The sequence below is a fragment of the Pelobates fuscus genome, chromosome 11 (assembly GCF_036172605.1).
Source record: "Pelobates fuscus isolate aPelFus1 chromosome 11, aPelFus1.pri, whole genome shotgun sequence".
NCBI lineage: Eukaryota > Metazoa > Chordata > Amphibia > Anura > Pelobatidae > Pelobates > Pelobates fuscus.
The window spans coordinates 25,902,951-25,963,898 of record NC_086327.1 but is presented as its reverse complement, the minus strand read 5'-3'; the positions used below and the strand labels follow the sequence as shown (position 1 = coordinate 25,963,898).

At 42.5% G+C, this 60,948-nt stretch overlaps 2 protein-coding genes across 3 annotated transcripts; one reads left to right on the top strand and one right to left on the bottom strand.

Annotated features, from left to right (window-relative positions):
• The first annotated feature begins 1,331 nt into the window (after window positions 1–1,331).
• On the top strand, window positions 1,332–10,615 carry AKT1S1 (AKT1 substrate 1). Of its 2 annotated transcripts, none has more exons than XM_063436934.1 (5): window positions 1,332–1,606; window positions 5,263–5,752; window positions 8,969–9,046; window positions 9,520–9,659; window positions 10,234–10,615. In XM_063436934.1, the coding sequence occupies exons 2-5, from the start codon at window positions 5,284–5,286 to the stop codon at window positions 10,366–10,368; spliced, it is 822 nt and encodes a 273-aa protein (XP_063293004.1). In that variant the 5' UTR covers window positions 1,332–1,606; window positions 5,263–5,283; the 3' UTR covers window positions 10,369–10,615. The 2 variants fall into 2 exon arrangements, with proteins under 2 accessions (XP_063293004.1, XP_063293005.1); XM_063436935.1 differs by lacking the exon at window positions 1,332–1,606 and adding an exon at window positions 1,719–1,776.
• An 11,459-nt stretch (window positions 10,616–22,074) lies between these two features.
• Window positions 22,075–48,160, bottom strand: LOC134577955 (pleckstrin homology-like domain family A member 2). Its single transcript, XM_063436900.1, has 2 exons — window positions 46,892–48,160; window positions 22,075–22,670 (listed from the first exon to the last, which is right to left on the bottom strand). Exon 1 carries the CDS (start codon window positions 47,331–47,333, stop codon window positions 46,926–46,928), a length of 408 nt encoding a protein of 135 aa, XP_063292970.1. The 5' UTR covers window positions 47,334–48,160; the 3' UTR covers window positions 22,075–22,670; window positions 46,892–46,925.
• Window positions 48,161–60,948: the final 12,788 nt, after the last annotated feature.

Below are 60,948 nucleotides of genomic sequence, written 5' to 3'. Positions count from 1 at the left end.
ACCCAGAGGCATAAAGGACAAGCCGCCAGGCCCCCTCCTGTGTCGGGTCTTCAGTCAAAGATCGAAGACTTGACATGTCACTCTGCCCTAAGGCGATTTAAGCGGATGCGAGGCCTTAGGTGGCAGTCTAAATCGCCTAATTAGAGAGCCGCCTCTGCCCTTGAGGTAAGAGTGCCATCAGGGACCTCCTGGCACCATAACAACTTAATTTAGATGAAGTTGTGTTGGTGCCTGAAGTTTTTCTTTAACCCCTTAAGGACACATGACATGTGTGACATGTCATGATTCCATTTTATTCCAGACGTTTGGTCCTTAAGGGGTTAAAGTAGATCTTCACCAAAAACCTACCTTTATCCAGTCGTTTCAATTTCCCTTTTCCTATCTTAATCTTTTCTTCTTTTTTCTTCTTCTTTTCTTCTGATTGGCATATCTTAAAACGTGGCGATTATGCATGCTCAACTTCCTTTGTCAAGTACCATTTTCCCACAGTACTTACTTCCCTGTTGAGTCCGTCCTCTGCAATCTTGCAATCTATATGTCCTTGCCCAAGCAGTTTTATAAAATATCCTTTGTTGCCCCCCCAGACGAATTGAGGAGGGGGACTGTACCAAATAAAATATGTGACAGACATTTGCAAAATTTGATTGCATCAGAGCCGCTTTAATTCTTAATTCTCAGCTCACAATTAGAAGGCCCTATGTATTATCTACATTTGAGACTATACAGTATTGTAATGTTTCTCACATTCCTTTGCATATTGCATATCAACCCTTTGCAACTCCATCCAATTTGATTGTTCTGCATACGAAGCATATTGGCATACAATACTTGAGACAACACACTTTTAAAATTAGTTAAAAACCTAAATGTATTTATTTCAATAACCGGTGAATTCTAGTGAATTGATTAACAAATTCCAAAATTCCGTGCTGTGACTTGATTTAGACAACTTTTTCAAATCAGATATCGACCAGTTTGCCATTTGGATTTTGATTCACTACAATTCTGTGTTTAGTGAATAACCTCCTTTTTATTTTGCATTAAAATAAAATGTTTAAAAAAAATACAATTTAAATAAAACAGAGATTGGATGTGCCCCCAAGATCTCATTACAGACTGAGGCTTCTCTGCCAGTAACATAAACATGTAAACTATATGGCTCCAGATTAGGATACATCTGGAAAACACTTTTCTAGAGGGATTTGCTCCTTGCAGTATGAAATAAACAAACTGATCACACATGGGGTGGGGAGACAGGAGGGCCTCCTACATGGAGAGACAGCCTCTGTAACAGCCTGCTGTCGGCCATCTTTACTCAGGGCACACTACTTTTTTTTTTATCAGCACTTCTCTACACCGTACACTCCTTACAGTTGTTTTGCCTGTTTGTTACGTCTACTGGTTATATTATCAGGCCAGGGCCGCTCGCACTGTAAGAGAAACATCCTCTTGCAGCGGCAGTAGTTTGAAGAGGCAGCCGCCGCCATCTTTGAGAAGGGCGAATGGAGAGCTGAGCAGAGCAGAGTAGTCGGCTGGATGGACGTCTTGACAGTTTAATTTGAGCCCCTGTCCTGCCCCCCCTCCTCCCCGGTGTTTTTAATTAGCGGTAAGCCGTGTCAGGAGCGCAGCTGGCTCCCCCAGTGGGTGGGGGCATAGTTTGGGGTGGGGGGGTGTTATAAAAGCTGGGTGGGTGGTGGGTGAGAAATCTCTCCGGTGACGTTTGTAGTTTACGACCCCTCAGGGGCTCAGGGTATTTTGGTTTGTGCAGTATTGCAGGTAAATACTTTGTGCACCTTCACTCTGGGGAGTGAGCATTGTACCATCACAGCACTCAGTCTCCCAGCTCTGATCATGTTATTGGGGGGGTGTCTATCTGCAACATTGTATCACTGTCGGTGTTTATAGAAGTCCTTTATTCTCTGTGTGCTTGGGTCATGCTTCCTATTTGTATGTCGAATTTTAGTTTGTCTGCATTGCTACTCTATAATATAGTGTATAGCCTATCCCTTGCTTGATTGAGTCTGTACTATACTAGCCTTTCCATTCTCTAGATGCCCTAGGCTATGTCTCTTTTAATGCACTCCTATATTCTAATCTGAGTGCCCCTTCCCTTAAAACTTTTTATCTCTCCCTTCCCATACTTAAAAGTTGGCTGCCTTGAGATATTATCTACAAAAGACTGTGTATTTGTTTATGGGGTGAGGGTTTATTGAGAAACTTGACTGCTTTCTTGCAGTCTGAACTTGACATTCAGCATATACCTTGCTTGATTGAGTTTATTTGCACAGCATAGTTGTGTGGGTTGGCTCCTCCATAATGAGTTTTCTTATGAGAATAACTGCATACAACTTATTACTCCTAAAGTATCTGTGGTTTTATTACTAAACACAGTAGTTATCCTGGTGTTAACTTTGGCAGAATTTTTAATTCTAGTTTTTGTAAGTCTTTTGACTAAAAATCCATTTTAGTAACCTGCATTTGTCAACTATCTAAATCTAATGGTTAGTTAAAGCCTGTCTCTTTTGCCCCTCTGTCTTTGTCTCTCTTTTGGCCCTTCTACAGCCCCTCTGTGCAGTATTAATTTTTGGCAGGAAAATTTAACTTGGTTTTAGTCATAGTCCTTTGACTAAAATGCTGTTGTATTTTAGTCATTGGAAATGTTAGTTGACGAAATAACACTGGTTTTTAGCATGTATTAACATGTTGTGCAAGGCTGCCACAGTGCTGTAAGTGTGCCTTGTTTTTTTTCAGCAGTTGTAAAATGGTATCTTGTGACTATTGGCAAGTCCTCATAAGCTATAAAGTCAAATGACCTGTGTAGCACTGCAAGCTGGTGATTGTTGGTACAAGACTCTTTAACTAGCATTTATGTGCTCATCAAGCTGTAACTTCATTCTAGTTTCAAGTTGTGTGGTTTTTTTTTTTTCTCGTTTTTAAATCACTAGCTGGTTCTTGTAACATTAAAGTCTGACCATCAGACACACCAAGGACTCCAGTTTGTTTAGCAGTCACAATCTTATACCTCACTGTTTCTAGGCAAACGCTTGGTATGGTGGTGATGTTTGTCTTGCCTTGAACTCTCTTGTTTTCCTGCACTGTGACATTCTGGAAACAATATTCTAGGAGTCTGTAGGCATCTTTCAACACTACTAAAGGACCATTGTGCTTCTGTAATCTTAGCCAAGTGACAAAAGGCTTGTCATGTGGTGCCAGCTGCCACAAAGCAGTTCCTGCAAGAACTTCTAAACTGAATAGTTAACTCTTGCTTGTGGCTTTTACACTAATTGGAATAATGGCTAATCTGAAACTGAAGTAGATCAAACTAAAACTCTGTAGGTTTACCCCAAACCTTCTGAACTGATTTCTGTGCACTACAACTACTCCTTTTTATCCCCCAATAGTGCTGGAAGGATCTTAAACCCTTAATATAGTGGTTGTGGTACATACAAACTGTAAATGGCCCTTCCTATAAAGCTTTGTTGGTCGAACACTTCTGGCTGCCACCACTATGGGTGCTGACCATTACTGATATATCTGCAAGACAGATGTTCAGAATTTATATGCAAAGTGTGACTGCTCCCTATAGATGTAGAGGGATAATATAAAGAGATGCTGATTGGCGCAGAGACTGCTATGCACAGCATAACTTGCTTCTAGATGTTGAAACATTAGGTTGGCTGGTATAATGACGACAGAGGCTTATCTTGCTTCTAAAAGCAAGAAACTGTAGGAAATTAATCACTAAACCAGTAGTGTCTCCGCCTAGCTTATAAATGTCAAGGTTCAAACATCCTTCCTCTCATCCCTTTTTAAACCAACTCTTTTCCTTTAATGGATAGTATTTCTATGGGGAGGTTAATGGCCCAAAATACAAAGTTATTCTTTCAGGTAACTGCTTCTGCCTTATCTACTTTCTATTTACAACTTGTATTGCACCAGCCAGGGCTCTAAACGTCATGTCCTAAACTAGCCAGACTTTGCTTTACGCTACATACCAGTGAAAGCATGGAGGGCCCATAGAATATAAGGGGTAAACTTGTAGTCACCACCGCTGCTGATCTCGCCACCACTGGCAAGTGGAAACTTTGAGCCTTGGAACCTACACTAAACGTAGGTAAAACCAAGAGAATTCTCCCATGGCTGTAGGCAAACCTGGTGCTACCCAAACAAGACTGAATTCAATCTGGTTTAATTTGATGTAAATATTGCTCTTAATTGTTTAAGCCATATGTCCAACTCACTTGGCAGTAGACCTCTTGGTTGTGGCAGGATCTTGGACTGGCAGTTGCTTCTGCGGCATTTGTAAACCTCTCTTATGCAGTTTTTGTGACTGGTAAACAGCAATTAAAAGGGCACTATAGGCACCTAGAGCAATTCTGGGTGCAGTGTAACTCATTGCATTTTGAGAAACTGCAATGTTTACCGTGGAGCTAAAACTTGGCCTCTAGTGATTAGGGGGCTCTATAGTGTTTGGAATACAAACCTATAATCCGAACACAATATTCCCAATGAAAACCATGCAATGTCTCAAAATGCCCTCAATTAGATGAAGAGACCTTTGTCCCTTAAAGCATTGCACTAAAATGTCCTAGTCTTGGGCAGTGACAGCTATAGTATCAATCAGTCCTAAAACATAGAACACATTACCTGCAGCCCATCTCAAATCCATGTGAACAGTTAAATTACAGGTGGTATTTAGTAACCCCCCAAACTGCCTTTAGAATCTAAGCTCATCTACCACATCACTGCAAACCTTTGGGGAGTCCTAGTTACACTAATCAACTTCCTGCTTTAAGCTAAAAGGCAAAACTTGAAATGGCAAGGTATTTCTTATGCACCCTAGCTTAAAGCAGGAAGTTGATTAGTGTAACTAGGACTCCCCAAAGGTTTGCAGTGATGTGGTAGATGAGCTTAGATTCTAAAGGTAGTTGGCAGCAATGTAACATGGTTGTCTAATAAAGAACCAAGCTTTTGGCTTACTGCCCAAGACATAACTTCCTCATAAGTGCAATTTAGTTAACTAAAATATATGAAATTTCATACTTGAATAAACCAGGTAACGTTTTTAGCCTTTCCAGGTCTTTAAACTTGTGTGCTGTGTATCAGACACTTGTATAATATAACTATAATTTAAATATAATATAAATAATTTGTGGATGTTTTCTCAATGTAAAGCACAAATATGAAGTGTTTAGTCTTATGAAACATACACTGACTCTTCATAGTTTGTCAAATAACACTTGTGTAACTATTCTTCTACAGGTAATCAAACACCTTACCACCATGACTGATATGACTGACAATCACAGGGAGGCCTGGGAAAACCTGATCACTGCCGCTGACCGCTATCGCAGACAGACTGGAAATGACATTGTGTTTATCACTGCCTACAAACCCAAGTCTGTACCCTCCTATGCATACACTGTTCATGGCAGTGGCATACTGTTGGAAGCCACCCAAAGATATCTTGATGACATTGCCGTAGTGCACAAGACCACTGTTTTTACCAGCCCTGTGCCCATTCTTAAAGGCAAGGAACCACCAGTGGCAAAGCAGAACTCTTACTCAAAGAGTTACCCCTCAATTTATGGAAAAGAGGACTTCTCAATTGAGGATAGTAACTTTGCGAGACCAATGCCCACAAATCCAATGCCTGACCAAATGCCAAACGTGGGAGCAAGGGCCGACGAGGACTACAACCATTCAAGCAATCTACAAAAGGCGCCGGAGCATGTTCCCAGTGCCTCAACAGGTGAGTGAATGGCTGGGATTTTTTTTCAAACCTTAAAACACTGGCTGGTCACCACTGGCCTGCTAACTCCTAAACTTCCTAATCTGTACCCAGATAACTTCAACACAAAGTCCTTTGATGGTTCTAAGGGACGGTGGCTGTTTAGAAAACGTTATTCTTGTCTATTGCCTGTATGTCTAATACCAGTGTCGGTTCCAAATGAACTCTTATCCCACCCAGATATAAATCTCTTTCCACAATGACATGTAAGCTAGGTGACTCCCTGGTACAGCTTAAAGGGACACTACTGCCACCAGAACTACAGCTTGCTATAGTTCTGATGTCTATAGCCTGTTCCCGTAGTTGTGTTTTTGTTTTTTGTTTTTTATGTAAACACTGGCTTTGCAAAAGCCAGTAGTTGTATTGCTGGATAGTAACATCTAGTGGCAGGCAGATGGCCGCTAGAGGTGCTTCCTGGGTCAAGTTCAGAGTCCACACACTCTGCATGGAGGCACTGAACAATCCTCATAGATGCCTTATCAATGAGGAGATGCGGACTAGTGCAGTGAAACGTATCTGGCACCAGAAAAGAACTCTACAGACACGACCGGTTTCATCAAAGTATGGCAAGATGTACCTGGGACTGGTAGAAATTTGACACCAAAAGAGTAAACCATCTAGGTCAGGTAAATCAAGGTATGCCACATGGCTTGAACCTTGAAGTAAATGACTGTCTTCCTGCTTCTAAAAAATCTAACCCTTGGCTATCTGCAGTCTTCTGTCATGGCTTATGTGAGCTTATCTTTGAAAAACTGGCTTATCAGATTTAGATTCAGTCATCTGGCTAAACATCTTGAAACCATACCCAGTGGCTAAAGGGGTTCTTACAAGAACCTGTATTGGGTAATGAGTCATCTCTTCAACCAAGATATGATCTTGTACAGGCAGAAATGGAGTGTCACTTCCAAACTGTTTTAGATATAAAACCTGAACATGCAGGGGTTACCCTCATGGCAAACCTAATGTGTCCCTAAATGCTGAAACAAACTCTAGCGAGAACTAGCTTACCCATGAGTAAAGCAGTGCCATGCAAGGTAAGTACACACAGAACATGGGTAAAATAGTCTGTCAATACCTAAAGTAATGTTAACATGGGAGGCACATATAGTCCCTTGGAATCAGTGATTTCAGTGTATCAGCACAAACTCTGCTTTAGAGACTTAACATTGTGGCTCTCCCACTAGCAAACTAAACGCCTCTCTAACTGTAGGCTAGTTATGCTGGCCGGGTGTTTTGCTCACATTCCCATGTACTTTAACACCACAAACATTCAGCGGTATTAAAGTGGGAGTTCAAAGGTTATTTTACGTTTGGGTAGCTGAACTAAGTCTCACTGACTTGGAGAACTTCATCTTGACTACCTTGGCCTTAAATCTGAAACTCACTCAGAATTCTAACTGAATAACCATGAGTTTCTTATGATCCAATGAAGCTGTATAGCCTGTTCAGTCTTGGTGTACTGAGAGTAGTTATACTTCCTGTGGCAAGCTGACTCCCTAAACTGGTTAATGTAAGATCATTGTTAAAGCAGTGTTTTCATTTTAGGCTTATCTCACAGCAGTTCTGACTATATTGATTTAATTTTAGGCACAATCTCCAACTCTCTGCCTTTTTATGCTCAACGAGTCTCTACTCTAGGAACAAACTGATCAGTAGTGTACCCCACTCCTACACCCTTCATTAGTGTAGTTTGAGACCACTAGCATTTGCTACTGCTTTAACTTGGCTTGAGCCCCTAGTGCTGCTGGCAAGGATATGATTTAAATGGCTTTCTGCAGTTTGTGGTTGACCACCCCAAATATCCTCAGATTTAGAACAGTGCTGACAGATTGCTAGGCTGTTTTCTCCCCTAATAGAACCAGTCATCACAATCTGTCCAGTTAGCTTCTGGTTCCTTCCAGCAAATTTGAGGATATAAGCTAGTAGATATATTTGCATAAACAAAAATCTGATCAGCTCCAGCTCAGAACTCCCAATGATATCAAAAATATCAGTTTCTTTTAAGTGTGTAATGTTGCACTAGAATGGCTAATTTACTTTAAATTCAGTGAAAAAAGCAAATTTCTTCCTTGGGTTATATACTTACAACTGAGCAAGCCACTCTTTAGAAGGCTTAACCTCTGATATCATAAGTCTTCAAATTATGGCCAAATAAATGCATTAACTCTGCTATAGTCTTTCTGGCAAACAGAACTTTTTTTTTTTTTTTTTTTTTAGTAGGAAATGCAGAGAAATGAAGGCAAAATATTGTGCTTTGTCTTGCTGTCAGTATCCTGTGACTGCAACCAGCAACAATCTCCTCTGCCAATAGTCAATGTTTGACGAGCATGGTGTCCTGCCATAAGTAACATGGGCCAGGTGGCTATTCTGGTACTGCCAGCTTGGTCAGGCACTACACATTAAATGAAAGTGGAACTGTCTCATCTGAGATTTCCATGGAAATCGACTTGGTATTTCACTCATTTTATATAGGGAACATGTAGGGGTACTCTTCTAATACTCCCTAAAATATGCATGTGATCATTAAAACAAAATATTTAACATCTTGCTTTACCAGTCACAATCTGCTGCTCCTAATTGGTTGTTACAACAGAATCAATCTACTTGTATAAACACTTATTCAGTATGTAGATGCCACTCTGACCTTTCTGCTCGGTTCCTAGAGTTCTTAACACTTCTCCAAGCATCTTATGGTTGTTACAACCAGGTAGATGGCAATGGAGAAGCTTGGGAGTCCCTTCATTTGTTTTTTTTTTGTTTTTTTATTGGGCAATAGTCAATTAATTGTTTAAACAGCTTGACTATATACTGATCTTTGGTTTCAGACACGACTCTGGAGGTCTTGCACAGGTCTACTAGCATTTCAAAAAAATACAGAGCTCATGCACTTGTAAACGGTACAGAAGTTCTGCCAATGTAAAGCATTCAGTGACTGTTTACTACAGAGCACCTCCAACAACAGTATCAGCTGGCTACCCTGAATGTAATGTGTATCATTTGACTAATGGGTTACCTACTGAAACTAAAACCCCAGAGGGGAAAACTAGACTATTTTCCTGCACATCATTCAATGTACCTCTAGTACACTAGATGGCAGTCTAAGCCTTACAGATCTGTTGCATCAGTTGTGATTTAAAGTGGTTTTTGATCTAGAACGTTTTAAATCTTTTATTGCAGGACTTTTTATGATGGATGAAGACTCAAACAGCCAAGACTGTGAACCATTCTTTGAATCTGACCCAGAGAGTCAAGAAGGTAACCTTCCATTTTGGTTTATGACCTTAATCTTGGGTCTCTCGCAGCATGGCAGGCTTGTATCACTGGTTGAAAACCCTCTATGATCTCAAGATAATTGAGATTCTAGATCTTCCTGATTTGTGTATCCAGTTAAATCCTAACCTTCTTTGATCCTGAATACTGGCCTCAAAGCTGCTTGCTTTATCTTGAAGCACAACCAGCATTAAGACATGAGGCATGTTTAAAATTACAACTTGTAGAATGTGGGGTTTAACCCTTTAAGGACAAGTGACATGTCATGATTCCTATTTATTCCAAAAGTTTGGTCCTTAAGGGGTTAATGTAACAGAATGGAAAAAATAAAACTTGGTCTAAAATGGCCAAGCAGAGTATTGCAGGGTTAGAGAGTTTCTAATCTGTCAATCACCACTATTAAAAATCGCTAATTACTAAATAAATGCCTTGTGTTAAACTTGTTGCTATGTTTACAGATGGGAGCCTGACTGAGGACCCGGGGCCTTTCCAGCGCAATGTTCAGCAGTATGCAAAATCTCTCCCGGTCACTGTGCCTGTCTGGGGATTTAAAGAAAAGCATAATGAAAACAAATCTTCTGATGAGGAGAGCAGCAGGGTGAGTTTCGAGTGACTGTTAACCCTGCCAGGCGAAGTCTAGCCAATCTTGGATAAAAGTAACACCACAGCCCAACTATCAATGACCCATCAAGTTTCTAATAACTTATCTGCTTTAAAATGCTGTCAATAAGTGCTTCAGCTCTGTATGTTTGGCTGCTGGCTTGAATAAACTTCAAGGGTGCATATCATAAAGATTCTGTTCTATGTTTAACAAGTGTGAAAAGAGCGCTTTTTTTTTCCATGTGAGTTTCCAGGGAACCACAACAGTGGTGCTCTACATACAGCTGTATGAGGGCAGCAAGTGTGTACTAAGCAGTGACTGCTGATCACAAATACTCTGCAGTGTAACTGTCTTTTATATTCCTCTAATTCCTGAGCCCCAAATTTGAGCACTTACAATATTTGCCTCCTTAACTTGCTTAATGGGTCAGCTATACGGTTAATGCCAGCATTACATGCTAAATTTAAATGACCAAATAATGTTGAACTGGAATTTTGTTTTGTCTAGCTTGTATAAACGTCTAATTCTTCAAAATGTTAATGTTCAACTAAAACTTGTCTCCATCTACCAGCTCCCTTCTCCAGACCTTGACCGTATTGCCGCTAGCATGCGTGCTCTGGCTCATGACAATACGCAGCCATTCGGGGACCTTCCTCGCCCTCGACTGAACACCGGTGACTTTCACGTTAACTACCGGAAGTATTAAATCACTGGTAGTCAATGCTGCCCACTGATTTGAACACTAAAAGTTCCTCTCGCTGAAATTGGATCCACTGAAGCTGCCCCTCTGCAACTGGAAGGGACTCATTCTACTGTGGTTTAAATGCCTTTTTAGAGCCTTTTTTAATTTTACCCCCTGTCATTGTCTCAGGCTTTGACAAAATTCCCCTCAATTGATTATGTACAATTTCTTACCCTTTTTTAATTCGACCTCAATAAAAGAGGAATTCATATCTCTGTTTAATGTCTTCATTATTCTAGCAAAACACTAGCTATATGAAATCTCCATTTCAGGGCAAAGTTTAATGCAGTGTTGAAGGTTGCAGATAAACTTTAACTTGGTCATCAGACTTATTGTCTACTAAAACTTTGCGTACTGGGCAAATCTTTGGATTACAAATGATGCAATCTGCCAAAGAACACCTGATGTGTTACAAAAACTCTTTTATCCTTGGTGCAGCTCGAGGTGCAGGTGCCACATGCCTGGTAGAACACATTGGTTTTAACATGTATTGTATCAAACATCACAAAGTGGGATGGCACCCATTGCCTCTCCAAACAATAGCCACACTAAATTATAGAAGTTATGGTGATAAAGTATTTTAAACAGAACCAATACATTTGTTTATCAAAATTGTAGGAATATAGAATTGCCAAAACTGGATAATTCTAGAAAGAACAAACTGGCTTTAAGGTACCATGATCTCTGTAGGTTGGCAAGTCCACTCACCACGGGGTCAAACAGGACACCTTTCACCTCTAATATCAGCATAATGAGATCACTGCTGGCAACCTGGATGTCTTGAGTGAATGCTGGGCTTCAGGAGTAATGACTCTATGAGGCCATGGTGCCTAGAGTCTGTCTGCAGTCTGAGTTTCCAAGTGAAATTGAACATTTTAAGACTTTGTAACTCCCCCTTGTATCATCACTAGGGCATCATTGGCCAGACTAAAATGGGTAGCAATTCATTAGCGGATTCCTTTTTGCATTAAAAGGGCAATCACTTCTGTAATATCACTTCACTAATGTGGAAAACCACTTGGTTAACACTAAAACTAAACGGTTTTAAAGAGCCTCTGATCTGGCAGTAAAGTCCTTGCTGATGTGTCTAATCAGATGCTTCTCGTAGAATGTTTTGTGTTGTGTGCTATAGCTGTATATTGATGCTGAGAAGCTCTCACTTCAGCTCTTTATTCTATTGTCTGAGAACTGGAGGTTTTTACATGTGGATGAACTCTACTAAAGGCTTTGCCATCTCTTGGCTTTAATTTGTCACACTGCCACAAGACCTAATACTCTGCTCAATGTGTAAAGCTATTCATACCTACAAAGGTTCCACAGTGGCTTAGTCTATATTGAAAAGGCATCTTGAAGCCACTAATGCAGTAAGGGTAGACTATGGCAAGGTTAATCAGTGAATGAGTACCTGCATAACCTACTTTATACTACCCAGTGCATGAACCATGTTTGGAAACAGATTCCTGGTGTGTGTGTATACACTATTAAACCTCTTCTCTCCCCCACATAGACATCCTGGAGTGTAATTAAAACTTTAAAGGCCACTAGTCACCAAAACATGTTTAGCTCTGTGAAGCGTTTTTGTGCATAGATCATGCCTCTGACCCGTCACTGCTAAATTATCTGCCATTTAGGAGTTAAATCACTTTATGCTGCTTAAGGTGCACCCCCACAGGCTGCCTGACAGACTGCATAAAAACAAAATGGCTTAATTTACAGATGTAACTTGCTTATGTTTTATCTCCTGCTCTGTAAATTAAACTTTATACATGAGGCTCCTGTAGGGTCTAGCACACTATTAACCAAGCAGGAGAAATTCTAGATTAAACAGAATTTGCAATAAAGGGAGTGTAAACATTAGATGCTTTACACAGGAAGTGTTTAGGAAGGCTGTGTAAGCCACATGCAGGGAGATGTGGATAGGGCTGTATTAACAAAGTGTTTTTACTCCCAAATGGCAGAATTGAGCAGTGAGACTGGGGGGGGTGGGGTGGAGATAATCTATACACCAAAACAAAGTTGTTTTGGTGACTACTGTCCCTTTAAGGTTCAGTGTTGGATATTCTACTGGTTTTGTGAAGGGGGGGTGGGGGGGGAGAGAAACAAGGTATGAGACCCTACCACTACTTAAAGAAGCTGTCACCATAAACTTGCCTCGCTTCAATATAGTTACATAGTTACATAGTTAGATAGCTGAAAAGAGACTTGCGTCCATCAAGTTCAGCCTTCCTCACACCTGTTTTTTGCTGTTGATCCAAAAGGCAAAAAAAAAAAAAACCCAGTTTGAAGCACAATTTTGCAACAAGCTAGGACAAAAAATTCCTTCTTGACCCCAGAATGGCAGTCAGATTTATCCTTGAATCAAGCAGTTATTACCCTACATTGAAAGATTATATCCTTGAATATTCTGTCTTTGCAAGTATGCATCTAGTAGCTGTTTGAACATCTGTATGGACTCTTACAGTAAAAAAACCTTTCCTTTGCCTTAGACGAAATCTTCTTTCTTCCAGTCTAAACGCATGGCCTCGTGTCCTATGTAAAGTCCGGTTTGTGAATAGATTTCCACACAATGGTTTGTATTGGCCCCAAATATATTTGTATAATGTTATCATATCCCCTCTCAGGCGACGTTTTTCTAAACTAAATAGGTTTAAATTTGTTAACCTTTCTTCATAGCTGATATGTTCCATTCCTTTTATTAATTTTGTAGCCCGCCTCTGCACTTTTTCTAGTGCCATGATGTCCTTCTTTAGAACAGGTGACCAAAATTGCACAGCATATTCAATATGTGGTCTTACCAGTGATTTTATAGAGAGAATATAACTTTCTCTCCCTCAATTATCTGTACCTACAATTTTTTTCTCCTGAAATACATAATTCAAAGTAGCCTACTTTGCAAACTTGACCAGTTTTGTCACTTCACCATCTGGCACCAGCATACAGCACTGAGGTGGACTCCTGGTAGATGAAGCACCAGGAGCTGAAAAGCAAATATGGCAGTGGACATCTACCCTCTTCTGCAACCATGGAACACTGCGTACCACGTAACTGTCACCATTGTGTTTGCACATTTTTCCTAAAACAGACCCCAAAGGGTGACAGAGCTGCTTTAAGTAGATGAATTAACATCCACGTTAATGGCCTGCAAATATTTCAGCACTAATCAGTGTCTATCTTGATTGAGGACAGTAGTCCAATTCTGAAGAATCTACCTAAGTTGCAAAGACTTCTTTCACGTATTCTGGTGTAATACTTAAGTTGCGCAAATCTGCATTTTATTTGTGGAGTTCTTTTCAAATGATCTGGTCAGCAGTTTGAAGAATTGGTCCTCAAAACTCAAGGTATTGCAACATCTAGGCTGCTGTGTGCAAACATTACGTTCTAAAACATACTATATAAAGAGCCAAATGAAATGCAGAATTACTCTAACACAGTATTGTTTATATTAAACTGGAATGAGATTGTTGCCTTTTAGTTTTGAGGGTAAGTTCTCTAGTTTCTGACGTATGCCTTATGTACTCACGGTGTGAACTACAGTTTCTCAACTTACCTCTAGGGGGTGGTACTGTCGAAACAATGTTTTGAGTCTGAAAAGTGCTTTTATATAGCTGGGCAAATTGCTGCTTATCTTTTGTAAAATATTGCACCATTCTTAAAGTTAAACTTGTCAGCTCCAATCAACGGAGGACTTAATTTTGCACTGTTCTAGAATGTCATTTAAAGGTTCAATCTTGATTCAAATCCGTAAAAAGGAAACTCCAGACCCTTAAGCACTTCAGCTCGCAAAGTTCTTTTTGTGAAGTGTGTCCCCGCGCGTCCCCCCCCTTCATTTTACAAATAGGTTTAAATAGTGTCACTTTTATAAATTAAAAAAAAAAGTGCTAGAGCGCTCTAAATGTCCAACTAAAAGTGCTATTTGCAAAAACTGCATAAAATTTTTGTGCGGCTGCAACCACAACTTGAAATTTTATTGGTAAAGTTATCACCATAATATAGTGTGCTACTTATTTTTCAAAAACTATATACATACAAGTGCATTATATTAATACTTAAACATCCAATACAAAAATCAGTTTTCCAAATGATTTTGAAGATCTGTAAAAATAAATAACACTTGATGTTATTGCGTAATATCTGCACAATATTAGATTCCTCTTTAAAAATTCCAAAAACAAATACCGGTACTCACAAATTGCAGAGCCATTTCAAACCGGCTCTGGGTATATCAGCTTAAAATGTGAGGGATGGCGTCACTTCACTTCTATTTCATGTATGGAGCGAGTCAAAGGAAGCCCACATGATTGGGCATAATGTCACAAGTGACTATTATGGAGGTGGACCCAAAACGTTCAACACGCAAGGACCACAGATTCAGTGGAAGTCTGTTGACTTGTTTGCCATAAATGCAATGTTTGCAACATAGTTGTTTCCATTTTTGCATGGCTGGTTCAAATATATTTCTGTCAGTAGGCATAGCTTGCACATTAATACCTGAACACAATGTGATGCATATTCCTACAATGTTGTAATGCATTTAGGTTTTTTTTGCACTATTATCTTTTATTTACATTTTTATTTTGTATTATTTTTTACTACTACCTGGCTTTTTATCTTATTTTACCTTTCCTTATACTCCAAAGAATCGTTAGGTGGGGATTATACCACCCGTGGCCCGTGTCATAGAGCAGTTAGCCTGCCCTATATACTGTGAGTATATTTTATTATATTTTATATACCACAAATATTTTACTGAGCGCACTATTGCTGTTTTATTTTTTTATTTACGAGCTCCTGTTACCATCTCAAAGAACGCTCACCATATATCCCAGAGGCGGGGATCATACCGCTGTATGCCTACTACACTAGAGCTAGTATAAGCTCTATCAAATGTGAGTGGTTCTACTATATTCTAATATTTTTTATCTAATTTTTGGAATATACTGCACCATTATTGTTTTCGTTTTATTTCCCTACTGGCTGGCTGTTACTGCACCGAAGAAGACCCTCCCGGCATATCCTACAAGCGGGGATCATATCGCTGCAAGCTATTCACACCAGGGCTGGATTAAGCTCTTCAAAAAGTGAGTATTCTTTATTTATATTATCTCTTGGATCACCCTGTACCATCACCCTTTTCAACCTGCAAGGAGCAGAACCCTACAACTCCAGAGACCAACCTAGGATCCAAGTTCCACTATACTGGACTCCGTTGTATTATTACTACCCCTACCAGGACTTTAATTTATTTACCTTGCTTATTGGCGCAATCCCATCCCTTTGTTTGTTTGCCTTTTCCATTTACTTCATGGACACGTGAGGGAGTCCTTGTTTGGGATTGCTGCCTTTCTTCTTTTGATATATAAGCGCTGACTCTATTCTCTGTTTTTCTGTAAATAAAGTGCATACATAGGGCTGGGATACGTATGCATACCTCTTACTTCAAAATGTTATAATCATGGTTTCAGCGGATGGGACCAGACTGATATGATCAGAGTATGCTTAGAAATCTATAATACTAAATTATAGAACTGAATTACATTGTAAAATGCAGCCAATATATTACAGGGCAACATTACGTATAAAGAATGTAAATATTTGTTTTCTCTTTGACCTAAATCTGAAGTTACTGAAGGACAGCACGTTTATTTTTGTACACCATAATTTTCAGGGTTGTGGGGTTAGTCTGTCCTTTGTCTGCATGTAGACTTTTCGACGGATGAGTTTGATGGGTATTATTCTTTCCAAAGTCTGACAACGCTGATTGATCGGTTGTTTGTGCAAAAACAGTTCATTATTAAGGAGGGCAAAAATTGTATGGCAACCAAACTGTGCAAGGAAACAGACTTGACTTTACAGACGGTAACTATGCACTTAAACAGAGCTCTAGGTTTAAGAAATTAAGTGGCGGGATCTTGAAAACAACCGTTTAAAGCGACTCTGTCATTTAAGGTGTATTGTATAAAGATGTAATTTTTCATTGAAATTCTAATGCAATCCAAAGATACATGGGGAGGCTGGGGAAATAAGAAACATAAATGGAGGGTCTGGGGGAGGAAATGAAACATATGGAGAGTCTGGGGGGGATGAAACATGGGGGGGAAAAATGAGACACATGGAATGGAGGGGCTGTGGGCAGGGCCGGCGCAACCGGCGAACTAGGCAATCGCCTAGTGTGTCTGCCTAAAGGAGGCGCCCACCGGGATGTTTCCTGGTGGGGTGTTCTGTCTTGGGCCATAGTGGCTCCTTGCACCAGCCCTGGCTGTGGGGGACACAAAAATACATAGAGAAGACTGGGGGAGAGAAAGACGAGCTGCTGGGGAAAATAGACACACAGATGGCTTGGAAGGGGAGAAATAGAAAAGGGGCTTGGAAGGCTGGGGAAGAGAAGAAAGAGACACACAAAGGGGCAGAGATAGAAGGAGACACACAAAGGGGCTGGGGGAGAAAGAGACACACAAAAGAGATGGGGAAAACAGAAACACAAAGGGGCTTGAGGGAAGTAAGAGGCACACAAAGGGAAAACATGGACCTATGTCCCAGTGCTACACTTCGACTAAAAGGTACTCTAGCTCTTAATTAAAAGAAAATAAAACAATAACATTATAATATATTAAGGGTGCGTAATGTCATCACTGTTGTAGAATCATTTATGAATCAGTTGACCTTCGGTCTTGTGGTCGCTTGTAATTTCTAACACCATATGGTTTGCAGTAACTGCATAGTGCAAGTTATCATATAACACCGCCTGTAAGAGCAGACTTTGCCAGATGTCCGTGAAGGCTTTGAGTCCCAATCAGTGATGGGAAACCTTGGCATAGGAGATGTTTGTGAACTACATTTCCCTTGATGCTTTGCCAGACACAAACATCAGAACAAAGAGCTCAGTGCTTTAAATTATTATTATTTTTTTAAATCACACTCTCTTTCTTTTTATGAACTCGGTGCTGGCGTGTAGCCATAGCAACCCAGCTTCCTTTGTATTTTTTTTGTAAAACCAGAGGTTGCTGTTATCCTTGCAGCAGAGGAATGTATCCGGTTACCTGTACATAGCTTCCATGTCATGGTTACAGGTACATTATACATGCATTGCTAATGCTAGAGTGTTATGCTAACTACATAGATCATCGGGTCATCTTTATTTTTGGAAATTAACGCTTTTTCTCACCTTATTTCCTCCAGCGAACCGATCTAAACACCGCAGGCTGAGATCATAGGGAGGTTAGTGTGCATGTATGGCAATTGCCGCACTGGGCCAGTCAGCATCTCCTCATTAGATATGCATTGAGTCAATGCATCTCTTTGTGGGGCCAGCGCTCCCAGCAAATAAATAAAAGTGTTCCTTTAAGATGTACCAGAACCACTACAGCTTAATGTGTTCCTGCAGTCTGAGCAGTTTAGAAGTGTTTACATTGCTGCTTAATACCACCTCCAGTAGCTGTCACTCCGACATCTACTAGAGGGACTTCCCACTGGGTAATGTATGTGAGTGGTCCTTCGTCGCTTCCTGGGGCGCTAAGCTGGGCATATAGCGAGGTTATCAGACCCTTGTGTACAGTCTCTGTCATGCATAGTCTTTCGTAGAATGTGAGTGGGGCCCCAGCTGCCTCTCGTATGCGGTGGTTTCTAGCAAAGTCTCGTAATTGGATATACCTGAAATGGTCCCTTGTGTTTAGTGTCACGTTCTGTTTAAGGTCATCAAAGGTCCTAAAAGTGTCCTTGTCGTACATTTGACAGTACCGTTGGAGCCCTGTGTATTCTAGCCCTTTAAAGTCCCGTGCCCTCATGCCAGGTTCGAATGCTTTGTTTCTTAAGTAAGGTGTAAGGGGTCAAGGGTGTTTTAGTTAGTGAGTACTTTTTTGCAGTGGAGAAGTAGTTTTTTTTTTACGCAAATACTACAACACATAAAAATAAATCTAAATTTATTGAATCATGGGGAAATCGTGTTTGTTTGTAACCAAGCATGCTTTTTGTTAGTCATAGGGAACCTGCCACCACTTACCTGACCCTTCGCTCCCTCGCCGCAATCTCCTGGCACAGGTAATTATTACACTTCTGCAACACCCACCTCACTGGTTTTAAAGCTTTCCCAAAAAGGGCAAACCTCCTCCGTGATGCCCACACACTGGCTTCGTTGCCATCAGTCACTCTGCTATTATACTCCCTAGTCACCACAAGCAGTGCTGGCTAGTGAGTTACCATAGCAACCAGAGAGCATACACAGTGGTTGCTGTGGACGGAGAGCACAAGGAACACATGTGGGAGGTCTTTTCTACTCTCCCTGTCAATCAATTCATCAGCATAGAGCCTATGCCAAAGAACTGATTGACAGGTGGGAGAAAAAAAAATTTTAAACCAGGTTTTATCACAATCTCTACATTTGCTAGCAAATCTGCTAGCACAATGCAAAGATTACATTTATGCTCATTTAAAAGAGCTGAATTAATTTTGGGCATGGCAGCTGCCCTTTAACCCCTTAAGGACCAAACTTCTGGAATAAAAGGGAATCATGACATGTCTTTTTGTTTTTTTTGTTTTTTTGTTTTTTTTTCTTTGTCATGTGTGTCCTTAAGGGGTTAAACTAAATCACTCTACATGTGTGCAGTGCACTGGTGTACACTAGCAGAGACCTGAATGAATGGTTACAGTAATATCTACAGTGACAGTGTACGTGTAGGTTATCTGCAGCATTCCTTCCTGGAATCCTGTGGGTTAAGTGCTTGTACTATCGTTTAGTAATCTCGTTGTGATATAAACATGTTAATTATCTGAGGTTTGGAAAACATTGCCACCTGATGGCACAGGACATTGTTCCTGTTAAAACACCTAATGTAGTTTATGAAAGGCAGCCTTATAGGCAGTCCCTCCATAACAACAGGGATGCATTTGTGGCACGACTGACACAAATAAAGACACTTCACTGTAACACAACACAGCAATTCTGCTTTTTCTGCACATTCTATTCCACATAAATAATAGCTTTTCAACCTGTGGCTGATGTTTCCTTTGGAGTATTCATCAACACGTTCACTACCAAGTTCAGAACCTCAATTGATGAAAATTAATTTGCTGTGTTAAGAGTGTGTCCTCTTTTTTTCATTTTTCTAAAAGTGCAGATTTTAATAGAAATTGGCACGTATATAAATTATACTGGTCACACCCCTCTGACTGTCAATCAGACAACTCCTGTTACTTCCTGGTTTGGTTCGCTCAGTTAGGCTAAACTCAAAAGGCAGCAATTGCTCGGAGCACTTACCTTGCAAAGATTTCTCATTGAGCTGTATTGGGAAGTCTGTGATTTGACAGCAACAGAAAATTTGGGCAGGGTTAGAAGGGAGGGGCCTCCCAAAGGCTGCAAACAAAATATCTGCAGCTTTTTGCAAGTTGCTTTTATATCTACTGTTGTTGTTTTTTGTGTTTGTTCTTTTAAAGCAAATAAACATAATTTAATTGGAGTGTTCGTCTAAATGCTATTCGACAGAAAAATTAAAAAATATTTTGTCAGCTGATTTTTCTCTATCCGTTATACTAAATTTGTAATTAGTATTATGCTATGACCTAACTGTCAACTATGTGATCACATGCCTACTAAGCCTAAAATAAAGAACTGAGAAAAAAGAAAAAAAAGGAGTGTTGTTTTTCAGTTTTATTTGACTTGAGTCAAAGTGGCTTGACATAATGAGATGCAAAGTTATGAAGCCAAGTAACAAAATTATCTCCAACTTCAGTCTTCTGGGGTAAATTCTGCATGCTCACCACAGCAGCCTCTTCTCTCCAGGCCTGAGTACTGAGTAGACAACCTTCGGCATTCCAGATGTTGTGGACTACATAACCCCTGTTGCGTTGCCAGCACTGTGTCTGTAAGTGCATTATGGGAGATGTAGTCCACAACAACTAGAGCGCCGAAGGTTGCCTAATGATCTTCCAGCAGGGAGTTCTTGTATCCATATATTGTCACTTTGCCATATGGTCCTTTATTCTGTAATTATTGCTGGGACTTGTTTTGTCTCTGTGTGCCAACCCTTTGATTTCATGTGCTGACACAGCACACTCTCACCTACTTCAGATTCATGAAACTCCTCTGACCAAGGTTGTCATTGTACAATGATTTATTTACCGTATGTCAGTTTTAATGCTGAGAATTAATTTAACAACCTGAGAACAGAGATGGGCAGATAATTAGGTTGATCTTTTATAGTGATAATAAAACATGATAAAATAGACTTTAAATAATAAAAAGTTTTCAAACTCACAACTTGAATAAAATACTAGCAATTTGCTCTGTTGTAGTTGACCAATTTTGGTATAGAACACTCACAGGTTTGTTCACTAAATTGTGATTTGTCAGAAATTCTAAGTGGATGTAAAATGTAAAGTTTTTCCAATTTTACTATTTTGGCCTAAAATTTAAATTTACTTTCGATTCCTGGAACAACAAAAACATATTTTTTGCAGACTTGTTGCTCTAGTTTTATTAAAGGGACGCTATAGTCACCAGAACAACTACAGCTTAATGTAGTTTTTTTCTGGTGAGTATAACAGCTCCCTTCAGGCATTTTAATGCAAACACTGTGTTTTCTGAGAAAATGCAGTGTTTACATTGCCCCTAGGGACACCTCCAAGTGGCCACTGCTCAGATGGCTACTGGAGGTGCTTCCTGGCTCAGTGCTGCACAGTAAGCAGCCCTGCCGTTCAACATCTCCACGCTCTGCATAGGGATGCAGAATTTTCCTCATAGAGATGCTTTGAATCAATGCATCTCTATGAGGAGGTCATGATTGGCCAAAACAGCATTTGGCCACGCCCCCATGCCCATTTTAGCCAATCCAATGCTTTCCTTATAGGAAAGCATTGGATTGGCTAAAAATCGGCCGTTTTGATGATGTCTCAAAGGGGGCAGAGCCAGCACAGCGGACCCACACGACGCTAGAAATAAGGTGAGTTTTAAACTTTTATGGTGGGGGGAGGGGCAAGCCACCTAAATGGTGGGTTTGGCACTATAGGGTCATTATTATTATGTTTAAACAAAAACTAGATTGCTGTTTTTATTTTTATATTTTATAGGGTTCCTGACCCTATAGTGATCCTTTAACTTCTACTGTTTAGTCACACTATAAAATATAAAAATAAAAACAGCAATCTAGTTTTTGGTTAAACATAATAATATTCTTTATCAGTAGATGTGTTCGTTTTTATGTTTTCGTTGTGTTTTTAAGTTTTCGTTGTGTTTTTAAATCGGGTTCCAAAAAAGAAAAGTCAGAGATGTTTTCAGTTTGACTTTTTGTGGCCTAAAAGTTTTAATTCACTTTGAAATCCAAACAGCTTTCACTTTAGTAAAAACACGTCCATAAATTAATTGACTGCTGCCTTACCACAGCCATCAATCAACTTACGCAGCACGTACAAATTAACATGCTGATACGGAAGGATGACCTATGTTTTAATGAGTTCTAGAATTGCACTTTATTTTGAAAATGGTAAACTGTATTTGAAAGAAAACAAGCACAAAAAAAACTTATATTTAAGAATATTTTGTAACTAATTTGTCTTATGGTAAAAACAAAAATTAAATGTAAAGATGAGGTTTCAGGAAGCAAAAAGAAACAAATAGAAACGTGTAGCATTCAGCAGAAATATGCGCAATCCTCGCCTCCGTATTTCGACTAAAATAACTAGTTATAACTTGCATTATTTCTTTATTTTCAAAAGTCACAAAAAATACATATTTCACAAACTGTAGAGCAGCTCAAATAATCAATAGAAGAAAAATTAAAGTAACAAGCACCTGGAAATTCAGAGCAAGAAGTGTACCCAGAATTCAGAAGGTCTCACCGATTAGTGCAACAGCCCGTGAACCTTGTATGATTGCTAAATTAGTAAATAGTTTGTTGTGATGATAGCATTATTTGGTCTTCAGTTCTGTATGTTTGTGAACAAACCCTTAACATTAGTTAAAGTATTAGTCTTTGCAAAGGAGTCTTCTGTCCCTGTAACTCAAGAAGAAGAGAAAGAAGACTATCTCTAGTGACAAGAAACATGACTGTGGATCTTCTTCCTAGATTCTTGCAGATACAATTGAAGACTAGTATCTTTCTCCTCTAAACCAGACATTTCGGGAATCTCCTACGGAGTCCAAGCAGGGCTACCACCTGCTCACGGAGTCCTATCGCCTCATAAACGTGATGGATAGTCTTCTTGTAGAAGCCTCCAGAGGAGCACAAAGAAATTACAGAAGTGTTTGGTCGTCCAAATGAGTAGTAAGATGAAAAATCCTGAATGAGAGATGGGGAAAAAAGGAGAAAGCAATTTTATTGTCACATATGAGAAGAATTGGCATTTCATGAATAAAGGATGCAATCCTATGATATGTCTTAAGTCATTCTTTTGAGGATGAATTATTCATCAATTATTCATCTCAACTTTCATAATCTTTGGTGAATTCCAGCACCTATGAGGTCAGATATATGAGTTGCTCCATAATATATATTTGTTATTTGTCACAATGATGGCACTATGTGTCTAAGGGGATTGTCAAAGGGGATTTTCACCCATGAAAAAAAAGTAATTTCCAGTAAAAACACAAATTGAAAACATTCACATACCCTTGTTTTATTTCTGTGTCTTGCAAAAGTCTAGTTATTTAGAGATTCAAAAATGTTTCCATCTCACATACCTAGTACTGATTATTCATTTTAGTGGATCCGGTAAACATTAAGCTGTAGTTGTTCTAGTCTATTTAGTGTTGTTTTGGGGGAAATTCTGTCAATACTGACTTTACCAGGGATAACAAGTGCCGAAGATCTCGTGCACCTTTGAAAAAGTACTGGCAATTTCTCATATCAAAGACGAGTACACAAAGCCAAAACAAAGGTTCTGACTTCCTTCTATGTAGACTGCTAGTAATGTCCTATAGCCAAGTGACCTGGTACATTGAAGGGGTGTGGTAGGTGTTCCCAGGCAAACCCCAATGTTGGGCCAAATTGCTTCCCTGTCCTCAGTTTAGATTTCCGTTGCCACTTTTGCATGAGTTTGAATTAGCCTATTATGTGCTAAAGTAAAAAAAAAAAATCACAACTATCTATATATTCTTAGATATCACTAGGAGAAAATATACAGTCATGGTAAAAAGAAAGTACACCCCTTTTGAATTCTATGGTTTTACATATCAGGACATAATGACTGCATATGTTATACTTGATTTTTTAAATATTTGAAAATAAAAGTATAGTTTACATGGTAGTGTTCATTTCACATCCAATTTTAAAATACTGGATGTGGCTGCAAGCATCTCAGATTACACTAGTACTTTATTGTAGAAGACATTAAAACGTGCTGGTACCTCCGGTATAATGAAAGGACAACATTGATAGTTCTCCCCTATGCAAGGCAACATTCTGTCCAAACATTTTTTTTTTCCATTCTTTATTTTTTCCGTGCATATAGGTTTGACAGGCATGCTTGTGGTACCCCAAAGGCATTCCACTTGCTAAGATCAATAACATTTGTTACAGTGGGGTATACAGAGACTTGTGCACGTTTTATATTTAGAGTTAGGATGAACAGTAAAACATGAGTAGTAGCAAGGCATGTGTACAGTAGGTACATTAGGCATAACATTGTTGTAAATGTAAAATATATGTTTATCGTTTGTGCCTAGCTAAGATTTGCAGTATAAGACCTGAGCAATCTATATTGCAGTTAGGCTGTGAAGTTACACATCATGTCTAGTTAGCAGGCTGGTTGTTTGGGTGTATGCCTACATAGCAGATGCTAAAGAAAGAAGGAAATGTTAGACGATATGCTCAATATTATTACAGTGTCACATGCCAGACTATATACGTGTGTGTATCCATGCTAGTTGTGCTTATGTGTGTAGGTGTACAGGCAAGTTTCGGTAGCGAGCAGCCAGAGGCTTTACTCACAGCTCAGTCCTAGCCCCGGTCTGCCCACGCCAGCCTGGGGTACAACACAGTCCCATCCCAAACAGTCACACTGCATGGCGGCGCCATTGATTGTGGGTAGGTAAGTTGGTGCTTTGGTCGTTTTTGTGGGTTCTTTTCAGCTTCTCCAGCTGCAGCTGTGCCCTTGTGTGCACTCTCCTGAGTGACCTCCGTGGTGCCGCTGTGGGTCTGAGTGAGAGACGGCGCTGGAACCGCTGGGCGGCTTTGTTGAGCCCTCTTCAGGGTCGTCGTGTTGCAAGGTGGGTGTGGGGTGAGTACTTTGCTCTGCTGCGAGGTTGGTGGACACTGGCTGAGGCAGGCTTGTGGCGGTCTATCAGCGTGGCAAGCAGTTTGGGTCCTGCCGGGTCTCCGCCGCTGCTTGCCTGTGTCTTGCCACGTGGAGAGGTTAGGTAAGCGTTCGCTTGTGGGGTTGCTGTGCAGAGGGAGCTAGGCTTGGGCTTTTCTAACCCCTTAGACCAGCATCTGGGTACCCAGTCGGTTGTTGCGTGAGTTCCAACACACATGGTCTCTGCCATCTTGGATGGCGCGCTTTGCCTTCGAGCGGGATGCTGGCGTCCCTGGGCTCTGGTCGCTTGGACCGAGTGCGGCTGTGGGGTGAGGACCGGGATCACCCCCCCGGTCCAGGGGGGGGGGGAGGGGGCAACTCAGATGTAGTATGTCTGGCTGGCTCCAGTAGGCGGGATAGTGGAGCGGCGGCCGTCCACTCCACTCACCGCCAGGAAAAGGTCCCGCTTGATGCTTTCATTCAGCTTAATCCTCTTCATTTTGGCTGATAAAATTCCTCTAAGGTACACATTACTTTCTATTGATCTAACTGAAACACATCAAACCAAATCAACCCAGCTATTTTATATTGTCTCCAGCCGAATTGCAACAGATTTGTAAATGCATGTCAGATAATGATCTCTGCTGTAAGAAAAAAATATCACTATGATAAAAGTAGCATTTGGGGGGGGAGAAGGGGGGAGAGAATTAGGGTTGGGGTGTAGTGGAGGTGTGTTGGGGTAGCTTTAGTGTGAATTTATTTTGGGGGGGATTTAGGATTATGTTGCCATTTTTCCTGCTTTGTATCAGTGGAAACCTATAGTGATTCAGTTAAATCCCACAGCTAACTCAGCAGAGTAGCTGAATGGAGTACAAACATGGCTGAAAAAAATGAATTCATCTTTTGTGAACAGCTGTATAAGATTCATATACCAAGCTAATACAGTCAAATTTAGAAAACCAAAAACTATTTGGCAGTCATTCAGCAGTCAGTCGAAAGTCCTCGCCCTATAGGTTTTATTGCAAATTGTCTGAATACTAAGTGAGTAAGCTATGTATCAAAACAAGATGCACAGTAGCGCTAAAGTATTATCTCAGCAAGGGACTGCTCGATGGCTTGTTGTTTTAAATGTCAGTAGTGAAATCCCATCTGTCCCTATTGGGTAAGTCCAACTGATCTACAGTCATCCTCACTGATTGATTCAGACCCAGACTCAAAATCACTTAAGCTTTTTCTTGTTCAGAATTCATAAACCTCAAACTCTAATCCAATCAGAGCAGCTTGATAAGCACCTTAACCCTCACTGGTCCTTCTACCTGTAATTAAAAGGAAAAGGCATTTTTATGGCAGGCATAGTGATAGCGATAGCAAGTACTACAGGATGGATTTCACCCTGTCACGAACCTGTTAGGATCCTCAGCAAGATATAAGTCAACACCTGTCAAAGACTCAGTAGTAACAATAGAAAGGCATATTACCGGACCTTAGAGTGGCCAAACGCTTGGGAAATATGAGGACTAGTATATCAGAAATACTGAGACAAAAATATAGTTGGTCAGGAATGCATAAAAACAAAAATCGGGGTCAAAGCTATCCAGTTCAGGGATACTAGAAAGCCAAAAATCAAGGTCAGCGTGGCAGCGATCCCAGGGAGGCTTTTGTTGTTATCAGCATTTATTCAGCACCAACATATAACAGTAAAAAAACATGGCTAAATGCAAACACTCTACAAATGAAAAAAGGGTCATAAAAAGTAGCACATTTATTGAAATAAGTAATAGAAAAAAATACACATGGCATTGTGGTGGAATCTCGGTAAAAATAAATTTAGTAGGCCGAGATTACCACGTGGCATGTGTACGTGCATATGCTGACGTATCGATCAGTTGGTTGCACGAGGCAAGATACGATCAGTAGTGTACGGAGCATGTGCAAGAATACAGGATATAGTATTCCCCTCCTCCATTGTGCTGGACAAGCCATGCGGTCAAACAGGAAGTTAATTCTTATTTGTGTTGATTGGTTAAGAGAATGTGCGGGTGGAGCTTAATATGGGAGGAGTTATATGCCTATATAAGGAGCCTGCACTATTGTCCGGGGCTCAGAATTTGCTGTATTTTGGTGACGCTAGTCCCTCAGAGTCCCGATCGGTGATCCAATAAAGAATCTCTTCCTTCCTGAAGAAACCTGTGTCCATCTCTCTGTGCTTGGCTTCCGTCAGTTTCTCCGGTATCATTTGGTGCATTGGCCGGGAAACTCATCGTTCAACGGTAGCTGAGAGGCAGAGGCGTGAGACGGTCTATCTTTGCCCACGTTCTCTACGGCTGCACCCCTGAACTTCTGCGTGGACCTCCCTTCGTCTCGGCGCCACTGGTCTGTTGTCCAGGAGATCATCGGCCTCTACGTGAGAAGTGCTGGGGTGTCCCCGTCGATGAGTGTGAACTCAGGTTCAGGAACGAGGAGGTAAGACAACTGCTGTTATAGACGGCAGGACCCACTAGGGGTATACCGATTGTGCGGTAGGCCCAAAGGGGTTTGAATCTGTGTATCTGCCCCCTCTGTCGGAGGGAAGGAGCGAAGGCGCACCGCTCGATCGAACGCTCTTTAGTCAGACCGTTTGATTTGGTTAGTCAGGCGGGGTCCTGGTGTAAATAGCCCTAGCCGGACACCGGTGTCTTGTCTAGACTAGCGTTCTAGGGTGTATATTACGTTCGCTAGGTCGGAGGGACCGGGAGACTAAGCGGCGCCTGTGTAAATTCGGTTCGCTAGTTCTCATCCTATCTGGGCTAAGTGGGAAGGCGTGTAAATTTGGAACCCACTAGACTTTTGATAGTGCGACTAAGAGGCGCCTGTGTAAATTCGGTTCTCTAGCTCGCTATATATGTGGTGATTGGGCAGTGTGGCTAACCAAAACGGGTGTATATAGTTTTAGGTAGTCCATTCAAGGTACTGGCCAATAGTTTAGTTGGGAATTGTAAATGTGTTAACGATTGTTTAGTAAAGTGTATATCTTGTTAGATAGTGCGAGCTCAGCCGTCTAGCGAGAGTGTTAATAGTGTGTTGCTGTATTATAGTGCACGGTACCATAACCCTGTATATTTACTGACACTGTATATAAGTACTAATCATTGTCGTCCATTGCATGTTTAACACCATAACCACTAATAATTGTATTGTAACCTTAACTTGTGCTTTGACCTATGCTAACCGTACTGTAACCGCTAATTGTAAAAGACGATGTTACTGGGGTGTGTTATAGACGGGTAATTCGTATATAGAGAATTATAGCGTGGGTGACTGTATAGTTACGCCAAAGGGCATAATATTGATTATATAGTGACTGGTGTAACAGCTGTGTGTGTACGGGAATTCCCTGAGTGTTTATTGTTATTGTGTACGTTTCACTTGGTAACCGTACCACGTGGTGCTGTTGCCAGAGGAAACGGGTGTGACTGTTGAATAGTACGCGTGTATAGTATTCGTTGTCGACGACGTTCCATTGTTAAGTATGGGTGCGTCGCAGTCAACGATTCCGGATCCCTTAAAAAGGGATTCAAAACTTGTGATTTTGGGGTTAAGATGTCTCCTGTGCGTTTAGTTACTTTGTGCACTAGGGAGTGGCCTACTTTGGTTGCGGCATGGCCGCCACGTGGCAGTTTGGATCTAACTCTGGTACAGCGCTTACACGTGGCTGTATCAGGTAGGCCTGAACTTTACGGCCAGTTTCCTTATATTGACTGTTGGAGACAGGCCGTAAATGACTCGCCAAAATGGCTCCAGACATGCCACGAGGAGCAGTGTCGCCTCATGGTAGCTAGGACTTGTTCGTCCACTAGGACTGGTGTTAGGCCCATTTTGGACACGCCCCCTGAGTCCGAGATCCCTTTGCCGCCCCCTTACTTTCCGTTAAGAGGAAGTGACGCAAACGCAGGAAGTCCTGCAGCCCTCCCCTCATTACCCCCATCCACTTCCGCTTCCTCCTCCAGTACAGGATCCACCCCCCCTCGTACTAAATCTCCCCTTCCGGAACCAGAACCCACCCCCATTAGAAACGAATATCCTGATTTGGCGCCACTTCAGACTTCCGGTCAAGCTTCATCTAGCTCGGCTCGAAGTGTTTTATTTACGACCTTTTCCCAAAACCAACCTCCCACATCCCCATACCCTATCTCTCCCCGACCGGAACCCATGACTGACGCCTCTCTACGTAGCCCCATCCAAACCCGACAGTTGACTGGTGCCCAACAATTAAAGCACTATCAGATGCCTCTTCGTCTGAATCCCGGGTCAGCTTATATCGATGCCGCAGGTCAAATGGCACACGCTGACCCAGTCTTCGTATATGTCCCATTTACCACAACCGATCTTTTAAACTGGAAGACCCATAATTCCTCGTATACTGAGAAACCACAAGCTATGACTGATCTGTTCACCTCAATAGTACAGACGCATAATCCGACATGGGCTGATTGCCAGCAGTTACTAATGACTTTATTTAACAATGAGGAAAGGACAAGAATAAATCAAGCAGCCATAAAAGCACTAGAGGATAGAGCCCGTGTTTTGAACCAAGCTAATCCAGCAGCATGGGCCGCAACACATTATCCCAACACTGATCCTGATTGGAACGTAAATGGTGCTGATATGGTTCAACTCAGAGCCTATAGAGACGCTATAATTGCTGGCATGAAAGCAGGAGGAAAGAAAGCCATTAACATGTCGAAGACAGTTGAGGTGATCCAGAAAAGCGATGAAGCGCCCAGTGTCTTTTATGACCGATTATTGGAGGCATACCGCTTGTATACCCCCTTTAATCCGGAAGACGCAGACAATTCCCGAATGGTTAACTCCGCCTTTGTCAGCCAAGCATACGGAGATATTAAGCGCAAGCTACAAAAGTTAGAAGGGTTTGTAGGTATGTCCATCACCCAACTAATGGAGGTAGCAAATAAGGTCTATATGAACAGGGATACAGAAAGTAAGAAAGAGGAAGAGCGCAAGATGCGTAAAAAGGCTGATATGCTAGCGGTAGCGATCGCAGGCGTAGATAAACGGGGCCCAGATAGAGGCAATAATAGATGGAGTAGGGAGCCTTTGAGTAGGGATCAATGCGCGTATTGCAAGGAAGAAGGGCATTGGAGGAACGAATGTCCGCAAAGAGAGCAGTACGAGAGAGACCTACCCAGGGCAGGCTACGGAAACTTTAGAGGCAGAGCGAGAGGTAGAGGAGGCCCCGGAGGGAGTAATGGTTATAGAGGGAGTAATGGGAACAGAGGAAGTGTTAGGGAAGACAGGTATATTCCAGCAGCGCAAAGGTCCCGCGATAGAGAAGGTAGGGACTTTGTAGGATTGGCTGACACGGTCATGGAGGACTATTGATACCGACCGGGCTCCATCCCCCTTGGTCGAGCGGAGCCTATGGTCGATGTATCAATAGGGGGAAAAAGGAGTGCGTTCATGATCGACACTGGTGCTGAACATTCAGTGGTGACTAATCTAGTTGCTCCTCCATCTGGAAGGACTATTACTGTAATAGGAGCAACTGGAAGAAGTGCTGAAAAACCGGTTCTTAAAAGTCGACTCTGTACATTGGGAGGCCACGTAGTAAAACACCAATTCCTTTATATGCCTGAATGTCCAGTCCAATTGCTGGGACGTGATATGCTATCAAAATTACAAGCGCAGATTACGTTCCTACCAAATGGAACAACATCCTTAAAGTTTAATGGACCTTCAGGTATTATGACTTTATCCGTACCAAAGGAAGAAGAGTGGCGACTTTATACAGTGTTGACTAGCCAAAACCCTAGGAGTGATGAGACATTGTTTAACATACCAGGAGTTTGGGCAGAGAACAACCCACCAGGACTGGCCCGCAATATTCCACCTATAAAAATTGAACTGAAACTTGGGGTTTATCCAGTAAGCCTAAGACAATACCACATCCCACAGAAGGCTAAGAAGAACATCCAATCCTATCTGGATAAGTTCATACGGTATGGTATCCTAAAATTCTGTACTTCCCCCTGGAACACCCCATTGCTGCCTGTTCAAAAGCCCGGTACAGATGAGTATCGACCTGTGCAGGACTTGAGAGCAGTCAATGATGCGGTTGTTAGTATACATCCAGTTGTACCCAATCCATATAACCTGCTTGCTTTAATTCCGGGCGGGGCTACTTACTTCACAGTCTTAGATCTCAAAGATGCCTTCTTTTGCCTCCGAATTGCCGCAGAAAGTCAATGTATTTTCGCTTTCCAATGGGAGAACGCTGTAACGGGCTCAAAACGCCAAATGACTTGGACAAGACTGCCCCAAGGGTTTAAAAATTCACCTACCCTATTTGGTTCAGCTCTAAGTCAAGATCTACTGGATTTCGAGTCTATCCCAGGAGAATGTGTATTGTTACAATATGTAGATGACTTGTTGATAGCAGAGTTACAAAAGAAAAATGTCAGCAAGCAACGCACGATCTACTACATATTCTCTGGAAGGCAGGATACAAGGTGTCCAGGAAGAAGGCTCAGTTGTGTTTGCCAACTGTCAAATATCTGGGATTCCATATCTCTCAAGGTCAAAGAATTATGGGGCCAGAGAGAAAAGAAGCTGTCTGCCAAATACCAATACCCAAGAATAGAAGACAAGTGCGAGAATTCTTGGGGGCAGCAGGCTTCTGTAGGATATGGATTCCCAGCTATGCGATACTGGCAAAACCTCTGTACGCAGCTATCAAAGGTACAGAGCACGACCCCTTCTTATGGACCCAAGAACAGCAAACGGCATTTGAAGATGTGAAGAAGGCTTTGATGAGTGCCCCAGCATTAGGTCTACCTGATCACACACGACCATTCTACTTATATGTACATGAGCAAAGAAGAATGGCTGTGGGAGTATTGACACAGTACTTGGGATCATGGCAAAGACCTGTTGCCTATATGTCTAAGCAATTGGATGCAGTGGCCAGCGGACTTCCACCTTGTCTAAGAGCCGTAGCTGCAGCCGCCCTGCTAGTAGCTGAAGCCGATAAACTCACTCTGGGTCAAGAACTTTATGTACGAGTTCCACATGCAGTACAGACGTTGTTGGATTACAAAGGAAATCATTGGTTTAGTAACAGTCGTATGACCAAGTATCAAGCAATGTTGTGTGAAAACCCAAGAGTGCATTTAGAGACTGTAAACACCTTAAATCCAGCTACCCTTTTGCCACAACCTACTGAAAGTCAACATGATTGTTTGGAAGTAATGGATGAAGTATTTTCAAGTAGACCAGATCTTCGTGATTTTCCCATCCAGAACCCCGATGTTCAATATTATACCGACGGCAGTAGTTATGTGAAAGAAGGGATCCGCTATGCAGGATATGCAGTAACAACAATAGACAAGGTGATAGAAGCTCGGCCACTGGCGAAAGGAACATCAGCACAAAAGGCAGAATTAATAGCACTAACACGAGCGTTACAATTGGCTGAAGGTTTAAGAGTGAATATCTATACGGACTCTAAGTATGCGTTTTTAACCACTCATGCCCACGGAGCTTTGTATAAAGAAAGAGGACTACTGAATTCAGAAGGCAAAGAAATCAAATACGCAGCCGAAATCCTACAACTATTGGAAGCAGTGTGGGAGCCGAAAGAAGTCGGTATCATACATTGTCGAGCGCATCTGAGAGGAGATGGTGATGTAACCAAGGGAAATCGGATGGCAGATAGTGCAGCTAAGCGTGCTGCTGAATCAGGAAGACAGGAGTATGTGGGGCATATAGCTGCTCTTATACCAACTCCACTGTCCCAATGGACTCCAGTTTATACAGCTCAAGAAGAGGAGTGGTTAAAGACTGAACCGGGAAAGTATTTGGAGAACAAGTGGTATCAGCTAGAAGATGGAAGAATAGTTATACCAGCATCACTAGCGGTAGAAATTGTCCAAAATTATCACAACGGGACACATTCTGGGAGAGACAGTACTGAAGAATCTCTCAGGAAACATTTCTACATACCAAGATTGTCCAACTTGACTCAGGCCATTGTACGCAGATGTGTAACGTGTGCTAAGAATAATGCAAGACAAGGACCAGTAAAGCCACCAGGAGTCCAGTTTATGGGGGGACTCCCCATGTCCGATCTACAAATAGACTTTACAGTGATGCCTAAATCGGGTGGACATCGTTACCTGTTGGTAATTGTGTGCACCTATTCAGGCTGGGTAGAAGCATGTCCTACTCGTACAGAGAAAGCAGGAGAAGTTGTAAGATTCCTGCTACGAGAAATAATACCCCGATATGGACTACCCTGTTCTATAGGATCGGACAATGGTCCAGCTTTTGTTCACCAGTGCCTACAACAACTGACTCATATGCTTGGTATAAAGTGGAGGCTTCATACTGCATATAGACCCCAGAGTTCTGGTAAGGTAGAGAGAATGAATAGAACTATTAAGAACCAGTTGGCTAAAATGTGTCAGGAAACCCAACTTAAGTGGAACGTTCTCTTACCCATAGCTCTATTGCGAATCCGCAGTACCCCTACCAGAAGGATGGGCCTCTCTCCTTTTGAAATTATGTACAGGCTGTCGGTTTCGGTGATACTTCAATTTTGATAGTTATGGCTCGCTTCAGGTATGATGTGGACCTTTACCGACAAAAGGTCACTCCGGGTCATTCTAAGCTTAGCGTGTCTTTATGCAATCTATAGCTATATACGGAGTAGACCCTTCCGTTTCCAAATTACTTATAAATACTGTTTTCTTTAACCATTCTAGATGATAATTACCACTAGAATAATTCAGTGTCGGAAAACCCAAACGGCACTGTAATAATATTGTAATAAATGAAACAATGACTCAAATAAATATAAGATAAAAGTGTATTGGATGAATGTAACAGAATGCAAAAATAGTCAGTAAATAATTAATCTTACCAAAGTATTACAGCATATGTCCTTGTGTATGATGCTCTGCGTGCAAGTGAGAATGGAATAATGTTTGAATGAATGAATGTTAAAGAATGACAACGTCCTATCCTTTCTCCTTCAGTTAAATAGGCATTTTGTCCTCTATAAAGCAGCCCCCACCTGTGTGATTTTCCCAAAAAGGTTTTCTAACTTGTTACATGATGTAATGTATTGCATATCTAAGTTTGGGATATTCCCTAAATGGCTCGAGCTTGTAATTAGCTTACGAAGTGTTTTTGTATACATTTAACTGACAGCACATGTGTTTTGGAATATTCTCTAGAAGGCTCTTGCCTGTAATTAGCTTACGACGAGTTTTGTATACATTTGACTGACAGTACATGTGTTTGTTCTAATTTAATTTTAACCTTGTGGAAATGTCATTGAAAGTGTAACGTTTTTCAAATCTAAGCTAAGTTAAGAAGCCTATTTCAGTCAATAGTCATTCAGTCAGTATTTCATACAACCAAATGTACATTAGTATTAAATATATATATACATATATATATATATATATATGTATGCGCCACACCATATAATACACATATATATATTGCAAACTGCACATTAAATAATGATCCATACTCCACACAGGCGACCACCTCCCGTACTTGGTAACTTAAGGGGGGATTTGAGTCAGTTGGGAGAAGGAATTACCCGGCAGCAGGTTGTAGAGTTGGGTAAGACTATGGAGGAGGTACAGAAATGGGTACAAGATAGATTACCTGTGAATATTTATCCCCCTGTTCATAGTTATCATCCAGGAGACCAAGTGTGGATTAAAGAGTGGAATAATGTACCGTTAGGGCCCAAGTGGAGAGGTCCTTATGTTGTTCTTTTGTCTACCCCTACAGCGATAAAAGTAGCCGAAGTAACTCCGTGGATACATCACTCCAGGGTTAAACCAGCAGCAGTCGATTCTTGGCAAGTTACAGCAGATCCAGAGAATCCCTGCAAGATCCGGTTGAAACGCACTACTCAGTCGGAGTAACGAGGAATTATTGTGGATTACAAATTTTATTGTTACAGGTGTGAGTGAGAAGGCCATAATAAAGCCTGTCCGCTTACCAACACATAGTGTATAAGCCAGGAAAGTCTCGAAGGGACACCTGTGAAGACGAGCAGAACTCCATTCCCTGCAGCCCTCACATTCTGGAAGCTGAGGTTCCATCGCACGGACGAAGACTGAGGATGACGGCGAAAGATGTGCTTTTGATTGTGTTTATTTATATGTGTTTTTATATTCAGGAAGGTAGAGGTACCGACACTCCTAGCTGTGAGGTATGCATTAAGACTACGAGAACAGGTAACCATATTTCCCAAACCCTAATTTGGCATTCACAATACGAATGTAAAGGAGAGGTATCAAGATGTAGATACCTAAATATAGACTATAGTGTGTGCCATTTAGGAGTAGGAGAACCTAAGTGCTTCAGTCCAGAGTATCAACCTCGTACAATTTGGTTGATTCTCAGGAATGGAGATCCTCAGGGGACCCTAATTAATAAGACGGTGTTAGAATCCGTATATTCTTCGGGTGTTCTGCTATTTGATGCATGTAAGGCGATATCAAGTGGTAGAAAACCGTGGAATGTATGTGGGGATCTTAGATGGGAGAGGACGTATGGGTCTAATGATAAATATATTTGTCCCAGTAGTAAAAATAAATATGTAAGTCCTAGATGCCCAAATAAAGACTATAACTTTTGCCCATATTGGTCTTGTGTGGGGTGGGCGACTTGGGGACAGACAGTAGATAAAGACATGATAGTGACTAAGTTGCCGACTAGCCCTTATTGTAAGTCTATGGAATGCAACCCAGTCCATATACTTATTAATAACCCCGACAAGTTCCTAGATAAGTATGGAAATTTATTTGGGTTTCAGATATACGGGACGGGTTTAGATCCTGGGACATTATTGTTTATAGGAATAGAGACTGATACGGTATCCTCCCAGACTCATCAAGTATACCATTCCTTTTATGAAGAGATGAGTATAGATAATAAGATCCCCCATAACGCTAAAAACCTGTTCATTGACCTAGCTGAAAGTATTGCCGGTAGTCTTAATGTTACCAACTGCTATGTGTGTGGAGGTACTAACATGGGAGACCAATGGCCTTGGGAAGCAAAGGAGGTAATGTCCGGTTCTGAGGCAGTTGACCAACTAATATCTACACAAGCCGATTATCATTTGAGTGTTAGAGGTAAATCTGAGTGGAGATTAAAGACCTCCATCATAGGTTATGTTTGCATAGCAAGGAAAGGAATAATGTATAATACTTCTGTAGGAGAATTAACTTGTCTAGGGCAAAAAGCTTATGATGATGATACAAAGAATACAACTTGGTGGTCGGCTTCAAATGTCTCAGAACCATCTAACCCGTTTGCTAGATATGCCAGTTTAAAGGATGTGTGGTTTGATTTATCCATCACATCTACCTGGAGAGCCCCAGCAAATTTGTACTGGATCTGTGGTAAGAAAGCCTATTCGGAGTTGCCACAGGACTGGGAAGGGGCATGTGTGTTGGGTATGCTCAAACCATCCTTCTTCTTGTTACCGATTGAAACAGGTGAGACTTTAGGTGTTAAAGTGTATGATGTGAATCATAGGAAGAAAAGGGGACCCTTAGAGATAGGCACCTGGGAAGATAATGAATGGCCTCCCCAGCGTATCATAGATTATTATGGGCCAGCCACGTGGGCAGAAGATGGTACCTTTGGTTATAGAACCCCTATTTATATGCTCAACCGCATTATAAGATTACAGGCGGTGGTTGAGATTATCACTAATGAAACATCACAAGCGCTCAATCTTCTAGCGAAGCATAATACCAGGATGAGGACGGCAGTCTACCAAAATAGATTAGCCTTGGATTACCTTTTGGCAGTAGAGGGAGGTGTATGTGGGAAGTTTAACCTAAGCAATTGCTGTCTTCAAATAGATGACGAAGGGCAAGCAATAGCTGAGCTTACTAGCCATATGGTTAAACTAGCGCATGTGCCTACTCAGGTATGGAAAGGGTACAATCCAAGTAGTTGGTTTGGTAGCTGGTATGAGTGGTTTGGAGGGCTTAAGGCAGTGGTAGGTGGAGTCCTACTGATTTTACTGTTGTGTCTACTCCTACCGTGTCTTATACCCTTAGTAGTTAGGTCTGTGCAAAGCCTGATAGGAAGTATAGCAGAGAGGAAGGCTGCTGCACAGATAATGGCGATATATAAGTATAAGGCTCTAGATCAAGGAGAACCAATGCAGGAAGATGAGTGTTAAAAGATTCACATCATAAGATAAGTCTGGTCTGGTTCAAGGTAACTTGAGGTGTAAGCAAAACTAAGGTTATGTGATGCCTCAAGTAATTGTAAAATATCAAGAGGCATCAAAGGGGGGAATGTGGTGGAATCTCAGTAAAAATAAATTTAGTAGGCCGAGATTACCACGTGGCATGTGTACGTGCATATGCTGACGTATCGATCAGTTGGTTGCACGAGGCAAGATACGATCAGTAGTGTACGGAGCATGTGCAAGAATACAGGATATAGTATTCCCCTCCTCCATTGTGCTGGACAAGCCATGCGGTCAAACAGGAAGTTAATTCTTATTTGTGTTGATTGGTTAAGAGAATGTGCGGGTGGAGCTTAATATGGGAGGAGTTATATGCCTATATAAGGAGCCTGCACTATTGTCCGGGGCTCAGAATTTGCTGTATTTTGGTGACGCTAGTCCCTCTGAGTCCCGATCGGTGATCCAAAAAGAATCTCTTCCTTCCTGAAGAAACCTGTGTCCATCTCTCTGTGCTTGGCTTCCGTCAGTTTCTCCGGTATCAGCATCACGCTGTAACAGCAGTCCTAGCATAAGGTAGTTAGAATATCATATGTACAAACTAGTATCAAGTGTGTAAATGAACACAGTATCCAAACAAAAATATACATAAATACTGAGTGAATAAGCTACCCGCCGCTACTGTTCAGAGGAGAGACCACCTAAGATAACCACCAGAAAACAGTAAGTGACGCCATGGACGCGTTTCGCACCTGAGAAAGCACCAGGTGGGATGCGAAATTAGCGTTACAGGACAATTGGGTCTGGTAGGTAAATAAAGGGTTTTTAACCCTTTATTCACCGCGGCTGGGGGAGTGCAAGGGAGGGGAGGCTTGCGAGGGAGCCACTATAGTGCTAGGCATACAACTTTGTATTCCTAGCATTATAGTTTTCCTTTAACAGAGAATTTGGTTATTTGACAGTAACGGTCAGAGGGCAAAACTGGAAATGACAGAATTTGATCCACAATAAAAAAAAAACAAACCAAAGGAACCACACAACTACCCCCTAAATGTTTAAACTTGCACTGCTATATTGCATACTTTAGGAGATATGTTGGCCTCATACACTGCATGTCCGGACTTGTCGTGCCTCTGGCCTTCACACCGAGCCAGCTCTGTGTAGCCTTGTGAATGAGTCAGAAAGGCTGTTTATCTGACATTCCTGGGCTGATGTCTCTGTGTCTTAGCAAATAAGGCCTCTTCTTGTTACAATTGTACTGAATACTAATCTTAAAGGGACAAAACGTTATTCATGGTAATTGTTGCTATCTTTCTCTCTATTTATCCTGCATTTCCTTAACCCCTTATAAGGACCAAACTTCTGGAATAAAAGGGAATCATGACGTGTCACACATGTCATGTGTCCTTAAGGGGTTAAAACAACTTTATTGCTTTTAAGACCTTTTGAATTCCTCTATAACTAGTTTTCAATACAGAAAGAAATGATTATATGAGATAAACATAAGGTAGCAGAAAGGCAAGGGATAAATGGTCCTGCCGAAAATTTTAACAGGTAGGCCATAAAGTAATGTCAGGAACATATAAATTTATTACATCATGTATCAAAATAGAACAGTATCACAAATAAATATGGGATCAACAGGGGTTGTTTTTGACCAGCAAATGTATCCTTTATAACTCTAAATAAAGCATACATAGTTATAAGGACCCTGTCATAGAAAACATCGGCCCTTACTGAATGTTAAAGGGACACTATATATGTAGTCCATTTTATCAAGTGGTCTGTGTGCAGTGTCACTGCCCCCTTAACCCTGCAACATAAAACATAGCAGTTTCAATGTTTCTTTCAGACAGCCACTAGAGGCGCTTCCAGCTCCCAAACAGAGTTTTACTCGGTGAAATTACGTTGGACGTCCTCAAGCTTTGCATGGAGACATCTACCGTCTTCAAATTCTCCATAGGAAAGCATTAATTCAATGCTCTTCTATGGGGAAGCATGTGCATTAGGTCCCTCCATCTCTGTGACGTCGCGGGAGGAGGAGACCTATGGAGCCTCGTGCTGGAAAGAGGTGTGCGTAATTTTTTGATTTTTTTTTTTTTTTTAAATCATTTTCATGCTGGAGGTGAGGTGTTGACCTATTAAATTAGGAACAGGCACACTAAGGCAATACAGATTTGTTTCCCCAACATTGTAGTGTTCCTTTAAAAAAAAAAATATTTAAAGGGACACTGTAGGCACTCCCACTGGTGCATTGCTGATGGGGATGCCATACGGAAGGTGCCTGTTCTGACAATTCGAGATTACGGAACAGGACACTGAACCAGCTACAGTGAGTTATTACATGGACATAGTCACATCACCAAGGCCATATGACACAAGTGAATATAATTCTGGGCTCCGGTAGGATTTAACCCATGTTACCCATATTAATGTTCAATGATGATAATTTTATCAATGTTTCCCAAGAACACAGACTTTTCTGCTAAAGTGAGAATTGTTGGGAATTATATCGAATATGAATATGACCTGATTCAACTTAAATAAATATATACTTGATTGGTTTTGAAAGCATTCCAGTGTAACGATGCAATAGATAAATACGATGACTTGGAAGATCATATATCTTTTGTCGCATGTAAAAAAAACTTGAAAGGCAGATCATTTAGAAGCCAGTTTATGGTATCATAATACCTTAATTGTATTGTGTTGGTAACAGGTGCGCTGCGGTTGAGAAGAGAGATTGAGATCAAGCCAGTGGTTGGATACAATGCATGCCCTGTGATAGTTTTGTAGCTTTAAAGACAAGGTAAAAAAAAGTAAGACTGTAGAATGAAAACTGCCTCTATTTGTGGCCTCTTTCCTTGAACTCACTTTAGTAAGAGTTTATCACCAAAAGTGTTTATCTGGTTTGTTAAAGGGTTATGGTTAAAGTGGTTATGGTTCGATCTGTATGCTACCCTCCTTATGTGACGTTTATAACGTGGAGACTGTTCACCTTTTCTTGTAATGCAAAAATAAATAAATAAACTATAAGCATTTAAAATAAGTGGTTATGGTGGTAATAATCTGTATGTCTGGCGATTCTGCTTGAAACGCTGCACACACACAGATATTTGAAGTTTTGTGCCGGGGTCTAGTTGCACCCCTGGCACATGTGACTTAGGTAGGCAGCTCTATTCCAAACTGCCTAATGTAAATTTTGTGCAAAAATGCGGTCTGTCGTCAATGCGCACAGCGTAATGAGTTTTTCCTTTGCAGTCATTGGTTCTGCAAGGGTATACTTCAGTATGCTCTCCCTGCCTCCCCCTGCCTTCCCCCAGTTACAGTTATTCTATTTTTTTAACCCCTTAAGAACCAAACTTCTGGAATAAAAGGGAATCATGACATGTCACACATGTCATGTGTCCTTAAGGCTTTAAGCCCCACCACTTCCCTCTGTCCAACCCTTCCCTTCCCCACTCAGGTCACACTGCGCACATGCGCTCTGAGCTGAAGAAACCGTCCAATCAAATGCTTGTCTAGAAGCATTGCATTGGCCCATGAGAGGGTAGCTGTGATGTTGGGCATTGGTGTGAAATCCAGGGTCTGGATTCCAGGTAAGTTTACTGTTTATTTTGCAGGTTTATAAGGGGTTATTAATAATGCCCAGCAGGGCATTCTAACATAAATAAAAAAAAGAGTATTATTAAAACGGGTTAGAGTAACCCTTTAATCAACAAATCTGCGAAAGTATCCAATCAGCAATTCACAATATTGGTAGATTATTCTTCTGTAGGTCCTACGAATGTGCGTGCAACCACGTTTATCAATAATATCCCATTTCCTCGGCCAAAATTTCAACAACATTCCAACCCAATTTATATTTTTTCGTAAAGATTCTATACTGTGCCATAGTTTCATAAAAGAACAAAAACTGTAATTAAGAGAACAGACAGTGCTAGAGTATTATAATAAGGGATTTGGGGTGGGTACTGGGACTCCAAGGCCTAAGAAGCATATCTTCCAAAATGAGCAATTAAATTATGATTTTTTTTTTTAAATTCTTTATTTTTCCATCTTGGCGGACAAAATGACTCAACATTAGCTTGCTGGCTTACGCAGAAGCCACCGGGTAAATCAGTTATATGTACATCTTTACAAGATAACAAAGGTAGTCTGTGACAAAGCCTTTCATACGTTGGTGCCATAGTTGTCCCCGTCCGTCAAGGAGTTTTTCCATTTTCTTTTCATCAACAAGGTTAAACTTTGGGGGGCGGAGCTTGACCGCCGAGCCGTGCGAACGCAGCTGAAATGGGCTCCTGCCGAGCGGGCACAACCCGGGGCAAAAACGCCGACCATTTCACCCGAAGCCACTCAGGGGTGCGCCACCCACGTAGGGGGTGCCCCCCGGAATCCAGTGATACCACTCTGGGACCCGTAGAGGCTGGGAATGCAGATACACAAATGCGGCCTACTGAGGCTGAAACCGGGGAGAGACGGGCGCTCTCTCCGAAGCAAAAGCCACAAAGCGACTTCTCTGCAACCAACCCCCCCCCCCCCCCTTTGGACCGGCGGGGGATATCCCGGTCCACAATGGCAGCAAGCAGGCAACCCAGACACAAGCCAAAACGGGGAAACTGTCCCACAGAGCAAACCCACAATGGCAGCCCGGCGCAAACAGGGAAGGCAGAGCACACGTACCCAGCAACCCATGTCACCTTTGGAGACATTTGACCACCTCTGCGCAAAATTCAGGTATGCCCTGCAGAAGAGGGGAGCTACCTATCGTCAAGCCGAGAGAATGGTGACCTCGTGGATACGGCCCGCAGCACGACGGAGCTACTATAAGCAGACGCCACGAGGCTCCAAAATGGCCGCCCGATTGCGCAGGTACAAGCGGGCCCAGAGACAGAAAATGGCGGAAAGCCTATCGGGTGCAACCCCCTACCCGCAACGGACACCACCGCTGCAAACAGGCCAGTCACCTGATCAAAATCATGGCGTACAGCACAGCTTACACCGACCCCATGCACAGATCAAGACGACCCGAGCGACTGTGCAGATGGCGCCACTAAACACCGCCGGAGCCGACTACCGACACAACGTTAGCAAGCTAAGGGGCGACAAGGGAGAGACCCAGAATGAAAAAGCCCAGCTCTTACCGGCAATAGGCATCGGCTGAAGCACCCAACACGCTGCCCCCCACAGGTATTCTTAGCCTGGACAGTTTCATGCTAGCATATCAGCGAAGCACCCAGACTCTGATGCCCAGTGCATATAAGGGAGACTACTATCAGCACTAATCTGTGCTCCTCAGGACTTTTGTGACTACATTTGTTCCCAGCGGTTTTGCCTTAAATAATGTTTGGCTCTACCCCAGGCCGCCCATGGTTGGAATGCAAGAACCCTTTTGATCAGAGGATGTTACAATCTTGTTTTGTATAAAAAGTCCTATCTAGACCTAGCTTAACCTGCAGTTACATATAATGCCACATGCCCAAACACTACATTAGATATGTGACATCGTATAGGTCAGCCTCATAACAATTAACTCATTAACTGTTTGACGCTAGGATGCAGATGCATGCCATGTTTTCCCCCTTTGTCACTCCTCTGTTTTCGACCTTATGACAGGTCCTTCCTACTATCTGTACAAGCGAGAACCTACACCGTTATATATTGTCTTTCCTAATATAAACATGTACCTATTTAGCAAACGCCAAGATGAATAATGCCATGTTTAACTATCTATACAAGCCAGAACCTACACCGTTATATATTGTCTTTCCTAATATTCACATGTACCTATTTAGTAAACGCCAAGACGAATAATGCTATGTTTAACTATCTATACAAGCGGGAACATACGCCGTTATATATTGTCTTTCCTAATATTAACATATACCTATTTAGCAAACGCCAAGACGAATAATACTATGTTTAACTGTCTATACAAGCGAGAACCCACACCGTTATATATTGTCTTTCCTACTATTAACATGTACCTAATTAGCAAATGCCAAGACGATTAATGCTATGTTTAACAAAGTTTAAAAAAAATATATGTGCTTTTACCTCAATGCCACATATGTGTAAACCTGTGAACTTACTGTGATTATGTTTGCTGTTGTGGCTACGTACATCATTTTGTCAAACCATGCACGACAAAAATAAAGAATTAAAAAAAAAAAAAACAAGGTTAAACTTTAACATAATCGACAGGTTTGACATTCCATTTCACACATTGTGTTAACTTGAGCGTTATGTCTGTGTGCCTGTCTTGTAACTTGGTTTGCGTATTGTATATAATCTATATAATCCGTATGTCCTACCTATACGTGTAAACTTCATGTGCCGTGCGTATTGAGGTTGCATCCGTTGACCTGGGCCCTATTGCTATTTAGGCAAGTCGCTGTGGCTTAATCTAGACCGTCTCTGAGGCTACCCTGTCAAATATTTGTATTTTTCTATCGGTGTGTGCCGGTGTTGGCATGCGGATCTTGGTGTGGTTATTTCGGGTCAGGGCCCCTTCCCAAGTCCCTTTTTTGTCTCGACTCTGGGTCAGCCAGGGTCCGTCTAGATTGCTGGAGTGTATGAGTAGTATCTTCGCGCCCCCTAGTCCCTCTGATCAAGGGATGGTGGGCCAGCGAAGGGAAAGAAGGAGAGAGGTGGAGAAAGAGAGAGAGGATGGGATGAAGGGGGGGGGGGGGTATATGCGACGGTTCAGTGTGGCTTGCTGTGGTTCTGTGTGTTCGTTTTAATTTATGATTTTAATTATTATTTTAACACACAAGAAATTGTACAATTCGATTCCCAGTACTGATTGGGTGTCTTTTACCTCTACTTTTTTAAATTAATGTTTGTCCCCCATAACTATATACAATATTTCCTTATATTTACAGAGTAGAACTTTAAAGGGACACTATAGGCACCTGGGCTACGCCATCTCATTGAAGTGGCTCTGTGAAACGCCACCGGATGCTTTTCTATGGGGAAGGCCTAATGCGTGCATTGCCTGCTTATTTAAATTGTGTCTTGTCAGGATCTTGAAAAGTACGATTTTTTTCATTTAATTTATTTGCATTGTTTTAATGCATTATCTGTTATTACTCCTGTGTAATTTAATCATAAAAATCTTTAGGAAGTGGAGGCGGTTAGGAATCGATGTTAAGAAACTCACGCCTGAGGGAGATTTTCAGTATTGAGAGCATGTTTCATTTGCAGTCTGAAGCAATTCGACTGGAGTTGGCAGCGCCTCCTGATATACTGATGATTGCTTGAAAAGCAGCCAAAATGGAAACACCTAACTAAAAGCTGCCAGGAATCCTCTAAATGCTGTGTATCTCACTAATACAGTGTAATGTCTTAATGTGGGTTTATTCACAACATTTCACTTGTTTCACAGAGCCTCTAGGGGTATATGGTCGTTTTTAATTTTAATATATACATAAATAGATAGTTACGTTTTTTTTTTTTTTTATTCAAAATTTTATTTTAAAGTAAATATAATTTTAAGGGGAAAAAAAATCAATATATGTGAGGATTTGCATGAGCACGTCCAGCATCTTTAAAGGGAAACTCCAGTGCCAGAAAAACTATCCGTTTTTCTGGCACTGGAGGGTCCCTCTCCCTCCCACCCCCAAATCCCCGGTTACTGAAGGGGTGAAAACCCCTTCAGTCACTTACCTGGGACAGCGGCGATGTCCCTCGCCGCTGTCTCCGCCTCCGCGACGCTCCTCCCAGTGATTGCGTCGGCCGGTGGGCGAGACTGATCTCGCCCACCGGCCGAGGAGACGTAATGCGCATGCGCGGAAATGCCGCGCATGCGCATTACGTCTCCCCATAGGAAAGCATTGAAAAATCATTTCAATGCTTTCCTATGGGGTTTTGAGCGACGCTGGAGGTCCTCACACAGCGTGAGGACGTCCAGCGACGCTCTAGCACAGGTTTCCTGTGCTAGAACCCAGGAAGTGACCTCTAGTGGCTGTCTAGTAGACAGCCACTAGAGGTGGAGTTAACCCTGCAAGGTAATTATTGCAGTTTATGAAAAACTGCAATAATTACAGCTGCAGGGTTAAGGGTAGTGGGAGTTGGCACCCAGACCACTCCAATGAGCAGAAGTGGTCTGGGTGCCTAGAGTGTCCCTTTAAATCTCCAAAAGGAAACCATTGAATGAATGCTTTCCTATGAGTAAGGCCTAATGCATGCCTAGCGCTTGCTGCACATTAGGGTCCCCCATTGCACTGAGGCCATAGGGGACCGAGATGGAGTCAGCACCAAGGGACCTCGTTGCTGGAAAGAGATAAGTGACAAAAGGGTGTTTATCTCTTTAATCACCGCAGAGGGGCGGACCACCATTAGCTAAACGTAAGAAGACTCCAAAACAACGTTTGTTTAAGGTGAGGATCGTTCTATTCGATCCAAAGATAGACTTAGAAATGTCTGCTGTTATACTTCAGTTACTTACAGGGAAATTGGTTTCCATTTTACAGTAATTGGACAAGGGATGCATCTTAAGGTATGTAAAACTTACATTTATACTATGTGCATCATAGAAATCGTCTTTGAGAGAGTCCATGAAAATTATAGAGGGGCCCCAGAACAACACCTAATGCACCTCAAAAAAAAAAGGTGCTCCGCATCATCACGTATCACCCCTCTTTGCCCCAAACTGAGTTCTAGCAGTGAATAGGCAGTTCTGCCACAGCAATATCATTTATTTTATAAAATACTCATTTTTAGTACATTGGAATATCATTGAAATTCCAATATTCCAATACAATCAAAAGACACTATAAGACAAAGTTAAGTGTTAAATCGACAAACCCTGACAAACGGAGCTTTTGCCATCAAGTGTTGTTCGTGATGGCTGTGGATAACAGGCATGTTTGCACACATACCGCGATAGTTGGTCTATGAAAGATCGATGGTGTTAGATTATGGAGAATTTTGCGCATGCACAAGAATACAGCATTGACACCGGTTTCTGGCACATAAAGTGCCAAGAGCTACAGAAATAAGATGGCAACACCTGCAAGGGTGAGCAAAGGTGCCAACATAGAGCTTTAGGTAAGTATATTTGCCTTCATCTTCACCCCCTTGCATACCAAGCAGGGATATCACCATGGAATGGGGAGGGGGAACCATCCTTGTAAAATATCCATAATTACAATATGGCGTATATTTGAATTTTATAAGACAAAACAAAACCTACGTGGGCCAACTATCCTAATAAAAAATAATATAGTCAAAGCAGACACAACACAGTTCAAGAATATATAAGAAGTGGCAGTATTTGCATTTATTATCTACAGAGTGTTTGGATATGCTAACTTTTTTTCTTCCGCTCTCTCTCTTTCTTTTCCGGTAAAATGGCTAATTATCCCTTCACTCCTAAATTTAAAGCTTTCTAAAAACCAATTATATAGAGCCTGTGCTTTTTTTTTGCTATCATAAAATCTCAGTGAACAATGCCTGTTCTCAAAGGAAACACATCTATGATTATCATAATTTATTTATATGGCACCAACAATCTCTGTGGGGCTAAACACAGTAAGTAAAGGTTATTAAACTTTAAATGGACTGAGACGAATTGACGGAGAAGGTTTTGACAACACTGCCTACCAGTCGAGAGGCTTCCTTGCAAGCCACACTCACATACTGTGAGAAATGTATTGTCTTATCCTTGATAGTGGTTTGAAAATGACATAGTGTAATGACAAAGTATAATCACGATGGCTGCAGTGTTAATACAGGTTTCTGGTGAAGTTCTAATTGTGGAACAAACTCCATGGAAACCAAGACAATGTTTCTGCTGACTGGTCCACACTTAGAACTTTTCTGCAATTTCACTTTCTCTATAACCTCCATTTTAAAAATCAGAGGTTATTTGTGGAAAGGTTTGCATTTGGGTGGAACAAATACATAAACAGTCGGACAATAATTAAAAGTTGTTACATGAACCAACATTTATATTAGGGTAAATGAAATGAATATTGTTTTAGTTATGGTGCTTTGTGCGCATTAACAAGAATGACAAGAACTTTCCCTTACCGTAACATTCACCAATCAATTGTGGAGAAAAAAATCACAGACCCCAGCTTCGTAAACGTTCACCCAGTTCTCGGGACTGACTCTCCTTTCTTGCCCTGAGTTCTTGCACAGCTTTTCGATTTTGAAAGCCCACCAACGCTAAAGTGATCTCTGCATTCCAGCGACTACGCTCCCTACAGCGGAAGTCTATCTCTTGCCCGTCCATTGTCACTAGAGTAAAGTAGACACGCTCTCCTTTCCTCTCCACGCATTCCAGTTTGGCTAAAGAGTCAAATCGCAACACCTTGGCCTTGCCTTTTTTTCGAGGGTCTGTATATAAATGTAGACCATCAGCGGTCAACACACATCTTCTCTTCTTCCATAGCTGTAGAAAACTATCACTTCGCTTCTCCAGGTCACCTTCTTTGATGGGCAAAGGGGGCATTGTAGTGGAACGGCTCATGATGAAGTTTGAGCGAGACCTTAATTTCACAATAATACCCCTCTCCCTTGGGAAGAGGTAGACCCCAAATGTCGGCTTCCAAATCCTTCTAACAATTTAACCAGCAGAAAAGTTCAATACTGGAATTTTGCTTTTGTCAACTTTTTTTTTTTTTTAGTGGCATGCAAAACATGGAAACTACAAGGTCAACTTTGCAAGAAATGTTGTCTTTTTCAAGACGGTCAGCAGTAACTGTGAAAAGATAAAATTCTAATATGGGGGCACTTGGCAAGATCTTCGTTCCACAATGTTTCAGAATTATATGGCTATATTTAAAAAAAAAAAAATTAAAATATAAGAGCAAAAATGAGAATCGGTCTATTCAAAGCATTTTTCCCCCCGAATACATGCAACCTGCAGTGTTTAGCAATACAGGATTTGCTCTAAATGTTTCCTGCAGAGAAAAGGCTCTATAAAAGCAGATTCTCCGAGTCGTGCAAGCCAACAGGCCTTGTTTGCAAATGGACAGGAGGGATAATGTGATAGCTCTGTGGCCTCAATGCATTGAAGACTCCTCACTAGTCTTTTTGTCGCCGCTTTAAACCAGAGTCACACCAAGGTTCACAAGCAGAAATATTCATTCAGAATGAGGTGTGCATGTTCTCGCTCATCTTCACTGATGACCCAAGGCTTCTGGGTGTCTCTCTGCACATCGTAGGTAGACGTAGCAGCAAGTTGCTTCTCAGTCAGTCGACAGCATGCAGCTGCAAACACTGCCCAGCCTAATAGGATGACTCAAGCTTTACACAGACAGTAAAATGCTGGCTCCAGCCGCTCCTCCCCTTTTGGAAGAGAGCAGGAAAACTAAAACAATTAACCCTATTGCTGCTATTGATAAAGCCATTCTCTGCCTGTGTGCAGGATAGAAAAAAAAGCAGGCCAATGCTAAGAAATCAATTCCTTGCAGAGCAATCGCATGGACCATTAAGCATCGGAGTTCGATATAATTGTGCACATCCTACAGGCGCTCACATAATTACATGTACTCACATTAATTTTTTAGTAGGGGAAGAGTGTATGGATTTTTCTGATCTCTTTTTCTACAAACAAAATAAAAACATTTTTTCTTTTAGAAGGTGTGCCAAGTACGTTTAACAGTCTCAAAGCAGATTTTGTATTCATTTTACTCAGAATTGCATCAAACTGAAATCCAAAAATGTAAACAAAAACTCACAGATTTAGCTATATTCATAGCCTGGGTTGTTTTATCCTAAATTTTGCCATTGAGTTTTTAATTTGCTATTTCAAAGTTTAGTGAATAACCCAGAGTTTGTTGCAGAGTTTATCATTATTAGAGTGATTTAAAAAGCTGGGAGGGGTAGGACAAAGCACAATCCGTTTAAAATTAAAATGGTGAGTTAAAACACAAATGGTAGGGATGTGCATGGGCAAAAAATTCTGTTCGGTTCGGAAATTCAGGTGAGTAAAAAAAGGTGTCTGCTTTGGCTATTCGGACCAATGGCATTCGGTTTGTTTCGGCACTTCGGAACTGCCGAACGTCGTCAGTTCGGAACTTCTGCACTTCGGAACTTTGGACATACGGAAGCATCTGAATGTCCAAATGGCATGAAAATCATACAACTGTACATTCGGAATGAAACGAATTGCACATGTATACTTTATATATCCTATATAATAATTGGCTAAGGATGTTTGTCCGATGCAGTCATGTGCAGTAGAGACTGTGCGAGACTGCATGGGAATAACATCCCATGCCAGACAGAGAGGGAGCAAAGTACTTACTGTGCTCTGGCAGCACAGCTCCCTTGCATGTCTTTTAGAGTCAGCTGGTAGCCGCGATGTGACGCGTACAGGATAGGATGTCATTGCACAAAATGAATTAGCTTATTGGTCAGGATTCCTGTCATTATTCACGTAATTTGACCACTTCTCTCTTGCTTTGCCACTTTTCAGAAATCTGTATCACTTCGGCACTTCAGAGCTTCGGCACTTCCGAGCTTCGGCACTTCCAAACTTCGGGACTTCCAAACTTCGGGACTTCGTAAGCATTCAAATGTCCGAATGGCATGGAATTCGTATGAATGTACATTTGGAATGAAACAAAAAAAACATACATTTTTCCTCAGTAAACCCTAAAGATCAGGTATTCCTTGATAGCTCAATCCATCAACTGTAAAGAGGTTAAATAGCGCCATGATTGTCTGTAGAATGTTGGATCGCCATCCAGTTAAAGGTTTGACTGGCCTCGGCTGCGAAGGAACTAACCTGCATAGATAGGCTACCATGTGGTTGGAATTCAGGGTGCTTGGTCTGGTTGTGTCTGTTAGAGGAAGGCAAGAGCCACAACATGGTGAATATAAGTCTTTTCCACATAATTAGGATAGCCTCATAACAGACGTAAATTAATGACTCTATTTGTGTCCGAAGCCCCTAGTAGGAGTGGGCATCACAATAGGTAAACATTGCTGTATCTCGGAAACCAAGAGGGAGCTATAGTACTGCTTTGTATTCCTGGCACTTATCATAGAGACACCTATTCAGCTTTAACCCCACTTGGTCCGGGTGTATGGGAGTATCAGTTTTGTTAGTAATGGTGTAAGTCTGATCGCTAAAATTTTGGCAAATAGTTTTAGATCTGAGTTAATAAAATATATGGGTCTGTAGTTGCATGCTATTGTGGGGTCTTTATCGGAAAGTAGTATAATATTGGCTGTGGCCATGTCAGCATCCGGTACCCCTCCTTGCATGAAGTGATCGCATAGGGTTAATATGTATGAAGTGAGTACCTCTTTGAGTCGTTTGTAGTAGCCCATGTCGTACCCGTCTGGACCTGGTGCTTTGTTGCCTTTGAGGGTCACTATGGCATTTTCCACCTCCTTTGTGGTGATTGGTGCACGTACGGCCTCTGCCTCTTCCTCTGTTATCTTCGACCAGAGAGTCAGAGTGGAGAGGAAAGAGTTTAATCATGTGGTATATTCTACATTATCTGTGGTGTGTTGTGGGGAGTGGTTATACAGTGTGGTGAAATAGTATGTGAACACTTGTGTTGATGTTCGCAGGTGTGGTGACCAGCTCACCGGATGCAGTGTGTAGTTTTGTAATCGGTTTTCTCCCTGTTCTATGCTGAAGTGTTCTAGCTGGTATAGTGTCCATTGTGTTAGCTTTCTCATAGTAGAGACGCCTCGACCACTGCAGTGAGCGAGCTACCTCTTTGAGTGATAATTCCTTGATAGAATGGCGTAGGGTATTTAGTTTGTTAGCTTTAGCATTAGTTGGGTTCACTTTATGTTGTAGTTCAGCCTTTCTTAGGGCTGATTGTAGCTCTAATAAAAGGTCTTTGGTGCTAGGGTAGTTTAGTCTCCATGTGTCTAGTATGTAGGCCTGTACGTGTCAAGTAGCTGTGTAATAGTTTGTCATGTCCCACCCTACCCTGCGACCTGACGGTCCCTGGTTTGGTGCTCCGATCTAGCGCCGGTTAGGTACCGCATTAAAATCACCCCCCACGATGAGTACTCTTCCGCCACTATTAGTAGTTAATGTTTCTAGTGACGCCCAGAACGAGGCATTTGGCTCATTAGGGGCATATACATTGATGATGCATATTTTTGTGTTGTGTTGTGTTGTATAGGGTTCCCGTAATTGCTATGTATCGCCCCTTTGGGTCTATTTGACTGTGGGATATTGTTAGGGGGCAGCAGTTATGGACTAATATGGCTACTCCTGCATGTTTGCGCAGAGTTCTCGCTTCATAGGTGGTAGTATATATCCTGTCTGTCAACCTGACTGAGGCCGACCTGGGAACATTTGTTTCCTAAACTAGAGCGATGTCGGCCTTCTTAGCCTTTAAATCCCTGTGTAGGAGCCTATGTTTATTTGGGGTATTTAGACCCTTGACATTGAGTGATATGATCTTCAGCTTCATACTTTGGCGGGTATATGGTGTGGTCATTTTTCCGTTCGTAGTAGTTTGGGCTTGTATAGTCTGTGCAGTGAGAGATATGGTGTCTGAGACCTGAGTGTGGTAGGGTAGTCGCCGTCTCTGTGTATTGCCATCCATTCGAAACAACAATTAATATAAAACGTGACATAAAATAAACTTAACATATAATAACAATGTAGTCTGGTCTTACATTTTGCCAGAGCGATATGGGAGTGGATGCCTCCCCTCCCCCTCCAGGGTGGCACAGCCCCACCCCATTCCACTGTGCGTTAAGGTGTAAACCTCATATGTATCTGCATCACATTTGTCCCTTAAACTTGTGTTCTTCGTTTTAGGCCACGGCCGTCTGGGCACAAAGCAGGGTGGTGGGACGATGACATGCATTCGGTCCGCTTATTTCCCCTGATAGGGTTGCCTTTCGGGTGCGATAGCTTTTGTGGAGGAGGGGTAAAATCCCGTCTTGGTTAGGTATCTGACTGGTAGTTTGGGGTACCTCCCAGCTTAATTGTGTGTGCCTCCAGTCTGCTACCCGTAGAAGTGAGATTGGGCTCAGGAGCTCCATTATCACCACCGCCCCCGCGGGAGATGGACCCCCTCAACCCACTGGGCCCCGTCACACGTTTCTTAACCAGTCCGCCCCCCATGTGCAGTTCCAACCAGTGGAGTGTTACTGCAGTGGAGCTAGCTCTCATACCCTTTGTGGTGAAAATAACATCTAAAAAATTTCCTAGGTACAGCTGTACCTCTCTGGGTGCTTGCCTTAGAGTGAGGCAGGCGGGTCCTCCCCCCCATAAGCCATCTGTGTTGCGCTACTCTGGAAGCCAAATCAATATTCCCCCAATCCCTCCCACCCCTATCCCCCCAGCATGGTTACTGGTGGCTCCACCCGTGTCAACCACAGGTGCCCTCATTATAGGGATGGCTTTATATATGCAGGGTGGCTGTAGTTGTGACGTGGGTGCCCCAGGGAGGTGAATTATGTACATAAGTGGCATGCCAATAGTCTGTGGCTTATGCTTGGGGTCCTTCCCTATTATTCCCAAGCAGTGTTTATACCCTTTTATACAATAAAAGTGTTTGCAACATTTATAGGGTGTGTTCGTTGTCGACTTATCTCTCCTGCTGCAAAACCAGGCTTATCAATGTCCTTGAAAGTTGATTCCTTGGACGGTTTGTGGATTGCTATACGCCCCTTGGGCTCGGTGTTGTGGCAACTCCCCAGCTCTGGACCAGTATCGTTGAAGGGCAGTGAGGGTGCGCTTGTGCGCTCACGGCAAGGCAAAGTCCGGTGCAGGGGTGATTCCCAAGTAATGGTCCCGCATCCGTTTCTGGCAATAGTGTGGAAGTTTTTCCGTCCTTGAAGGTACTAGTTTAAAGGGGTCCCCTCATGTGTAGCGGATGTTATGTTGTCGCAGGAGGTCCGAGACAGGTCTCCAGCCTCTCCGTCTCTGTAGAGTCGTTGGGGATAAGGCTTGGAAAAGGGAGAGGACAGTGCCCTGATAGGTCAGCTTGTGCTCTCTGCTATATTTCATAATGGTTTATTTAGTGGAATAGAAGTGAAATCTTATAATGATGTCTCGTGGTACAGTGCCCTCTGCTCTTCAGGACCGTAGTGCCGTGTGTGCACGATCAATGACCCATCTATCCCCGGGTATTTCTGTCAGCAGGTGCTGAAAATTGTGTCCCATCTTCATTAGGTGATTCTGGTAGTCCCCGCACTTGTATGTTGCGTCTGGACCTATTAGCCAGGTCCTCCACTATCATCTTCAGATTGGTGACCTGCTGTGCCATATCCTGTGAGTGGGACACTACCTCGTTATGGGTCTCCACTACTTCTTCAACTCGATTCTCCAAGTCGGAAGTGCGCCGGCCCAGGGTTTGTATTTCGGCCTTTACCTCTTGTGAGCTTTTGGCTATTTCCCCCACTAGGTAATTCCGCACCTGGAAGTCTGGTGGCTTGCTGTCAGCATTTGATGTTGGGAAGAGTGAGCCGCGCGGGCTTTGTTGGTGGCTATCTTGTGTGGCCTGTGTGGTGCGCAAGGCGGTGAACAAGTCTGCCACAGAAAGGTTGGTATCTCTTCTGTCACCTCTCTTTTGTCGGGCCGGTTTTGTTCCAGAGGCCATTGTGGGGTTACCAAGGGGTTACGCTCTTTTTGGTGAGTGGAACAGGATGAGATGCAGTTGGCAGGTGCTGTATTACAGTGGATGAGCGGGAGCTCTCAGCTCAAGCGGCCATTCAGGTCGGCTGTCAGACCACGCACCTTAATTCCTGGCACTTATAGTATCCCTTTAAACACAGATCTGCACACATCAGTCAAACCATAAGACTTGCATTTCCCACTGAAATCTCACATTTGCAGTGCTGTTACTACTGCAAGGGATTCTGGGTGCGCATAAGCAAATGAGTATAACAAAGAACCACCTATTTGCCTCATGCATATTCTAACAGAACTAACACGGATAGTCCTCTTAGCCTTAGTATCCAATATTAGTGAGATTATAGTGGCCCCATCATAAACAGAGCACCATTATAAAATCACACAATTAACACACAATATTTGTAATGTGTCAGTTTGAGAAGGCTCTGTACTGGAAGCAGGCAGACTCAGCTGCACAAAGTTTTGCAACAGAGGGAAGTAGCATATAGATACACTTCCCTCCCATGCAGTAAGTTTGTGGCAGTGTGTATCTGTGTATGGCTATGTGTGTGTGGCGTATTTGTGTGTATGTGGCAGGGTGTATGTATCTTTGTGTGTTTCAAAGTGTTTGTGTGTAACTGTGTGTGTGTGTCAGTGTGTATCTGTGTGTGTGTGTGCCAGTTTGTATCAGTGTGTGGCAGAGTTTGTGCATATCTGTTTACGCGTGCCAGTTTGTATCACTGTGTGGCAGACTTTGTGCGTATCTGTGTGCCTGTGTCCGTGTGTACCAGTGTGTGGCAGACTTTGAGCGCATCTGTGTGCGCGTGCCAGTTTGTATCAGTGTGTGGCAGACTTTGTGTGCATCTATGTGTGTGTGCCAGTTTGTATCTGTGTGTGTCAGACTTTTTGCGTATCTGTGTGCCTGTGTCAGTGTGTATCAGTGTGTGGCAGACTTTGTGCGTATATGTGTGTGTGTATCTGTGAGTGGCAGAGTTTGTGCATATCTGTTTGCGCGTGCCAGTTTGTATCACTGTGTGGCAGACTTTGTGCGTATCTGTGTGTATATATTTGTGTAAATGAGTGTCTGAGAATGTATCTGTGTGTTTGGGGAAATCTGTCTTTTCTTAAATGATGCAGATGAACAAACAGCTAGGAATGTACAGGGTTAAAAAAAAAACCTGATCCTAAGCTCAGTGTTTAGGACTTAATAATGCTTTTTCTACTTACACGAGCTCAGCGCTTGGATTAAAGTGATAGGATAAATACATGCTTAACTCCTGCACTACTTTACTGATCTCTAATAATCATCCACAAAACAACACGGCTGTGACTGTCAAAGAAAATTCTGTTTTTGTGAAATCTCAATATACAAATATATGTATATTTATTATTTGCCCTAATTATTGCCATAAATTCCCCTTTTCTGAAATGCATTGTCTTGCAGATCTATGCCTATCAGCTTATCTCTATAAAATTAAAACTTAATAGTTTCCAAGCGGGGTTCAGATATTTGTAAAGTAAACAAAACAAAACAGTGGAAAAGAAAACTAAAAACTGACAACTCAAATATTCTGGACATCAGTTAGATCCCGTCTCAGTTCTCACGCTAGTTTTAGTTCGCCTTGTGACATTACAGAGAAAACCAGAAACATTTGCAAATCAGACTGACCCAGCCCAAAAGGCAGGGCCGGATTAACATAGGGGCTGATGGAGATGCAGCTCCAGGCCCAGGCCCATGGAATAGGCCCATTGGTTTTCAAAAAAAAAAAAAAAAAATTTTTTTTTTTTTTTTTTTTACACACTACTCTTAGGGTTGCCAGGTATTTCTCATGTATTTCTTAGGGTTGCCAGGTATTTCTCAGAAGTATTTCTCAGGTATTTGAGGCTGCCTAGCCGGTGCCGGTATTGCAGTAATACCGGCAATACAAATGTCTGTCTCAGTATAAACATAGTTTATTCTGCAATACCAGCGCCGGCCAGTAGGGGTCGCTGTTTGTGTGGAGAGAGGCAGTGATAAGAAGTTACGGCATCTCCCTCCCTGCATCTCTCTACTCACTGATCCGCGGGGACCAGTTCTGCACAGAGAGTCCAGACAGCAGCTCCGAGACATGGGGACGCTGAGACATTGGGACACTGGGTAACATGGGGACCCTGAGCATGGACGTCCACAGGAATTTTTCCGGGGGGATAGGGGGGACATAATTGTAATGACATCCATGCTTGGCCCCTTTTTGACAGTGTCATGAAAGGGAAGGAGCATAGTCATTTTCACATAAAGCCAGGGTGAATAGCGTTTTCACAACTATGGTGTCAGGAATATATGTTTGTATTCCTTACACTATAGTGTTCCTTTAATCAAATTACAGGAACATTCTGGTCACCATAACAACTTTATCTAAATGAAAATGATGTGATGCAAGGAGGCCCCTGGGTGCTCTTTCTTTGAAGGGGTTAAACCGCTCTCAAATGGTTTACCCCCAAAGGCTTCCTTCAGCTCCAGATCTCCAGGTCGCTCAGTGGTATTCAACTTCTGAAACAGAGTGTCAGGAAGTGCAGATTGACGTCAGGCATGGGTGCTGCAGATTGGCTAGAGTGGTCAGCTGACCCTCTAAGCCAATCGCTAGTTCCCGATTCATAAAAATGTTTTACGTTTTTATGAATGGGGAGCTACTGATTGGCTTAGAGTGCTAGCTGACCCATCTAGCCAATCAGCGGCACCCCTACCCAGCGGCCCTCTGTGTTTCCTGACACTCAGTAAATAAAAGTGAACACATTAACACTGATATTGTTTGTTTTTACCTGGGGAGATGAGAAGGTCCAAAGTTTCCCTGCCAGGCCCAGGTACCAACGCCTAATGATGTGGTGTCCAGAATGAAGTGCTCCAATCTCATTTTCTTCTCCTTCATTTGACACAGTCTTCTTTGCCTTCTGAGGCTCCTTCTGCTCCTTTACCTTTCTGCTACTTTCTGCTTATTTTGCGCCCTTCTGCTCTCTTTCTGATCCCTTTCTGCTCCTTGATGGCCCTTCCTGCTTCTTGATGGCCCTTCCTGCTTCTTGCATACCCTTCCTGCTTCTTACTGCCCTTCCTGCTTCTTTCTGCCCCTTCCAGCTTCTTGCAGCCCCTTGCTGATCCTTTCTGTTCCTTCTGATTCTTCCTGCCCCTTCCTGCTCCTTGCTGCCCCTTCCTGCTCCTTGCAGACCCTCCCTGCTCCCTCTTCCTACTCCTTGCTGCCTCTTCCTACTCCTTGCTGCCCCTTCCTGCTCCTTGCTGCCCCTTCGTTCTGCTTATGTGATTTGTGTCAGTAGCCCACCCTTTTACCGCATCCATAGACTTCCTGCTTTATTGGACACTGCTGTTAGGGGGTATGGGTTTACTTGAAAGATGAAAGCATGAGATTAGCAAAGGGTATGTGTTTTCTCATAGTTGCATCCTATGAGTTTCCCTACAGCATCATCTCCATCAGATACATGACGCTTAGGAGGTAGGACTGTTTTAGTGTTTTTGGTCAATAAGATTTTGTAATTAGGCCCATCATAATTATCAGCACCAGGCCCACTGGGCTCTTAATCCGGCCCTGCCAAAAGGTCTGTCCAGATCAGAAATTCTGTCAATGTCTCTCAGCATAAAAGATACGGCAACCCACGAACGGTCATTTCAGCCTTGATGGGCCTCGTTAGTAAGTTGTGTAACTCTCTAGGCACAGTAAGCAAGGGATCCACAGTATCTATTATATCTGTTAAGGCACATGTGAGCTAACAAGTGTTTGAATCCTGAGCAGACACTAACCGAAGGGCGAGCTATTTGAGCTTCTGCACAGGGCCGGACTGGGGATACACAGCAGCCCTGGAAAAAATCTATGCCAGCCCCATGTCATTGAGCCTTGTGTGTGAGTGTGTATATATATATATATTTATTCTATGTGTATAAATTAGCAACTGGAGCAGGATAGTGGAGTGCAGGAGAATGTTGGTGTGTGAATGCAGATTAGAAGGGGTTGAGTTGCCAGCCAGATGTGAAACGTTATGAGCCACCTCAAATGCTTGTGCACAGTATTTTTTTTAAATTACATTTTATTTATTCAAGTATGTACACAACTTCAATTTGTGTGTATGCAGAGGCATATTTGTATTGATAGTTTTATGTGTCTGTGTAAATGCAGGGCCATATTTGTATGTAGTTTGTGTGGATACAGGTGCATATATATGGAGCAGGTCAATGTGTTTAAATGTAGTGACGTGTGTGGAGAGTCTGTGTGTGTGTGAATGCCAGGGCCGGACTGGCCCACCGGGATACCGGGAAATTTCCCGGTGGGCCGTCGGCACCTGGGGCCGGGCAGACACCTGGGTCTGCTGGCGGCCGCTGGGGAAGGTCTGCTGGCGGCCGCTGGGGGAGGTCTGCTGGCGGCCGCATGTGAAGCTGTGCTGTGCTGGCTCTGCTCCCCAGCGTGCAGCTTAATGAGACCGCGGCCGGAATATGACGTCATATTCCGGCCGCGGTCTCATTCAGCAGCGCGCGAAGGCGGGAGAGCAGAGCCAGCACAGCACAGCTTCACATGCGGCCGCCAGCAGACCTCCCCCAGCGGCCGCCAGACTCCAGCACAAGTCCCCCAGCGGCCACCAGCACAGTCAGCAGTCTGCACTGCACGCCCCCCTGTCAGCCAGGTAGGAGTAATGTGTGTTATGGTCTGTCTGTCATGGTGTCTGTATGGTGTGTGTGTCTGTCTGTCATGGTGTGTGTGTGTCTGTCTGTGTCATGGTGTGTGTGTGTGTGTCTGTCTGTGTCATGGTGTGTGTGTGTGTGTCTGTCTGTCCGTCATGGTGTGTGTGTGTCTGTCTGTGTCATGGTGTGTGTGTGTCTGTCTGTCTGTCATGGTGTGTGTGTCTGTCTGTCCGTCATGGTGTGTGTGTCTGTCCGTCATGGTGTGTGTGTCTGTCCGTCATGGTGTGTGTGTCTGTCCGTCATGGTGTGTGTGTCTGTCCGTCATGGTGTGTGTGAGTGTCTGTCTGTCCGTCATGGTGTGTGTGGGTGTCTGTCTGTCCGTCATGGTGTGTGTGGGTGTCTGTCTGTCCGTCATGGTGTGTGTGTGTGTGTCTGTCCGTCATGGTGTGTGTGTGTCTGTCTGTCCGTCATGGTGTGTGTGTGTCTGTCTGTCCGTCATGGTGTGTGTGTCTGTCTGTCCGTCATGGTGTGTGTGTCTGTCTGTCCGTCATGGTGTGTGTGTGTGTCTGTCTGTCCGTCATGGTGTGTGTGTGTGTCTGTCTGTCCGTCATGGTGTGTGTGTGTCTGTCTGTCCGTCATGGTGTGTGTCTCTGTCTGTCCGTCATGGTGTGTGTCTCTGTCTGTCCGTCATGGTGTGTGTGTGCCTGTCTGTCTGTCCGTCATGGTGTGTGTGTGTGTGTGTCTGTCTGTCTGTCCGTCATGGTGTGTGTGTCTGTCTGTGTCATGGTGTGTGTGTCTGTCTGTCATGGTGTGTGTATGGTGTGTGTCTGCCTGTGTCATGGTGTGTGTGTCTGTCTGTCTGTCATGGGATGTGTGTCTGCCCGTCATGGGGTGTGTGTGTGGTTCTGTCTGTGTCATGGTGTTTGTGTGTCATGGTATATGTGTGTTTCTGTGTCTGTCATGGTGTATATGTGTGTTTTAAAAATAATGTTTTTGCTCACCTTTTTTTCCCCCACGTAGCGTGCTGGTCTCCCCTCGACTGGCCCTGCCTCTATGGCTAAGATCATCAAGCTTGATGATCTCAGCCAATCCAATGCTTTGCCATAGGATTGGCTGCAAAACACTACACCAATCAGCATCTCCTCATAGAGATGCATTGAATCAATGTATCTCTATGGGGAACGTTCAGCGCCTCCAGAGTGTGGAGGCCCTGAATGTAGGTGCAATGACACAGGAAGCACCTCTAGTGACTGTCTGAGTGACTGTCACTAGCGGTGTCACTTTGAAGCAATGTAAACACTGCCTTTTCTCTGAAAAGTCAGTGTTTACGTTGAAAACCTGTAGAGACATGCTATAGACACCAGTACTACTAGATTAAGCTGTGTGTGTGTGTGTGTGCGCGTCTGCTAGTGAGTGAGCTTGCTTGCATGTGTGTGCCTGCGAGTGAGTGAGCTTGTGTTATTATGTCAATGAGCTGATGTATATCAGTGAGATTGTTTGTCTATGAGGCTGTGTATCAATGAGCTTGTGTGTGTCAGTGAGATTGTCTGTGTCTGCATGTGAGTATGCTTACTGTATAATTAAATGTTTTACTCTGAAAGGACCAATATTTTATATTAGAAAAAAAAAATATATATATATATATATATATTACCCAATCATCTGTCATCTGGGGTGGTAAGATATAGCCTTACATATTACATACGGCAATATATGTCGCAATGACATGGGGCTGGCATAACATTTTTTTCCAGGGCTGCTTTGTATCCCCAGTCCGGCCCTGAGTGAATGCAGGGATGTGTCTGGAGGTTTGGTGAGCTTAAAGGTGCAGAAGTATGTAGTGGATCAAACTGTTCTTGTGTATGGTGGGCACTGACTGTCTGCGTGAATGAAGTGGTCAATTTGTATCCCTCATTGTCTGTAGTCCATTTCCATCTCCAATAGCTAGTAGCCCATTACTGCCCCATAGTCTGTTTTCCCCTCCTATTTCCCATAGGTAGAAGAAGCCTAGTCTTTGCCCTCTGTAGTTAGTAGCCCATTCCCTTCCCCCCATAGTTAATAGCCTATGTTCCTCCTCTTCCCCCATAGATAGTACCCAATCTCTCCCATAGAAGTAACCTACTCACCTCTTCTCCCCCGTATATAGTACTATATTCTCCTCCTAGTACTCAATTTCCCTCCTAACCCCATAGATAGTATACATTCTACCCCCCAGTCCACCTCCCCATAGATAGTACCCCAATCCCTCCCCCATAGATATTGCCCCAATCACTCAACTTATAGACAGTGCCCCAATCCCCTCCTCATATATAGTGCCCCAATTCCCCTCCTCATAGATAGTGTCCCAATCCCAATCCTTATAAGTATTGCTCCAATCACCCCCCATAGATAGTGCCCCAATCCCCCTCCTCATATATAGTACCCCAATCCCTCCCCCATAGATAGTGCCCCAATCACTCAACTTATAGAGAGTGCCCCAATCCCCCTCCTCATATATAGTACCCCAAACCATCTCCTCATAGATAGTGCCCCAAACCCTCTCCTCATAGATAGTGCCCCAAACCCTCTCCTCATAGATAGTGCCCCAAACCCTCTCCTCATAGATAGTGCCCCAAACCCTCTCCTCATAGATAGTGCCCCAAACCCTCTCCTCATAGATAGTGCCCCAAACCCTCTCCTCATAGATAGTGCCCCAAACCCTCTCCTCATAGATAGTGCCCCAAACCCTCTCCTCATAGATAGTGCCCCAAACCCTCTCCTCATAGATAGTGCCCCAAACCCTCTCCTCATAGATAGTGCCCCAAACCCTCTCCTCATAGATAGTGCCCCAAACCCTCTCCTCATAGATAGTGCCCCAAACCCTCTCCTCATAGATAG

Coding starts and splice junctions, on each gene's coding strand:
- AKT1S1 (XM_063436934.1), top strand. CDS start 5,284: ATGACTGATATGACTGACAATCACAGGGAGGCCTGGGAAAACCTGATC. Junction 5,753..8,968: donor TGTTCCCAGTGCCTCAACAG/GTGAGTGAATGG, acceptor CTTTTATTGCAG/GACTTTTTATGATGGATGAA. Junction 9,047..9,519: donor TGACCCAGAGAGTCAAGAAG/GTAACCTTCCAT, acceptor CTATGTTTACAG/ATGGGAGCCTGACTGAGGAC.
- LOC134577955 (XM_063436900.1), bottom strand. CDS start 47,333: ATGAGCCGTTCCACTACAATGCCCCCTTTGCCCATCAAAGAAGGTGAC.